This window comes from Gossypium raimondii, chromosome 7 (genome assembly GCF_025698545.1).
Source record: "Gossypium raimondii isolate GPD5lz chromosome 7, ASM2569854v1, whole genome shotgun sequence".
In the NCBI taxonomy this organism is placed as follows: domain Eukaryota; kingdom Viridiplantae; phylum Streptophyta; class Magnoliopsida; order Malvales; family Malvaceae; genus Gossypium; species Gossypium raimondii.
The window spans coordinates 22,481,172-22,553,260 of record NC_068571.1 but is presented as its reverse complement, the minus strand read 5'-3'; the positions used below and the strand labels follow the sequence as shown (position 1 = coordinate 22,553,260).

The window sequence follows — 72,089 nt, the reverse complement described above, 5'->3', positions numbered from 1 at the left end:
AAGCAGGCAGGTAACGTCTAGTATATGATATGTACAAACCAGTAAAGAGGTGATCATTTGGTTAAGTGAATGCTGAGCTGAAGCTTTATTGTGAAGCCTTTGGTATGGCAGTTTTAATGCTAACCAGACTGGAATATCACAATTTGAAAATGAGTGTAAGACCATGAGGTAAAGGCCTATGGTAGCTTGGTATGATTTGAAAACTTTCATAGTGCAACCTCCAGTAAGATGAAGACTGGATTGGTAGATCACGATACATGAATTTATGTAAGACCATGTAGTTAATACCCATGACACTATGAAATTATTGTATGCATGTTCATGGTGTAGCCATCGATAGTGTATGAATCGAAATGGCAGATCACGATACATGAAACTCTATGAAGTCCGTCGAGACAGTAAACATGAGATATTGTATGATGCCTTTATGGCATATTTCATTTGACCCTTGATGCATGGTTTGTCCTGTGTGTCTGGTAAGTTGTGTATATTCGTCTTCATGATAAAATGTGAATCAATTATGTTAGTTTCGTAAAAATTTGGGCTGAGATTAGGTATTGATATGCTCAGAGTTAGGAGCTGAGTAAGATTTGTGAAATAATAGAATAAGTTATTAGAAAGAACTGTATAGCTGTATGGTAATGAAGGTATCTGCATAATGATCTGGCAATGTTAGATATGGTTATATTTATAGTTATGAGTGACCTAAGAAATTGTCAATGTGAGATCATCTGTGTTATGAAATGATTGAAACAGAGTTACTTGGAATCAGTCATATCGGGGTTCTGTTTGGATTGTAATGATCTTTTCTGAAATCATATGAAGTTTGAGTTATGGGTATTCTGAGTATCCATGGTTTTGAAAGTAATTAATGATGTGAATATCAACAGATTGATCTATGAAATGGGTTGTATGGTATCGAATCAAGGTATGATATGCTTAATGGTTTTATGGTACTTGGATCTACACAAATATTCACCACATGTGTATGTGTCTACCTGTAAATAATGATAACGAACAACTATTCTAAGTTAAGAGTGAGTATTAGAAAATGGGTTGTATTAGTTAATAACAAAGAAATAATGTATATTTGAAGAGTATATAATTGACATATATGTATGTATTACCACTATAGTGGTATCCGCCAGATATAAGTGGTTCAAACAGATAGTTGATGCAAAGGCATTCTTTCAAGAATATCAAGTGTCCATCAAGGTAATTATGTTGTAAGGCTTACTAAGTTCCCTTGATCTTACTCTGTTCATTATTGTTTCAGGTATTCGGCATGAGTTTGCGCCAGGAGGGATGATGCCAGGAGTATGCTAAGGTAGAGGAGTAGATTGCTATTATGCATATAGTGGAAAGATGGCGTAGTCTAGGATTGCGCCTTCTGTGTTTGTTTTTAATAAACTACTATATTATAAATATTTGTATCAAGTCTGTTGTAACAAGTTATTTTATAATACTTCATTTGTTTTCAAATGATAAGCTTTTCAGTAAAGTGTTAAATAAAGTAATTTGAGAACTAAGAAGTTGTTAATTGTTTGATAAATTATTAATTAATGTGTTTAGTAACACCCGAGATCCGGATTCAATGAATCGGGTCTAGTTGAGGGTGTTACAATGGAAATATTTGGGACAAAGGTTGTTTGATTGATCTTTTTGCTTGAATATGCTTTCTTGTTCTTGTAGGACCTTTAGAAGCTGATATTTATTCATTCTAATTCAATTCTAACCGTTGTGGTTGTTGAGAAAATAAATAGAGCCATTCGGGATGAAAATACCAGATCATTAAATTCACCTACAATAAAAAGTACCAATACTTTTTCTACGAGTATCGATGCTAGTAGCATTTAATGCTTGGTTTAGTGACTGTTAAAGTTAGTTTCCAACTATACTAAGAATGATTTATCGATACTTGATAAAAGGTACCGATATATTTTTAATGGGTATCAATACTTTTTTGTCATTGTTCGAAAGATCATAAAAACAGAATGAAGAAATGGTATCGATATAAAATATGGTATTGATAAAATTCAGTAGGTATCGATATATTTCTAAAAGTATCGATACTTATTGTTTTTGTTCAATTTTATTCAAGTTAGAGAACAGTTTTCAGATCGATAAAAAAAGGTATCGATAAAAATCATATTGGTATCGATACATTTTGGAAAATATTAATACTTTTGTAGGAGCAATTTTTCAATTGATTTAAGATTGTTTCAATCAAGTTCAAGAGTTTAAAATTATTTTTGAACTTTGTCCAAAATATTCTAAGTGTTCAAAACATTTTCTAAGATGTTTGGAAGTCTTGAAATAATTTTTATGCTTTGAACTTTATTTATTCTTTGTTCTAAAAACAATTTTTATTTAAAAACATTTTGCTATGTCAAAATAATTTATCAAATAAAGCTGATTTAACATATAAGTTTACCTAGAAAATTATAATTTATCTTGGTCAAGAAAGTGAGGCTGAGAGGTAAGCGTGTATTGGTCAATTAGTAATTAGTTAGAGGCCGAAAGGTACTAACTGGTTAATTAATAGATAACTCGATAAAACTCGAGTTCTAAAGTGAATTAGGAGTATTGAAGTGAGTGAATCCCTTGCTTGTTTTATTGGATTCAATTTTGGTTGTTAATTGGACATTTTTTTTTAGATAATTTTATTTAATTTGATTTTTGGTTTAATTAATTTATTTTAATTTGATTTTTTGTAATATAATTTTAAATTACTACTATTTAGCCATGTTAGTGTAGGAAAGTTAATGTAAGTTTAATTCAACCTCCCTTGGGTACAATCCTCGGAATGTTTCTCGGAGTGTTTCGTTGTAACACTTTACTATATTACAATTTGACACGTATACTTGTGGACACTACTGTTTAATTAGATATTTATTTTTTGCAGTATTTTTGGTCCAGACATTCGTACGTCTGGTGGCGGTCAAGATTCAGTAGATCATTTCCATGATGCCGCTCCGTAGAGTCAGTAGATCATTTTCATGATGCCGCTTCGTAGACCCAGTAGATCATTTCCAACCAAACTTCCTTAAATCCTCCTAGTTAACTCCAACATGTTAACCTACAAGGTTGGGACATTATCATATTTCGCAACTCCATTTCATATTTACTTCATCCGTTCTTTCATCGTGCCAATTTTCCTATCTTCAACTAACCCGCCAAAATAATTCCCTCTTTACTCCTCATTTTATAACCAGGCATGTCACGCACATTATTACAACCAATACTAGTTATTCATACTATATCATAGAATACTTCACATACCAATTCATCGATGCACAACCCTATCATGTAATCAAAGAACATACTTGGAAACGTTCATGTAATTGCACAGTTTTATGCATGCTAATTTGTAACCTCCTAAACCCGAGCTAGATGTTATGGCTAGATTGAGAAGGCTACATTAGCCACTGAAATGGCTAAGCTAACTTACGTTACTTTTGAAGACTTTAAATAAACTCATTTTAGAGAAAATCATAGTTGTACTTTGAGTTAGCTTAAAAGCATTCATTCATTAGGTCGTGTATGCTTAGGATTCATTTTATTGTTGACAGTGTTGTTTTAGAAACACCGTTTGCTTGTCGCTCTTCTTTAAAAAAAACTCGAAGTTAAACCAATGCAGCAGAAACACCATTTTTCAAGTCATTTTGGAAAATTAGTTGCTTTATAGATTTTTTTTTAAATAGTTCCTTTGCAATGCAGCGGAAATTAGGGAACAATATCAAATTTTACTTAAGCTCGATATCATGCATTATCTGGTTATTATGCTTGAGTAATCCATGCATGCAAGAATCCCCAAAAGAAAAGTTATCAAGCCACAGACCAGAAATAATTAAAAATTACAAACTAAAACCAATAAAGACTTAATAATACTTATTAAGAAAAAATAATCCGAGGTCCAAGGTGATTCTCTGGATGCCGAGTCTGGTCCTAATTTCAAGGTTTACCTGAAAAGTTAAACACTATTGGGGGTGAGCTTATGAAAAGCTCAGTGTTAGTCAAACAATTATTTGAACAAATATAAATATCAAAAACAGTGAAACAGATTAGCTTTAACAGAAGAAAACAGAACCATTATAGGAATTTCATATCATTAGATAGCCATTATCAAATTGATGTCAAATAGTGTATGAGCATAGGTCATCATTCATTCGAGTGACAATCTTTAATTTTGATACCATTCAATAACAACAAAATACAATACGTAGCATAAATCAATAACACAATACGTACCATTGTGTTGGTATCAATCAAAATCGTTCAATTTTACATACTTTATGGATTTTCATTGTGTATAAATAGTACCCTTTTTAGAACACAATATAACAAATATCTCATGCGTTTAAATCATACATAAGCTTAATATCTCAACACATTACATCATTCAGTCAAACATTCTCATATCTCATAACTCAAATATGCAATTACAAACTCAATCAAACATTCATACTATCAAACTTGTCAACATGTCAATCTTTTAAGGCTCAAAACATACCTGGTTCGGCCAATCAAAAAATCAATAATTTGGCTATTAAGTCAATCCAATCAGCAAGCTAATTTATCAAATATAACATGATATTTAACATTTTCAAACAATTTTATGAGTTTAGGACCCACACCTTATTTTTCGCTCCTTGCAGCACACTAGCGAATCTTCTAATTTTCCTTAATAATTCTTTAAACAAACCTAAACCAAAATTCAATATAAATTCAATCAATTAATAATTAAACCAGACCCCAAACACCCACTTATTATTTCAAACCAATCGTTGAAATTATAACTATCTTATGAATTAGTTAGATTCCTTACACTGTATCAATGCGAACCGTACGTACAATCGTTCTTCGCCTTTACGGATGATTTAGGGCATTTGTGTCAGCTCCTGATTCAATAATATACCGGAAAATCAGTAGCTAATTAATGATTAAATTTTTTCATTTAATCAATTCATAACCTTTACTAGGGGTATTCATTCGGTTAACCAACCGGTTTCAAAATTTTTAACCGTTAACTGAACCGAAATTTTTTCAAAAAAAATCAATCGAACCGAAATTTTTTCAAAAAAATTAACCGAATTAACCAAAAATTATATATTTTTTATTTTTGGTTAAAAATTAACCGAATTACCCGAATTAACCGGATTAACCAGATTACCCGAATTAACCGAATTACCCGAATTAACCAAATTAACCGAATTGAATCACTACATAAGTAAATTATTTTTAGACTTTTAGACTTTAGTTTTAGTTTTAGTTTTAGAATTTTATTTTTATTTATTAAATTATTTGTAATTTTTATGATTGGGTTGGGTTGGGTAATTGGGTTGGGTTGAATACTTGGGTTTGGATTGGGTTTAGGTGAATAGTGGGTCTATTTATATATTATAATTTTATTTATTAATTTTTTCTGTTAAACCGAAAAAATTCAGTTAACCGACCGGTTTCGAACCAAATTAACCGTTAACCGAAAAATCAAAAAATAATTAACCGACCCCCGACCAAAAAAATTCGGTTAACTGACCGATTAACCGAATTAGGTCGGTTAACCGAATTTTTTTTTTGTTTTACCTGAATTTTGCGTCGAAATAACAAACTAGTTATCCTTAATTGTACTTAGGCTTCATGATTTGCGAGTTTCGAATGACCAATCGATCAAGAAAATTATTCCCTAATTGACATGGGTTTAAAAGCTAATTATGAGGATTCAAAAACTCAAATTAAGGCTGAAATTAATTGGGAAAGATTCAAGAAATAAAACAACCCCCTTTCTTGCACATAGGCACACGCACTACCACCCATGGTGGTCAAAATTGGGGTTGAATTTTAAAACGGTTTGAGATCTCATTAAAATTTGGAAAAATACCTTTGAAATCATTTAAAATCCTCCAAATTCCAAATCTGGAAATTTTTATTTTTAATTGACAAGATTAATTAAGAAATTGAAGAGAAAAGAGATCTTACCCAAGCTAGTTGAGAGAAACGGTAATGACACTTTCTTGGCAATGTTCGGGATCGATCTTGGGGTTAAAAATTTTAGATTTGGGGCTGATTTAGATGAGGATAAATTGCATCAATATAATAAAGAAGATGGTGCACAACCTTGACTTGAAAACAAAAAGAAAGAGATTGTAAAATAGGAGGTGTAGGCGACGTCATTAATGGAGGAAAGGGGAAAAATAAAAAAAAATAAAAATCAAAAAGAGGGAGAGGAAGAGATTAACGACTAGGGAAATAAGGAGGAGGATTAAAGGCTGATTATTTCTGAAAAATTAACATTTATACCTAGGGTTACAAAGCTTGGTTGGCACACATATTAAAAACAAGAGATTTTTGCCAAAAATTAAATTATTTCACAAGGGAAAGTATTCGAACTTGAGACCTCATTTAATTTCCATAATTTCTCATATTTCTTTTAATAATTAGGATTTTTCCTCATTCTTGAAATAATTTTGCAATATTTATTTTAAAAGCAAGACATGTCACATACTAGGGTTTAAGGCAAAATTTGCAAAATAATAAAAATGGTGAGAGAGAAAGGATTTGAACTTCGATTTCAAGGAACGTTTCACTAACACTTAACCAACAAACCAATACATCATTTATTTCCTAAAAATGCATAGATAATCTCAAAATTTAAGGCATGACCACTCTCTCTCGATTCCCAAACCCGATTCTACTAACCCCCTATTTTTGGGATGTTACAATATCTTTCTCAGTTAACCACAATCATATACAGTCATAGGACTCAAACTGAACTCAGAGTAGAACATACAAGTAGTACAACAACCAGAATAGCACCCAAAATAGTGGAGTACAGAAACTCACATGTTGTCCTTCCTTCCTGCCAGCTTAGCTTTTCCAACCAACAAAGCCTCCTTCATCCAGGCAGCTAAGCATGACCACCAACATACTGATTAAACCAAAAACATTGCTTTAAAACCCAGTAACACGTAAAAGCTTTTCAAAGATTTTAGAAATCCTTACTTCTTTTTTTCTCAAATCCACGAATAGAGAAAGATTGAGAAGCTTACCAGGTTACTGGATTTTCTACTTTCCAAACTCAAATCTCATGATCACTACCCCATGCAGAGCTTTCCTCAACTTTCACTTCTTGGGAGCAACTAAAGAAAATGATGCAGAAGAGATGAAAATAAAATAGGAATGAGAAAATTATGCCTGTAGAATAATCATTCTCACACATATATATAACTTTTCACGCACGATCACCAAAGCCCCAAATAAACCATCCATTGACAATCATTTTGTTTCCTACTAAGGAACCAATCGGTTCCAACTTAACTGAACCAGAGTTGAGACCCAATTATTTACCATTCAACCACTAAAATTTTTAGATTTTTCAGTAGAGTCAGCCAAACCTACTATCTCTTTCAATTAACTCCTAAATCTTTCTTAATTTCCGGACCTTAATGAAAATCGGGTGTGACATACACATCATCACTATCCTTGCCCAACTTAGGATGTACTATTGTTCCTTCAATAACTCTTTTTGACCTCTAGTTGATCACCTTAGCTTGATTCTTCCCATCTCTCCTTATATTGTTCTCGGTATTGCTTGGAATACTAGTGAGAGGTTTAGGTTGAAGCATTTGGCACAATTTTGAGATTTGATATTTTTAGGGATGCCTTAAAGAAATGACTATCTTTTTCTAATTTGCTTATTCACATCACCATAGGTGGTTCAACCTTTACAATTTGGTTTCTATAACAGTTTTACAGTTTTTTCTATAACTTTTAATAATTTTTATAATTTTGAAAAATCTCTTAAGTGATTGTAAAATAATTTAAGTAACCTATCCACGTTAGTATTTTTCTACGTTAAATGTCATGTCATCACTTAATGCCCATTAAGGTTTCAATGAAAACTATATTTTAATGGCTTAAGCAATTGCTAACTTTTAATTAAGGTCTCAATTGCTTGTAGTTTAAAATTTACACATTCTATCATTTGATACTAATTCTAAAAATCAATAAATTTAACCTTCATCAATCACGCACTATATCAATTTATTCATGATTAAAAATTCAAAACAAAAATACATAATTTTTAAATTATTTAACATTTTCAAAATTATAAAAATAAAAAGATCCATAAAAATTATAAAACCTTCCCTTTTGTAAATGCTTCGTCCGAAAAGAAAAATTGAAAAAAAAAAGAACACTTCATGAACAAAACTTAGAAAATAAAAAGCTTTTAAAATTATCAAAAAAATGGTTAAATATGTAAAAGCTTCAATTTTTATTTATCATATCTTTTCTTTAAAATTCCTTAGATGTCAATTCATCATTCCTTTGGTTTCAATTTAGAGTCTGAGAATCCTTTTCTTCTTTTGTTTCCTTTTTCCTTTGCTTTCTCTCATACTCTTTCTTTTACCTCCCACAAGGGTAAAGTAAAAGTGGCCATTTGAAAAGCATTATTACTTGATGTCCAACAGACACATACAGTTGAGTCCGCAACACACATTCAAACAAAACCCAATCTTCCAAGACACTATCATCCTTTTTTGTTCAACAAGACACTATCACCGGTCACCACTTTGGTTCAACTCCCTATACATACTTCATACATGTATATTATTCTTGTTTACCCTCCTTTCCTACTTAATTAGAGTTTAGCATTGTTTTTTAAAACTATTTTTGGGTAATTTTTTCAGTAAATGTTAAATTTTTATTTTAGTTTTGGTTTAAAAAGTGGTTTTATATTATTCTAAAAATATTTTTGAAAATTTTAAAAACATTTTATTTAACAATACTTTTATCTCAAAAATATTTTTTATCTCAAAAGCATTTCTTAAGAGTAATGCTAAATCGATCATTAATCACGTTGATGGTATTTTCTTTATTTTATTCTTTTATAAGAAATTGGTCTTAAAAGTTCGAAAGAAATATTTCCTTATATGAACTTTTGGGTATTAAATAGTTTCCTTAATATAGTTTATATTTATTTAAGTTTGCTTTTAATATTAATTTAATATTGGAGTTTAGTTTTAGTGTTTAATTATTTAGAAAAATATTCCATATATTCTGAAAAGAAAATATATGTACTTAATTGAGATAAAAAATAAAATTTATATATCAAACTAAATATTGAAATTAAATTTAACTACTTAAATAGAATAAAAAAACACAAACAACAAATTTTAAAAACTCAAATACTAAATGAATCTTAAACTAAACTCAAGTACCAAATTGAAATAATAATAAAAACTCAAAATTTAAATCAAATTTTGAAACAACACTCAAATACTAAATAATATATGTCACTAAAATGTTTGAAGTAGAGAGCATCCAAGCAAAATATGCACGTTGATTGAAAATTTAGCGTTTAAATGCTGATTTTGAAAACTTGAAGATTTCATTCTAAAACATTCCATCGCATGAAATGAAAAGGACAAATATATATTTACAACATATGTGATGCAAAGCAACTTCCATATATATTTTCATCCCCAAAATCAGTGAAATTCTACTTTACACTCCAAAAGGATGTATATCATAACTAAAGAGCTAGAAATTTTGGTATTAATATAATATTAAAATTATTATAATATTAAAACTTTAGTATATCTTTTTTGGACATATAGTAGAACCTGTCCTAAAATCGTTATATTTGATAAGTATTCAATGAAATTATCTGACAATGGTTTCGAATCATTGCATTTTAATTAAAAAAACAATTTATAGAACCAAAAAAACACCATTATATATGGTTAATTATAGTCAATGTTACATATTTAAAATATGATTAAAACTTAATTTCTCTAAAAATTATATTTATTGTATATTATTTATATTGATGGATCCACTTACACGGTATATAATTTAATTGATTCTACCTCTTTTATAATTTTTATATGATTAATGTTTTAATAATCTAATTGTTAAATTTATCAATATATTTGCATGCATATAAATTTTTGAATTGATAAGATATATTTATCATATTGATTTAAAAGATTGTTTATATTAATAAATATTTAATAGTTGACTTTTTTACATAAAATGAATAGTTAAAAAATTTATTTATGTCAAATTTGACATAAGTAATCTAAATGAATGAAGTATGAAATATGAAAAATTAAATTGTTATAATCATATAAAAATTATAAAAGAATGAAGTTTTACATTAATATAAGTATGTCCCTATTCATTTATATTTTATATTTAAAATAATGTACAAAATTCAAAAAGTAAACTTAGTAGTTTCAATGTATATATCATAATCTTCTTGTTTTGATTCTAATAGATATAGTTTGTTTTACAATTTTGTTTTAGTAATACAAAGAAGTACAACTAATTTGAAATAATATGAACAATATATAAATAACCACACAGTGATAATCTTTCCATAAACAAACACGATGACAATTAGATTGCTATACAAAATTGAATTAAAAAACCTACCATTGTAAAAAATTATTATATTCTAATACGTAAATAAAACTTATTTATTATTTTTGGAAAAATATATTTATACTAGTGTAAAATTTAAGTGATTTTATATTATTTTGTAATATTTTATAGGATTAGTAATTTAATAATCTAATGGTCACATTTCATACTTCATAAATGTGGATTATGCATATTAAGTTTAACATAAATTAAAAAATTTTAACGTGAAAAACTTTCGACCATTAAATATATATTAATGTAAACAATATTTTAGATAGATATGATGAAGATATGATAGATTAAAAAATTTACATATATAACAAGTACAAATATATTGATAAATTCAACGACTGAATTATTAAATTATTAATCATACAAAAAGTTACAAGTTTTATACTTGGTGTAAGTGTCACAGGCCACAGTTCAAAGCCCGTGACCATCGCACCAAATGCGTCCAATGGAGGTCCATTGCTCAGATAGGGATCATTTGGCCCACGGAAACTGGCCCGATTTAAAGAACTATTGGAGAAGCCTGTCAGATTGAAGCCTAGTTGGCTCGATAATGAAGACATGACAACTTAGGCTAATATGGTAACTAATCTTAGAAGATAGAGGGAATCATATCTTGTAAAGATTAGATTAGATTTGATATGGCATATCTTGTAAATCCCTAAAATAAAGGGATATGGTTAATCTCGTCCGTCGATGTAAATGTATCTTGACCATCGGTTTTGGGGGAGCTCAACTATAAATATAGAGCCTCCCCCTCAGTTTTACCCACTCCAGTTATTATTTCATTATTCTTTGTGAATAAGAGAATTGAGAGTATTTACTCAAACACTTTGCGTGCGCTCTTTCTGTTGTTCTTTGTTGTTCTTCTTTTGGCATAAATCGCTTCCGCTCTTCAATTTGGTGCCTTGGAGGAGTTCTTAAGGAATCCTCACTTAAGTTAAGACTGACTTAGGCGAGTTTGGACGAACGGATCGCCTAAGGCCGCACGGATTGCGAGACGAAAGGTCTCGCCCTGTGACATAAGTAGATCCCACTTCATTATTATTTTTATCTATATACATTATTATAAAGCACTAATCGAATTGATGTCGCTAATTAACTTAACATCAATTAAATTAATAAAATATTTAATAGTAATTTTTTAAGAAATAACAAGTAATATTATAAAAGTGTTCTTATCTTTTAATAATTTTATATAAATTATTTAAAACAAAATAATTTAATGGATTATTTAAATAAACCACCTTGTAAAAGATAAATATATAAACGAGTCTAAACTTTACGTTAATTCCTAAATCAGTACTTAATGTTCTTTCGTAGAATTAATTCTTAAGTTAGCAATTTTATCTTAACCCCAATAAATAATATTATCCAATAGGAATATGACATGCTATACAATTTGAAGAAATGGGACAAATTTAATAATTTTAAGATCACTTCTAATAGAAAACTTTAAAAATAATAGAAGTAGGAACAAATTTAGTAATAAAATTATATACTTTTACATAAATATCATCTTTTAGAGTATTAAATTACAAGTACACTAAAATCATAACAAAATTCCTCTGCCCCGTTATACGCCCCTATACAGGCCTAACCACTATTTTTTGACAAATGAAATATAATTTTTTTGGTAAATTAGTAGATTTAACTTTGCCGTTAGTCTTAACTAGATTGATATGAGCATTGTTACTATTCAAGATATGTGCAATGCCCCAAAATTTGTGTTTTTGAATGGTTAAAATCTGACAAGTGAATTAATTGGTTCAATGGTTAAGTGTTGTGAGTAGAGTATGTGAGCTTCAAGATTCGAATAATTTTCCTTCAAATTTTGTTAATTTTTTCCCAACCACTAACTTTGGATATTAGAGTCATATTATTTTTGCTCAATTGATAATAGAATGAGCTTATTGATTCAGCGGTAAGATGTTAACTTACCCTTTGGTCCTGTGTTTGAAATTGTGCATGCAAATAGGAATATTTTTGTTTTTCTTTTAGTGTGTCGCCCATGCGGCTATTGTTTGGGTCAAATTCAAACTTTGGTCAATTGATAAGTAGCAAAAAATCTGATAAGCTAGGATTTCTTTTCTTCTTTTTTTAATTTTAATTTATTCTACTTTTACTCTTTAGAAAATCCCACTTCAAAATACTCCCCCACTCAACCGTCCACCTCTCCACTTTTCCTCATTCTTCTCATTTTGTTTCACATCAACTGCTCTCAGAAAAAAAAACATTTTTCTTTTCCTCATTTTTCTCATTTTGTTTCTCATTTTGTTTCACGTCCACTTTTGCTATCTATGAATTAACAACTGTGCCAATTTTATTTGTTACTCCCAAATCTTTCTTTTGCCATCTTGTGTCATTGTTTTGTTGTGGTTCTATTGTTGGGATTGGTTGTACATATTGTAAGGTTCGGTAAGGTTTTGAATATTTTGATGTTAGTATTGCATTGTTTCATCGCAAAGAAGTAGGTTTGTTGGACTATTTGTTTTGATCCACTATTAGGAGAAGATTGTGAGGCGTTCGATGTTCCTCTAGCGAATTAGGTGCCTTAGACTATTGTTTCTGTCAAGGGTAAGTGATTAATGTCTGCATTTAGAGGCTGACTCGTTTTGTTAAGGTTTTTGGATAATGGTTGTGGTTGAATTAAAGGCTTAAATTTAACGTATCGATGCTTAATGGTTGGTTTTAATTGACAGTTTAGGTACTGGAATTCTTGTTGTGGTGTTTGCATCAAAAACTAATCAAGCGTGTAATGAAAAACCTGAAAAAAAGCAAATGACGCGATGCTGAAAGGTGGATTGTCGATGCCACACGGTCGTGTTCTAGACCGTGTGGGCCAAACAGGTTGGGTCAGTTGGGTTTTGTGGGTCACATGGGTATGTGTTAGGCCGTGTGGCCCACATGGGTTGAGCTAGTTAGGTCGTGTGAGCCACACGAGCATGTGGGCCTATTTTCTGAAAATTTTACCTAGGACTGTATTTAACTGTGATTCATATTTAGCCACTTTGTAGGGTCCGTACTGTTTAAAAATGACTCTGAAACATGAAATTTGATAAACTTTTATTGTATGTGTTTTAATTACTATCATGTTTAAAATGTGAAATTCACACGTGATCTATAATCTGATAACTTTGATTGCACGTTTTGAAGTGAAAAGCATGCATGACATATGTACATTTATTATATGTTAGTACTTGCATGAGCATTAGGGTGGGAATATTGTTATGACCGAGAAAATTTTTGCAGTTTAATTATCTGTTGTATTTGGTGGTTTGAACCACATATATTTGTTCTGGTGGCTTGACCACATATATCTGAATTTGGCGGTTTACGGCATATTATTATATAACAGCTTGACTGCACTATTTCTAAAAAGTGACATACACTCACTTATTGGTGTATGGAGTTGGGTGGGTATTTGATACTGTAACTGGTGTGTAAGGATAGTTAGAGATGGTGTGTAGTGGTTGGGGGTAGGATTTGATTTTGTATGTGATATTGCATATGACTCTGTATTTGAGATTATATTTGAATCTGTATCTGAATTGCATTTGAAAACATATCTATTAAAGTATGTGTAACTGATCTGTTGCTTGGGATATGTTACACACTAAGCTCGTAAACTCACTCTTTGTTTGTTTTCCTCTCAGGTAACCAACAAATTTAGGACGGGTTAGCGTAGCAGGAGCTCAGGTTAAATTTCTATTTTATAATTGGATTAAGTTAAAGTGTTATTTCGAATTGGACTATTTTGGACTCTTTGGGGACTATTAGTTGTTTTGGATTTTATTTGTCATTTTTAAACTACTTTATCGTATTTAAACTATTTTATTTCAAACTGCAATTCGTTGAATTTCAAATCAAACCACGATTTTCAAAAATTTGTATAACTTAAAAAATTCTACTCCAAAACTAAGTGATATTATACGTTCTTTTTTGCAATTAAAATGTATTAACTTAAAAAGGTGTTTTTCACTAAAAACTGGAAAATATCATTATCAAGTTTTTTTCTATGTTACGTTTCTAATTTTAATTTATAGATATGTAATTCCTTATGATTCGACCATAACGTCAAGATTGTGTTTTGAATATTACATTTGGTGGTATCAGAGGCAGGTTCAAAACTTGGGCTGTGATTATTGGGTTCAAAATTTCTTATGAAAAAGTGTTTTAAACAAATTGTATTTTTTATTAATTCTGATCAATGAGTTTATGAAAATTCTCGAGTCTCTGTCACCGATCCTATAAACAATTTTGCTTTAGCTCTACTTGATAATCTAATAAACATTGTAGTGCTAGAATTACTCTACTTTAGCTAAATATTGCGATAACTTTGTAAAAAACTTCTGGTAAAACTGTAGACTTAGAGTTTTTAATAATAAACTTAAGCTAATGCATAAAATTCTAAATTGTAGATAATGTAGCATAATGAGTTTGTCAGGAATCCATGGACGTGGTACCCGTGGGTGTGGTAGACACCGGAGAAGGGCTCGAGCTGAGCCATCTTGTATGGGTGGCATGCCCATTTTATATACAAGTGAGACTATTGGGCCACCTACTGTTGAGGTTGAGTCTCAGGCTCAGACTGTTGGGGACGACGCACCGTCTCAAGCTATGTTGAGGATGGTTAAAAGGGTCGTTGAGACCTAAACTAGATTTATTAGTTGAAGGTCGGTAACTAAACGAATCCAGTCGAATGGGGCTGAGTTATTCAGAGGTGTCGCTATGACTACCCTGACGGTGGTTGAGTATTGGTTGGAGGCCATCGAGAGATTTATGAATGATTTAGACTGCACCTCCGAGCATAAACTAAAAGGTGTGGTATCCTTGCTTCACGATGATATCAATGGTGCCAATCGGTTGAGCAAGGCACCGAGCTTTAGCAAGTGTTGGAGGAGGTTGAGAGCTTTTCTTCAATGCGGGGCTATGGAACACCACATTAAAGACTATCTTTATCGGGTGATTAGGTGCAAGCTTTAGCTATGAGTTTGGTTCAGCTGCAAAAATTAGTTCAATAGCCACCTAGAGGCCATGGTCAAGCTAGGGGTGGTAAAGGTATAGGTCATGGGCAGAGAGCACCGAACAGATGTGCTAATTAGATTGAGGCGAAGGAGCCCGCGTTGGTGTATGCGACATGGCGCTACGAGGACAGAGATGCGATCGACGTGATAGTTGGTACGTTTACTATCTATTTTCTATCTTATTTTACATTGATTGATATTGGCTCTACACATTCATATATACCTAGCACTATTTCTAGTAATTTGGGGATTTTTGTCGAGGATACTTCTAGTGGAATTTCTATGATTAGTCTGTCCAATTAGTCTGTACAAGTTAGTAAGGTGTATAGGAGGTGAATGTTAGAGATCTAAGCCAATTTGGATTGTGTGACTAAGAAGGTAACTCTGAAAACCAAGGAAGGTGAAGAGATTGTTATGCTTGGTGAGTGTCGAGATTACCACTCTAATGTAATCTCTGTTATTATGGCTAAAAAGGGTGTTAAGTGTTTCTGGCTTATGTGCATGATACGAGTACTGTGGGATCTTCTATTGAGAGTGTCCAGATAATTAGAGAATTTCTAGATGTCTTTCCCGAGGAATTGTCGGGGTTACCATTGGATAGGGAGGCTGAGTTCAGTATTGAGTTACTACTTGGGACAGCTTTAGTGTCCATCAGTCCTTACTATATGGCACCAAATGAGCTGAAAGAATTGAAAGAACTGAAAGTACAATTTTAGGAACTTCTCGATATGAGGTTCATCCGACCTAGTGTGTCTCCGTGGAGAGCACCGGTTCTTTTTATTAAAAAGAAATATGGTACTATAAGGATGTGTGTAGATTACCGGTAGTTGAATAAGTTGGTAAAGAATAAGTACCCACTCTTGAGGATTGATGATTTGTTTGATCAATTCTGTGGGGCAACTGTGTTTTAAAAGACTGATCTCCTTTCTGGGTATAATCAGTTAAAGGTTAAAAAAGCTGATGTGTATAAGACCACCTTTAGGACTCGTTATGGTCATTACGAGTTCCCTATCATGACATTCGATTTGACGAATGCTCTAGCTACATTCATGGATCTCATGAATTAGGTTTTTCAACCGTATTTGGTTTAGTTTGTCATGGTTTTTATTAATGACATCCTGGTATACTCTAAGACTGATATTGAGCATGATGAACATTTTAGAATGGTTCTGCAGATTCTTTGCGAAAAAAAGCTCTACGCTAAGTTGAGCAAGTGTGAATTGTTAAGAGAAGTTACTTTTCTAGGACACGTGGTTTTTGCCGAGGGTATCCGTGGACCCTAAAAAGATTAAGGTTGTCCTTGAGTGGGAACAACCTAGGAATTTGTCTGAGATATGGATTTTTATCAGTTTAGAGGGTTACTATCATAGATTTGTGGAGGGGTTTTCGCTTATTACAGCTCCCTTGACCATACTGTTGCGTAAGAATGTGCCCTTCATGTGGACCAATAAGTAGCAATTGAGCTTTGAGAAGCTCAAATCTATTTTAACTTAGGCACCTGTTCTGATACAGCCTGAATTAGGAAAGGAGTTTGTTGTGTATAGTGATGTGTATCACACATGTTTGGGTTGTGTTTTGATGCAATAGGATAAAATGGTGGCTTACGCATCCAGACAGCTTAAGCCGCATGAGGACAACTATCTGACGCACGATCTTGAGTTAGCTGCAATTATCTTCACATTGAAAATTTAGAAGCGTTACCTTTATGGTGAGAGGTGTATAATCTACACTGATAACAAAAGCCTCAAGTACCTCCTCACTCAGATGGAGTTGAATATTAAGCAACATAGATGGATTAAGTTGCTTAAAGACTACAACTGTGTTATAAAGTATCATCCTAGTAAGGCCAATGTTGTGGCCAATGCTCTTAGTTGGAGATAGATGTCTGAATTGAGGGTGATGTTTGCTCGCCTAAGTTTGTTTGAGGAAAGTGGTTTGCTAGCCGAGTTGCAAGTTAAGTCGTCATGGATTGATTAGATTTTGTATAAGCAGTTATTGGATGATTCTCTGGTTCTTTGATTTGAGTAGGTTGAAAAAAGTAAGACTTCTAATTTTGGATTGAATAGTGAGGCTGTTTTGTGCTTCAGAGGTCGGGTTTGTGTGTCGAATGATACTAAGTTAAGGTAGACTATCTTGTAGGAAACGCATAGTAGCCCTTATGTTATGCATCACAGTGAGAATAAAATGTATCGAGATTTTTGAGAGTTGTATTGATGACCCAGTTTGAAGCATGAGGTGACTAATTTTATGTTCTGTTGCCTGACGTGCTAGGAGGTTAAGGCTAAGCACTAGCTTCCTTCAGGTTTGTTTCAACCCATTAAGATTTCATTGTGGAAATGAGAACTAGTAATTTTGGATTTCGTTAGTGGGTTGCCCTTGACACCCACTACGAATGATTCTGTTTGAGCCATCGTGGATCGGTTGACCAAGTCTACTCATTTTCTTTCGATTAGGACCGATTATTCTCTATAGAAGCTAGTGAAGTTGTACATTTCTGATATTGTTAGACTTCATGGGGTTCGATATCAATTATGTTTGGTAAAGACCCTCGATTTACGTCTCGATTTTGAAAATAATTGCATGAGGATTTAGGTACTTGGTTAGACTCAATATTGCATTCCATCCACAAATTGTTGGACAGTCCGAGACGGTTATTCAGGTATTGGAGAATATGCTACGAAGTTGTGTTATCAACTTCCATGGTAGTTGGGAGGAGTTTCTGCCACTGAGTTTGTTTATAATAACAACTTTCAGTCCAATATTTATATGGCACCTTATAAGGCTCTCTATGGTCATAAGTGTCGCACCCCTTTATATTAGACCGAGTTGGGTGAGAAGACAATTATGGGTTTAGATTTAGTTTCTGAAATAGAGGATAAGGTTATACTGATTCGGGATCAACTTAAGCTAGCTTCTAATAGACAGAAGTTTTACGCGGATCTGAAGAGGAAAGACATAGGCTTTGTTATAGGGTATCGGGTTTTTCTTAAGGTATCTCAACGGAAGAAGGTTTTCCGATTTGGTCGTAAGGTCAAGTTGAGCCCTAGGTTCATTGGGCCTTATCGAATTTTGAGGCGAGTTGGGTCAGTTGCCTATCAGCTAGAGTTGCCTCCAGAGTTGGATCATATACATGATGTGTTCCACGTCTCGATGTTGAGACAGTATCAGTCTGATCCATCTCACATTTTACCTGTTGAGAAGATTGAGGTGAGGTCAGATATGACATTCGAGGAGGAGCCGGTACAAATTTTGGATCGAGAGGTAAAGGTCTTAAGGAGGAAGACTATTTCGTTAATTAAGGTTCTGTGGCAGAATCATGGTACTGAGGAAGCTATATCGGAGCCTGAGGACTCAATTCCTTAGCAATATCCACATCTATTTGAATCAGGTAAATTTCAAGGCGGAAATTTTTTTTAGGGGGTAGAGTTGTAACGCCCCAAAATTTGTGTTTTTGAATGGTTAAAATCTGACAAGTGAATTAATCTAGTTCAGTGGTTAAGTGTTGTGAGTAGCGTGTGTGAGCCTTTGGGTTCGAATCTTCTTCCTTCAAATTTTGTTATTTTTTGCCCAACCCCTGGCTTTGGATATTAGAGTCATATATTATTTTTTTCTCAACTGATGATAAGGTGTTAACTTACTCGTTGGTCTTGTGTTCAAATCCCTACACGTGCAAATGGGAATATTTTTTCTTTTCTCTTAGTGTGCCACCCATGTGGCTAGTGTTTGGGTCAAATTCAAACTTTGGTCAATTGATAAGTAGCAAAAAATCTGATAAGTTAAGATTTTTTTAACTTTTAATTTATTTTACTTTTATTTTTGAGAAAATCCCACTGCAAAATACTCCCCCACTCAACTGTCCACCTCTCCACTTCTCCACTTTGCCTCATTCTTCTCATTTTGTTTCACGTCAACTGCTATCAGAAAAAGAAAATATTCTTTGATTTTTCTTCCTTCTTTTCTTTCTTATTAATGCTATGAATTAACAACTATGTCAATTTTATTTGTTACTCTCAAAAATTCCTTTTTCCATATTGTGTCATTGTTTTGCTATGGTTCTATTGTTGGGATTGGTTGTGCATATTGTAAGGTTCGGTAAGGTTTTGAATATTTTGATGTTAGTATGTCATTTTTTATCAAAAAGAAGTAGGTTTGTTGGACTAATTTTTTTAATGCATTGTTAGGAGAAGATCGTGAGGCATTTGACGTTCCTCTAACAAATTAGGAGCCTTAGACAACTATTTCTGTCAAGGGTAAGTGATTAATGTTTGCGTTTAGAGGCTGACTCGTTTTGTTAAGGTTTTTGGATAGTGGTTGTGGTTGAATTAGAGGCTTAAATTTAATGTATCGATGCTTAATGGTCGGTTTTAATTGACAATTTAGGTACTAGAATTCTCGCCATGGTGCTTGCATAAAAAACTAATCAGGTGTGTAACGAAAAACCTGAAAATAAGCGAATGGCACACCGCTGAAAAGTGGACTATCGACGCAACACGATCATGTGTCATACCGTGTGGGCCACACAGGCTGGATCAATTGAGCCGTGTGGGTCATACCGGTGTGTGTTAGATCGTGTGGGCCACACGGGTTGAGCTAGTTGGGTCGTATGAGCCATATGGGCGCGTGGATCTATTGTATGTGTTTTAATTACTAGCACGTCTAAAATGCAAAATTCTTATGTGATCTATAATTTGATAATTTTGATATCATGTTTTGAAGTGAAAAGCATGCATGACATATATAAATTTATTATCTGTTAGTACTTGCATGAGCATTGGGGTGGGAATATTAATACGACGGAGGAAGTGTCGGTAGTTTAATTATCTGCCTTATCTTATTGTTTGAACTACATATATCTGAATCTGGTGGTTTACCGCGTATTATTATCTGACAACTTGACTGGACTATTTTTGAAAAGTGGCATATGCTCACTTATTGGTGTGTGGGGTTGGATTAGTATCTGATACCCTAACTGGTATGTAGGGATGGACGAAAATGGTGTGTAGCAGTTTGGGGTAGGATTTGATTCTATGTGTGATATTGCATATGATTTTGTATCGAAGATTATATTTGAATCTATATTTGACTTGCATATAAAAACGTATCTGTTAATGTATGTGCAACTGATATGTTGCTTGGGATGTGTTGCACACTAAGCTCGTAAGCTCACTTTTTTGTTTGTTTTCCTTTCAAGTAACCAACAAACTTAGGACGGGTTGGTGTAGCGGGAGTTCGGGTTAAATTTTTGTTTTATAATTTGGTTAAGTTAAAGAGTTATTTCTAATTGGACTGTTTTGGACTCTTTGGGGATTGTTAATTGTTTCGAATTTTATTTGTTGTTTTGAATTGCTTTATCGTATTTAAACTATTTTATTTCAAAATGCAAATTTGTAGAATTTCAAATCAAACCACGATTTTTAAAAATCTATATAACTTAAAGAATTCCGTTGCAAAACTAAGTGATCTTATAAGTGCTTTTCTGCAATTAAAATGCATTAACTTAAAATGGTTTTTTCCCCTAAAAAATGAAAAATATCATGATCAAGTTTTGTTCTTTGTTACGTTTCTTATTTTAATTTCTAGTTTTAAAATGATTCTATGCAATTCCTCAAAATTCTGCCATAACGTCTAGACCGAGTTTGAGGTGTTGCAATGTGGGTTTGAGTGTGTTGAAATGCATTATCCTTCTATTTATAAGTTGGAGAGGAGTCATGAGTAATTTTAGGTATTGTGTCAAAAAGAACAGATATCAAAACTTATCATGAGATTGTTAAAAAAAACATAAAGCTATTTATTTATTGCTTACTTTTTATAATGAATCTCTTGTTTCTAAAAACAAAAATAAACACTGATTAATTCTTATTAGAAAACCAATAGAGTGAAAAAAAAAGAAGACCTGGGATCGACATAAATCATTGTTGGAACCATAAGATCTTCTCTAATCGCAAGTTCTTCATACTTGGAAACTTGAAGCAATCTTTTGTCGATTCTAACATTTCCAAGTTTTAAATCTTTCACTGATATAAACATAGAATATTTGCTGTAATTCTTCTGTAAATGACATATATTGTGAATAAGCTTACCTTGGGTGAAAGAACACTGGGATGCAACTAACTAAAATGGAATGAAAAAGTATATATTCTTGCTAATGAATCCCCGGAGGTTGTGCATAAAAGATTGAGATTCGAAACAAGTTCAAAGGACATTGCATTCATGTCCCAAAGATTTACAGCCGAGTAATATGCAGAGCATTTTGGAAGCTCGACAAAGGCGAATGATCTCATTCCTTGTTGAATCCTTATGTCAGGTTCTTAAAGCAGTTGCAAACGAAAATAAGTATGGCCAAGACCTAATTTGGGTTCTCATCAAATTCTGCCATTGAAGAACTAGACTATCACCATTCGATGATGGAAGCTGTCGGGTATGGAATAGTGATGTCCTTGCAGGTTACTTATTCGATTTTAACATCCATATGTTCTTAAGAGTGATAAAAATCTAAACTTGCTCTTTCAATTAGATTTTCTATTGAATTTCTCTTGAAATTCTGACCAATCCTATTGGAGATCAAAAAATCATGGTACCCAACATTGTTTTCCATTCGAGTGTTCATTTAAGCCAATTAACCAAATCGAAGTCCATTGAATCTCTCATTGAAGTACGAATCCCCGTAGATATGGACAAGATAGAAACCAGGATAATATTGTGATGAAAATGGCGAAAGCAACATTTGAATCATTAGCTAAAAATCTTGTATTTTTTCATCCTATTATGGAAAAATACATTTGAACTTGAATTAATAAATTGTTCTTCCATAAATTCAAAGCCCCAGAGTTTTCAATCCAAGGACACGCATAGTGAAAGAGAAGTAAACAGGAAATAAAAGTTGTAAAATTAAGGGCAAAATTAATTTTGTTAATGTACTAACAATTTATAATCTGTGTCAAAAGAATAATGGTGGGGCGGCAGAAGAATTTTATTCCTAAAATCACAAGTTCAATACAATTATTAACTCATGCCCAAATAATTCGCTTTTTTACGTGGATAATACAAAATTAATATTTAAATACCTAAATATATATTAATACCATAACAGTGTACACGGGTGAAGGGCATGAAAGAGGAGGTACCACGATTTTTTCTGATTTAATCATAGAACCATCATTACCAAATGATATGTGTTAAATATATATATATACACAGTGGAGGGTACCTGACAGGCGACACCCAGTGTTGTACCCCTATTTAAGCAGTGTTTTCTTGAATGGTTTTGAAGATAACATGAGAAGAGGAAAAAAAGTTAGTTGTAGAAGAAGAGAAATTTGAGAAGAATTCGTAAGGTTAGTATATATGAATTTTATTTTTTTTTACATTATATTTTATTTTGAAATAAAATATTGAGAAATTAAATTATTTTCATAGATTTAGTATTGAAGATGGATAATCATTTTTTTCATATGCGTTTATTTCAATGGGGTAATTTTGACAACAATTGGATATATATTTGAATGTCGCCAACAAAAAGCAATGAGATTTAATAGAAATGTTTTGGTTGATGATATGAAAGAAAGGATTAGTGCAAAAATTTTAGATATTGTGGGAGGAAGATATCGAGACTATTCTACAAATTTCTAGTTTTGACAGATCCCATCAAATTCATCGAGCTAGAACTTGTATACGATGAAGATGTGGAGACAATAGTTGCACTTTATTGCCAGAATCAAAGTCTCCAAACTGATCCAGTTTAGTTGTTTGCTAAGTTAGCTGATGTGGAGTCAACTGAAGATTTCACTCTATTAGGTGAGGAACATAGAGTTCAAGATCCGTGTATGGTGGTTTTGAATGCGTACGTTGATAAGCGATTGACTGTACGTGGTACCGACATTGATCTTAATGCTCCACTTACGTCTAAGAACCTTAACCCAGGTCCCCGTTTACAAATACATCCGGTAGTGATTGAGACCGATGCAAATCGTGATGATGGATATGATAACAATGGTCCTTCCAATCACGAGGTTAAAAATTATAGTGATCTCGATCTAGACGAGGTCCCGTGTAACATCCCAAACCTTGCCTAAACGTAAGTATCGAATCCTGAGGAATTACATTAAGTTGTTCAAAAAAACTTTTGATTTAATCAAACTCATAAATTTTGGTACAACTCTCACAAATGTTTTTTTTTTAACTTATGTTTGGAAACAACTATTTTTAACCCAGAATTTGATTCCGGAATCTCGTATCTTGAAAGTATTAGTTTTGACAAATCGTTTTCAGTTCAAAAGGAAACATTCATTTTAAACTATTTGTTATTTACAGAAAAATACTTAAACAATTACTTAATTTTGTGACGGAAAACTTCTAGAGTTTTAGTTGAAAACCGAGTTTTAATTTGTTATGCTTGAATGATTTCGCAATTTAACGTTAAAATACTAAAAGCCAACAAACAAAACACAAATTAAAACTTAGCCAAAAATAGAATTATAGTCCCAAAATAGTTAATTACAAAAACCACCTCATTTTAATTAACCGAAAAACAATTTGAGCTCCCACCATCCGATTCTAAACTTATTGATTACCTGAAAAGTTAGAAATAAAACAAAGGAGTGAGTTATAGAGCCCAGTGCATAACGGAACTAAAACATAGAACACACATATCACAAAATACAAATCAGAGTATCATAGAGAATTTCATCACGAATAATTGAGCAGAATTGAGAATGCATGATCATGTCAATGAGATATTTTTCAGAAATCATAATGCAGATCTTTTAGAAAACTTCTACGTAACTTTGCTACACTCCAAAATAAAGTTCCTCAGAACTCGTCTAACCAAATCACACCAACAAAAAATTGTGGACATTGCCATCAGAGTTGTAGTTAAAACTGTCAGATCAGATATATGTGGTCGAGCCACTATATTACAACCAAGTTGCCAGAAAAGAAGTGTGTGTTTAAACCACCAAATAGAGCAGATCATTAAACTGCCAGAACTTCCTCCATATCATATTATCTTAGCCCCATGCAATTTGACATGACATGCAAATACAGAAACAAAATGATAAGCATGTTAAACATGCAAGCATATCTTTAACAGAAACCAATAAGCATGCGATTACATGCTTTGCAGATAAATATATCACAAACCCAATAGAACCAAATTAATTTCTCCATAACGTCACATGCACGGTCATATAGCATATTTAGAGAAATACAAAATAACATATTCAGACATCATTTGCTCATAAACAAACATAGTAGCATGGATACATGCCATCAAAATTAACAGTAGTCAGATCATGCGTACTATATTCACATACTTTAATTATATCACCTACGGTAGCATATTAACAAATTTCATGTTTTCACACCTTAATTAAGTTATATGGACCCTACGAAGAGTCTAAATACGTATTATAGGTCAAAACGAGCCTAGATGGAAATTTTTAAAAAAAATGGGCCCACACGACCCAACTAGCCAGCCTGTGTGGTCCACACAGCCACAGACATGCCCGTATGGCCCACACGACAAAATTAACCTAGAATGTGTGACACAAACAACTGTGTGACGTCAACAGAATGCTTTTTAGCTTTTCATCGTTCGCTATTTTTCTAATTTTCCATTACATACATGATCAATTTTTTATGTCGAACACTCACAATTCCAGATCCTAAAATCATCATTCAGAATAGGCTAATTAGCTCGATTTTACCAAATTCGACTCACTAATATGACATAATTATCGCTAAACAAACTTAATTATTGAAAAACCAACCCTTATCACAACGAATAATTACTTACCCTCGCACCGACAGTAGCTCCAAATTGCAATTAAACTGCTAGAGGATTGTCGCACACTTCACGTTCTTCTTCTATCAGAAACCAAAACAATAATTACTCACATACCTTTCTTGAAATATAAAATAGCAACAATGACACTATTAACAAAAGAATACGAAATCACTTACCTAAATAAGAATACCCCAACTTTATGCTCAAATTCACTCAAATACACCCAAAAGAAGCGATTATCTTGGAAAAAATATTCGAATGACAGCAATAAAATAGGAAAAATAAATAGTAAAAACTAAAGTTATCACTGGTGACAGAAAAAGAAGTGACAAAGAAACAAAAAGAAAGAGAAATGAGAACTTGAAAGGGAAAAACAGTAGAGAAGAGACGACCGGAAGCATTCTTGGTAAATCCAAGAAATTAACGTAAAAAGAAGGAAATATCAAATATGGAGAAAAAAGATGGAAACATGAAACGACTGAATGAAAGGAGTGGGTGTAACAACCTGATTTTCAGTGGTGTCAGAAATAGTGGTTTCGAGACCATAATTCTGACATAATAATTTGTAAATGTTGTTTATTAATATTTATGAGGTCATTAATCTGGTATTAATTTTTTATTAGGAAATTTGAACATTTAGGTGGTTAATTAAGTAAAAAGGGTTAAATCGTAAAGGTTGTAAAAGTTTGATTCTATTAGAGGAATGTATTAAAATGGCATAGGAAAGGAAAGGGAAGGATTCAAATGGCAATTATACCATTTGAAAAATGGTGGACGATTAGCCTAGTGAATTATAAGGATTTTTATTAAATTAAAAAGGTTTTTAATGGCAAAATTGTAAATAAATGGAAATATAAGTAAAATTAAAAGAAAAAGATGAAAACATCTTCCCTAACTTCATCTTCCACCAAAATTAGAATAGGAAAATAAAATTTAAGAACCTTAGGGTTCGGCTAAAGAAAGGTTAAGACTTTTACCTACCCATTTTTAGTAATTTTTATGTTTTTGAGCTCATATTAGCTTGATTTAGCTAACATGAGGACTAATTTGTGAAACTGTTAAATGTTAAAAATGTTTCCATTGATGAGTTGAGTTATTTCTTGAAGTTAATGTTGAAATATGAAGCTTTGTTGCTTGGGTAGACTAATTTGTAAAGTGATTTTTAGTGATTTTGACGTTTAAGGACTAATTTGTTAAAACGATAAAATTAATTGTACTTAATGTGCAATAACTGCAAATAGGTATTTTTAGAAAGCCATAGATCATTCGGATGAACTTGGATTTAGAAATAAATGGTTAATTTGCTTGTTTAAGGCTTAGGGACTAAATTGAATTAAAGTGTAAAGTTTAGGACAATTTTGTAAAATGACAAAAAGGAACCTAATTGCATGAAATGGATTAATTATGCTGTAATTTTAATTAATTTAATGAAACTATTATTTTATATCAAGAACGTATCGAAAGTTATGGAAAAAGAAAAATTACGGAGTAGTCTCTATACCTTGGCAATTTTGCAAATCAGCCCTGTAAGTTTGTATGTTATTTATACTTCTAATTATTTTATATTCTTTGTTAATATAATTTTCTTAGATTTATATTGAAAAATAGTATGATCTTGGAAAAGAAAAAAAATGGAATACTGATTTTACTGAATGTGTTGTAACAAGCAATATCCACTGATTCTATTGAATGTGCACAAATGAGCAATATCTACTAATTCTACTAAATATGCTAAAATGACCAATATCTATTAATTCTACTAAATGTTCGCTCGAATAAGCATTACCCACTAATTTTATTGAATAAGATCTACTGTACCGATATTTTGAAATGAATATTAAAATAATGCTCCAAATAGTATTCATACGATGGAAGTTGTGATTGTTGGGAATTTCCATTTATTGATTATTCGAACGAACTTACTAAGCTTTACGTAAGTTTACCTGTGTTTGGTTTTTTTTTGTAGATTGCGTTTTTGTAGGCTCGAAAGGTCAGATCAACACGAGAAATCACACTATCTAGGAATCTTGGCAGACTTTGATTTTGGTTTGGGTAATATGGTATATAATATGACCCTTTTTGGATATGTAGTATTAGTATTTGGTTTGTGTAAGTTTACACTTATAACTTGTGTTGTTAAGTTTGAATAACCTATGGAAAATGCATGTTTACTTTAGATGAATTGGTTGGTCAAGAATCAACTGCAATGATACTAGTTGAGTTATGGTATGAAATAAAGTGAATGTAGACTCTGATATGTAAATGTGCCTTGAAAATGAAATTATGGAAGTGATTTGTTATGATATGTTGAGGTGTCAATGATGACACATTGGTTGATTATATTTTCATGAATTGATTATTATTAGAGGTGTTTAATGACCTATGAGGTTGTATGTTTGAATATGTTTTAGGTACCTAAGAAAATGGGTGAAAAATAAGCATGATTTGGGTCAATTTTGGCCACACATGGTCTAAGACATAGGCTGTTACATGACCGTGTGTCACACACGAGCAACCCATACGGACGTGTGCCCTGAGCGTGTATAGATGTAGTTTTCAAACGGCCTGTGACACGGCTGTGTGATCCAACATCGAAGGATACACGAGCTAGCACAAAGCCAAGAACATGACCGTATGGTGTTATTTTGAATGTTACACGAGCTAACACACGACTAGTGACACAGTCATGTGACATTATTTCGAAAGGTACACGGCCTAGACCTCGGGTAAAGACACGGCAATGCCCTGAACCACACGGTCTGGATCGTGTCACATGGTCGTGTAACCCCTATTTTGAAAATTTTTAAATTTTCCCTGAATGTCCTGACTTGTTTCAATTTGGTCCCTGAATGCTCGTACCTTATTTTTAGGGTTTTAAGAGCTCGATTTAAGGCCATAATTGAATGTTCTATTTAATTATGTATAATAATGTATTTATGGAATTTTAATTGATAATTGAAAGCTATTTGTTATGAAATGTTCTGACTTATTCGGTAATACTTCGTAAACCCTATTCTGACGATGGAAATGGGTTATAGGTGTTACAGTGAGAGAGAGAATGAGAGAGTGGGAGAAAAATTAGAAGATAACACTCTATTTATTATTATTTAAAACTACCCACTAACTCCTATCAACCTCCACTAAATCTGATAACTAACCACTTACCAGATTCCCTTAGAGTTCAAAACAAAAACAATTTTCACTTTGCATACACAATGATTCGAATACAGGACCTTTAGGTAAGTTGAAGTCTTACCATTGAATCTGCAAGCTCATTATTGTCAACAATTAAGTGAAAATAATTTATAAATCAAATACTCAAAGATAGAGGTTTACGCAAAAATAGCAAAAAATTAATAAAAAAGATTCGAACCCAGAACCTCTCATACACAAACACAACACTTATCCATTTAACCAAATTAGTTCCCTTGACATAATTTTCACAATTTTAACTCAAAAGCTGAACGTAACCACTCGTGATTTCACCAATTTAATTTCTTCTAACCCGATATTTAGATGTGACATCCCAGATGATATCGATAACGAAAACGCGAATGACGATGGAAATGTTAACATGTCTTCAGTTGGGAACCCAATTCGAGGCATTGTGATACACAATGATCTTGGGGTATACATGTCGATCATAAATTTCGATGTGATGCATGCGTTCGAGTTCTTAGAGTACCCCGATATACTACCTGCTCATCGATTGGTCGCAGATCCCGAACGTGAGGAGTTGTTCATGGGCCAAAAATTTACAACCAGGACGATTGCGTATTTGCCATTAAGTGGTATAACATGATGTCAGTTGACTACAAAGTCACATTGTCTAAACCGACATTTTATATTGAGGAGTGTTAGAGGTCAGCAGAAGGCTTCAATTGGCGGGTACGAGCTGTATTTATTCAGAGGTCACAAATGTTGGATATCCAAAACTTTGTTGGGCCTCACACATGCACTTCAACACGTATAATGCATGACCATCGCAAACGTGATGCCAAAATTATTTGCAGCTGCATCATGCCAATGGTGAAAGACATGTCCATCATTCCTGTTTCAGTACTGATTGTCGAAATGCAAGAACGATTCTAATACCGAATGTCATACCGAAAAGCATGGATAACTAAATAGATGACAATGTAGTAGTTGTACGGAGATTGGGATGCATTATACAATGAGCTGCAAAGGTGGATAGTTGTTATACGATAGTATGTGCTAGGAACTGTCATTTGCAAGCACGACCTTATTACGACTCGAACGGCCAACTACAACTGAGAAGAAGAATTTTCCACTGAATGTTTTGGACGTTCGATCCATGTGTGGGGGCATTTCCCCACTCAAGCTGCTTGTACAAGTTGATGGGACCTGACTATATAGAAAATATATGCAAATCCTACTGATTACAGTTGTGCAAGACGGGAACTGGAACTTGTTCCCGATAGCGTTTGCCAGTATGGAGTCGGAGATCATGAAATCATAAGAATTCTTTCTGACGAACTTACGGGCATATGTTGTTAGGGATGAGAATATTTACATCATATTTGATAGATCAAAAGGACTGATTGCTGTGATTAGGCATTTTGATGTTCAGTGGAGATCCATTTTCTGCATTTGGCACATCACAACTAATTTTTTTCAAGACTACAAGAATGTAGACTGGCAAAAACAAGTTGTGAAAATGGGTAAAATTTAGTTTGAACATATATTTTAAATGTTCTTAATACTTCCACAAATTAATTCAATAGTGTAACTTATCTTTTCTTAATACATACATAGCATATGAGCCAGAGTCATACCTTTTCAAGCAAAGGATGACCAAACTTGAGGGTGACATGCAAGGTGAAACAGATACTCCTTTCCGAGAGTGGTTGGGTACCATGGAGCCGTGGCAATAGGCTAAAAGTTTTGATGATGAGGCTTGATATGGTTATATGACCCCCAACTTAGTAGATGCGATTAACTCCATGTTGAAGCAAATACGACATCTTCCAATTTGATATATTTTCTCTACTACGTTCTACAAGCTAGAAACATTAATGCCAAGAATGAGGCTGAAACAAGTAAACCAGATAGAGGCGGGACATGTGTTTGTTGAAGAGGTTAGGAAGGAAATGGATGCGAACCGTCGGTGATGGAGGTTGATGAATTTAGAAATATATTCTCGACAGTTAGAAACTTTTCAAGTTATAGAGTCCAATGACCGTCGAGTCAGTATCCCACCTAGGTCCTACGAGTTGATTTCTGAAATAGACTGTACGATTGCAGGAAGTTCCAGTCACTTCGTTACCCCTGTGTGCATACCGTTCCAGTTTGTGCTCATGCCTTGTTCAATGCTGAACAATATATCAATAAGGTGTACACTCTCAAGTGCACATTATTTATTTGGGGAAATGAGTTCCCCGCCTTTTGTGATTTGTCTACATGGGAAGTGCCCTCATTGACTTTCAAGCTTGTCTTGGACAAGGGGTTATGTAGGAAGCCGAAAGGTCACCCTCAAGTCACTAAGATTCGTAATAAAATGGACATGAGGGAGAAAACCGATGACAAACTTTGTGACATGTGCAAAATATCTGGTCATAATCGGACTAAATGCTCATATCGAACCTACCATATTAGATAATCATCGCAATTAGGTAGAATATGAATTAATGTACTCCATGTTCAAGCTTGTAATAAAAATTTTATGATTATTGTCATATTTTCATATTTATATTTTGGTATGTATATTATTTTAAAAAAATCAAAAGTTTGTTAAAAGGAAATTAACCCAAAAGTTGTGTTCTAAAATAAAATCTTTGTGGTAAATACAAACTTGAAAATTAAGTAAAAAAAAATCAAGTAAATCATTTGCTATTATTTAATTAATACAAACTTGAAAATTTAAATTACAAACTACATGTAGTAAATATAATGTTACACGTTCTAAAACTGGTGGTTCGATGGTGTCATCATAGGGATAAACCGTTGTAGCACCCAGCGTTGGAGTTGAGGGTGCTCACGGATGTCATTTTTACCCTCACCCGGAACATCGTTCATGGCATATATTGGAAAACCTTGGGGTGTGCTAAATAAACTTGAAAAATCGTTCATGGCATCCATCGACAAACCTAGGATGGGTTTGGGCTGAAGGTATCAAACATTATCAATGGTCTCGGATCCGGATGATTTGAACTTGAACCAAGAATCTTCAACTGATATGCGTAGCCTGACAAGCCCAGAAAATAATTATCAACCTCCAAGTTTGGATGATAAGAACTACCCAGACTGTGAATAAGACCGTTTGGGTTTGGGCACTAGCTCCGTTTCAGGTGCAGGAGGCGAATGTGGCAGATGGTCCGAGAGGTACCCTAGTCTTTGCATGTGTAGAGAGACTAGCATCGTTTGCCCACCAAATAAAAAAGGTTTCCTACATGCCATGTACCAATATTGGTAATCCTTTGAAGGTCGCAAATCAAATGCATAAGTCATTCGAGGTCTCTGCCCAATCCAGTTGTTCCACAATAGAAGATATTATTCATGCTCTAATGCTCAATTTTTATCGTGCTTTCTCATTTTGTTAATTCCGTGTATAACCCCTAAACTCCGTGGAACATCCAGAATATGTTGGATGCACTCGAACTGTCGCAGTACTCGATCCCCATTATACCACTCAACTATCGAGAAATTCAGTAGGGGTATGTTAATGCACCACAAATGTGAGTGGATGTGTATATGACTTCCCGATGCTCGGAGAATTACTCCATCTACAAAAAAATTAAACTTGTCAAAACAAAATTTAAACTCCATTTACGAAAAAGTAATTACAACATTCTTGTTGTAATGGTTAAAGTTTATCACCTATTCATGAGTGGGAAGACATATGTTTGGTGAGTAACTAATGCCAAGAATGGCATCTTGTAAAGCGCCTAGGGCAGCAGCAATACCAAGCACCTGCCTATGTCCACGACACGGTGCTTTGTCGTTCGACAAAGCTCGCAGTACAATGTAGCTAGTACTGCTAAGCTCCAACTGTACAAACGGACTGCATATAAATCAAATAACAAAGGCAAGTACATCAAGTGGACCTTATTATTATTTGCATCTAGCATGAGTACACCCCCTATCATATGCATTATATATGCTTGAGCGGCGCACATCACCTCCCGCTCAGTGGCAGTACTCAGTAAATACTCGATATTCGCCTTCAATCATGAAAATGTCAAAGTCATTAATTTATTAGCACAATCATCGGGCGAGTGTCCTAGTAAGTTATAACAAAAGGTTGCCTGATCAGGCAATGTACTAACACCCATGACCACAATGCCTTCGATTGGGAGCCCGAGTTGCAATGCAACATCTTCCAGAGTGGTTGTGTACTCCCGAGACGACAAATGAAATGTATGGGTCTCCGGGCGCCACCGCTCGACTAAAGCGGAGATCAAGTCGTACTTCAAATCAAACATGTGGATCAATGCCGCTGATCTGAATCCAGATGCCTCCAAATATAGCATAAGATATTCATTTGGTAGATAGACCACACCATTGACACAACCCCTCAGTACACGGTATGAACCCTGATCATATTAAATTATCACAATAGTTAACACATCCCAATTAAATTACCACATAGTTAATATATCACAATTAAATAAAAAAGTCAATATTTACAAATTTTAATACCATCACATTAATCGTATTTGTTGTGTGATCATCTTCTCTAATCAAAGAAGTCATTTGGATATCTGCAGTTTCAAACAAAAATTTAATGTTTAAAATTTTCAATCATTAGCAAAACACATAAATATAATACAAAAGCATGCAAATCAAATTAATAGAAAAATAGTATTACAATAATATCATTACAAAAATACTAAACAATTTGGTTCACAAAAATAATTACCATTACAAAAATAAAATTTTATTTTATTATACATACGAAAAATTCAACATGCGATCTTTAAATCTAATTCATTCAAATAGCATTAAATAATAATTTTCAACACAAAATATATAAAACATGTAAAAAGTACCATTTTAGTAAATAATCTTATAGGCATATCATTTGAGGTATTAATTATTATTTTTGTATTATTGGAGTAAAAAACCACATCACATTTTGGCCACATCATTTCAATATATAATAATCTTCTTTATACAAATTAAATAAATAACAAAAAAACTCTCAAAAATTTTAAGTACATAAAAACAAAAAAATAATGTTAAAAAAACATACCTGCTCCTTTTTCCTAACACTCATTCTACAAAACAAACTATCAAAAAAAAAAACTCAATGGGAACATTGTTATTTGCATCTACTTAAAACAAAAAAATTAAAAAATAGAAACATACCTGAGTTTCTTTCAAACTCCCTTTCTTTCTTTCTTTTCCGTTTGTAAAATAAATCAAAATAAAATAAAAATAAAAATCAACACAAAGAACCATTTGTAAAATTTAAAAAAAAAACATTCATAACCTATAAAACAGAAAATACCTGCTTCTCCTTTCTTGGGTTTTTTACAATAATATTATAAAAAAATAAAAATTTACCAAAATATTATAACTTTTTTTATTTACCAAAATATATCAAAAAAACTTAAAAAAAACTGCAAAAAAAATTAGATCGATGTGACATTTAACTGGTCACGCCAATGGGATTGGCGGCACCAAAGGTGCCAAAACCATTGGCGGCACCAATGGTGCCAATACCATTGGCAGCAACAGTGTATATTAGGGGGGGTCGGTGGTGGGGGGACCAGAAGGAGAGGGAAAGAAAGAAAGAAAGAAAGAAAAAGAAGGAAAGAAAAGGAAAGGAGAAGAGAAAAAAAGAAAGAAAGAAGAAGAAAAGGAAAGGAGAAGAAAAAGAAAGAAAGAAGGAAAGAAAAGGAAAGGAGAAGAGGAAAAAGAAGAAGAAGAAGAGGGAAGGAAGGAAAAAAAGAAAAGAAAAGGTATTTTTTATAAATTTAATTTTTTTCTAATATTTGTGTGTTTAAAATTTATGTTACGTACATTATAGTTATTTTATTTTGTTTAGCATATATATTTTATGAAATATATTTAGAATGAAAAAATAATGGTATGTACATTATATGTTGAATAGGGTTTTTTTTATGAAATTTACTTAGAATTTGAAATTTAAATTTTAGGAAAATAGCATTAAAAGTAAAATGACAAAGAAGTATGTTTAAGAAAACATAAAATACGAAAAGAAAAATGGGAATTGTATATTTATCGAGAATAATAAAATGCGAATAAAAATGCGAAAAATGTACATGTAATAAATTTCAAACATAATAAATTGAAATAATGTAAAATTATAAAATAAAAATTACGATATTTTTAAAAATAATAAAATACGGATAAAAATACGAACAAATGGCAAGTAAGAGTGTATTAGTAAATTTTTTTAAAATTCAGAAATAAGTTATACAAATAATTGAAACAAAATGTCTTGAAATAATATAAAATAATAAAATACGAAAATAATATATTTTTTTGAAAGTAATAAAAATCGGAAAATAATAATACGACCAAAGGCGGGGAAAGGGTTTATTTCGGTTTTTACCAAAATATTACAAAAATAAAAAAAATACGAAAATATTATAAATTTTTTATTTACCGAATAATGGGTTTTACAAATATATTAAAAAATTAAAATAACCAAAATGTTATAAGTTTTTTTATTTACCAAAATATATATATATTTATTTACCAAAATATATAAAAAACACGCAAAAGAAAGGGTGATGGTTATTTTTTTACGAAAATTAATCTGAGCAAAGGCGAGGGGTAAGGGTTATTTTTACGAAAATTAATTTAAATAACACACTAGATTAATAAATTTCAAACATTATGCACTGGAATAATGTAAAGTTATAAATTTTGAAATTATGATATTTTTTAAAGGAATAAAATGCGGAGAAAAAAAATATGAATAAATGGCCGAAGTAAGATTTTTTTTACTAACTTATTTTTCAACTTGCAGGCATCGCAATGGCTGGATTGATTCGAAGCAATATTAGACACATATCTGATGCGGCTAATAACGCGGTATGATTTATTATTTGTTAATCAGGAGTTCTATTTATTTAAAAAGGATATACGCAGTATATACAAAGAAATTATGTTATCGTAATATTTTTCTGTAATTTAACACTATCAGGACTCGTTCTGAGTATTAAGGGGCCGCGTGAGTGTTTTAAAGATGGCTCCAGATGATCGATTGCTGCCGTATCTGGAGGTAGCCGGATTTGGGTCAGTAGCATTGATTCGGTCGTCCGACTTGCGCTTTGATTTATTATCTGTGCTAGTGGAACAGTGGCGTCCGGAGACTCATACTTTCCATTTTCCGTGCGGGGAGTGCACGGTGACCTTGGAGGATGTTGCAGTGCAGCTGGGGCTCCCAATTGACGGGAGTCCCGTAACGGGAGTATCGTCATTCACCGATCCGGCTGCAGTTTGCTATCAACTCCTAGGAGAGTCGCCAGAGGACGGCGACAAATATTTTTCCGGCATCAAATTTACATGGCTAAAAGCCAAAATTAGACAATTATCAGCGACCGCCACTGAAGGTGAGTTGATGTGGTTGCTCAAGTGTACATCATGCATATGATAGGGGCAGTACTCATGCCTGATGCAAACGGCGACTGTGTGCATTTGTCGTACCTGCCCCTGCTAGCTGATTTCTCCACTGCTAGGTCGTATAGCTGGGGTTCCGCCGTTCTAGCAACGCTCTACCGGGAGCTTTGTCGGGCGACAGAGCCGCAGGTTAAAGTCATCGGCGGATGCCTTATACTGCTGCAGTCGTGGGCGCTTTATTGGATGTCGTTTTTGGCACGAGTTAGTCACCAACCCTATCTGTATCCACTGCCACTCAGGTAATAAGACGCTAAATTGTCATTATTTGTAGTCATAATATATTGAGTAATTTACCAACCCTAAACCCTATACTATTTTTTGTAGGTGGACGACCCGTCCTGACATCGGGAAGTCGTCTGATGTCCCGATATACCACTTGAGGATTGAACAGCATGCCCGGGAAGGGGTAAGCTGCTATTCTAATATTCATGACATCTATTATATTTCTATATCTTAATTACATGTTATCGGTCTAACTTGTTACAATGTTATTACTCATGCAGTTTACATGGATGCCCTACCGGAGGTTGGAAATTACAAATGTCTTACCCTCGTCCGCAGTCGTTGATTCCCACATATGGTGTACTAACACATCGATTATAAATTTCAACGTTGTCGAGTGGTATCACGACGATCGGGTGCTTCGGTAGTTTGGCTACATCCAACCTATCTCGAATCCGCCGGCCCAGTTGGGGGATGATCACTGCTTGACAAAGAGAGGAAGAGTTCAATTGGACTGGGGAATTAAGCACCGGAAATACGTCGCACTATGGAACGATCGATTGCGCCGAATTCCTCAGATGGTTATGGTTACCTACCTGCAACCATCATTGGAGTATACACAATGGTACCATAGCTACGGGAAGCCGTATTTACTTGGAGGGCAATTGACTGTAATCCCCCCTATGTGCAGCAAGTTGGGGATCGACGCAGCAGCGTAGCTTTGGATCGATCCGTGCATATTATTCTCCGCAGCAGCAGAGCGAAAGCGGGACCCTGACCGAGATCCGGACAAGCACAGTCAAATGTGGATTCACATGGCTATCGTCCGGATTTGGTGGTCTGTGAATATTATCCGAGTTTCGCAGAGGGCGAATACACCTACGAGTTTGAACTGTTTGGATCCCCCTGGCTGTAGTACGGCATGCCCGGCCCGTCTGACACGTATCCGCAGCATTATGGGACTCATGATGGTTCAAGTTCGTCGACGGCAAACGAGTAACACGACCTTTCCTCTATGTTTTCCACGCCCCCATCTGCGGACGATGAGGATGTTAGTCGTCGCCCAGGCTGTGAGCGTCGACCTCCGCGTAGTTATACCCCCCGGACAACAGCATCGAACCATCAATTTTAGGGGTTTAGGGTACTTTTTGTATAAATTTAATATTTGTATTTTAATTATTGGTTACTTCTGAATTTTTTGTATAAATATCCATTATCCTATTTTTTCATTATATTAAAGCTCAATCGAATTATGAATGCCTATATTTTCGCTATAATCTTAATAATTCCAAATGCGCACATGGTATTTTATAACTTAATCTGCAAACAATTTGGATATAATTTAAGCGTAAGCATTAGCCGAGCAAAAAAAATTATTATTAATAAAATTACCTTTTATAACAATATACATAAAAATTTGGATACAATTAGCTCAATTTTGACCCGATTCCGACGACTGCCCAACATGAAAGTTTCAGTTAGGGCATTTGTTCTGGCTATGACCACTTAACCTGCATATTCCACAATGCTTTTCGTCAGATTTCTCCCTAATGTCCATCTCATTACGGATTCTGCTTGACTGCGGACGACCCCTTGGATTCCTCCGTAGCCCTCTATCTGGGACAAGCTCGAAAGTGATCAGCGGCACCTCCCACGTAGATAGGTCCGGCAGGATGGGGAACTCATTCTCCCAGACACGCAATGTGCGCTCTAGCGTGTACACATCATCAACATATTGTTCAGCATCAATGTTGACTTTAGTACACACTGCCACGACATGCGCACAGGGATAATGAAGTGTTTCGAACTTTTTGCACTCACACCGTCTGTTCCGAAGATCAACTCCGTAGGACCTAGGTCGACGACCGATGTTCTCAGTAACTCGAAACATTTCCAGCCGTCGTGAATATATTTCCACGCTCATTGACCTCGCCAACCGACGGTTTACGACCATTGCATCCCGGATATGTTCGACAAACACATGTCCCGCCTGAATCTGGTCGACTTGCTGCTGACCCATTCTTGGCATCAAAGTAGCGAGCCCATAGAAAGTAGCAGAAAATACCGATGCAATCGGAAGATGACGTGTTTTCAACAAGACAGCATTGATCCCTTCCACTAAGTTTGTAGTCATGTGGCCATAACGAAAGCCCTTGTCAAAACTTTGAGCCCACTGCCACGGCTCCATTGTGCGCAACCATTCTCGGAAAGATGTGTTTGTCTGCCCCTCCATGTCACTCTCAAGTCGGATCATTCTTTGCCGGAAAATATGTGGTTCTAACACGTACGCTGCATACGAAAAATAAGTTCTAGTAAGTCGATAACATCAAACATTACAACTTATATTGAAAAGATAAGGTTATCATTTACCCATTGCCACGACTTGTCTCTTCCAGTCTGCATTCTTATAATCTTTATGGAAGTTAGACGCAATGTGACGAATGTAGTAAACGGATCTCCACGGCACACCGGAACGCCTAATAGCTGCAATTAAACCCTTCCCTCTATCGGAGATGATGCAAATGTTATCGTTCCTAATAACATACCTTCGCAGATTTGTGAGGAAGAATTCCCAAGACTCCATGTTCTCTTTATCTACGATAGCAAATGCTATCGGAACGCGTTCATATCGTCTTGAGCAAGCGCAAGAAGCGATGTCGTGTATATTTTCCATACAGCCAGGTCCCATCCACCTGCACAAGTGGCTTGTAGTGGGGAAATGCCCGCACACATGGATCGAACGTCTAGAACATCCGATGGAAAATCCTTTTTGCCGGATGTAACTGGTCATCCAGGCCGTAATATGGACTTGTTTGCAACTCAATCACAGTCCCCGGTACGTACTCCTGCATAGCAGCTATCCAACCTTGAAGCTCATTATACGACGAATCGTAATCTCCATACAGTTGCTCCATCGCCATTTGTTTAACTATCCATGCCTTCCGATATGAGACTCGATACTGGAATCGTGCTTACATTTCCGCAATGAGTACCGAAACTTTAATGGTCGGCATGTCCTTCACCATTGGCATGATACACGTACAAATAGTTTTCGAATCAAGTTTTCCATGATCTTCTGTCATACGTGTTGATGTGCATGTATGAGGACCAACAAATTTTCATATTTCCCACATCTGAGAACTTCTAATGAATGCAGCTCGTACCCGCCAATTTTAGCCTTCCGCTGCCTTCCAACACTCCCCAACATATATTGTCGGAGTAGACACGGAGACTTTATAATCCACCGATATCTTCATCTTTGTCTCGTTTAATGGCATATCGCACTCTTCTTTCTGGTGAATCTACGGCCTATGAATAACTCATCATCATTAGATGTTATGGCCACCCGTGAGAATGAACTATTTGTGGTACTCGAAACTTCGGATACATCTGTTGCGTCGGGGTCTATGAGCGACATGTGTGGCCCAGATTATTGTGTATCTGTCGCGCATCGCTCCCCGATCGAAGAAGCGTTAATTCCTTCATCGTTGTTGACATCTTCAGCGTCAATATCATCAGGTACATTATCCACATCGGGATCAGCGTCACTATCGACCTCTTCATCCCAATGATCGCCACCACCTTCTTCTTCGCTTGTACCTTCTTCTTTACCACCAACCATGTCAACATCGGGTGTAATATTCAGGTCGATACCGATCCCACCCATAGTTGATTCACTATCAACATATGATATTGGAGCCACCATCCGTGGTTCTTCAGCCCCGTCTTCTTCATCAGATGCATTTTGCTCCATACCGACTAACTCAGCAAATAAGTGAATCGGTGCATTCTTCTCACTCCCATTCCCACAGTAGAGATCGATCATTGTCTCCATGTCTTCGTCGTCTACAAGTTCCATTTTAACGAATTTTACCGGATTTGTCGAAACTAGAAACTTGTAGAAAATTTTTGATATCCTTATCCCACAACGTCTATGGATTTTTGCATTAATCCTTGCCTTCATTTCATTGAACGATACATTTCTATTAAATCTCATTGCTATTTGTTGCCGACATTCAAATACACATCCAACACTTGTTGTCAATATGACTCCATCGAAATAAACGCATACAAAAAACTTAGCATCCATCTTCAATTTTTAATCTGTAAAAAAAAATCTCATAAAAATTCTCGAACGGTAACTAAATTACTTAAAAAAAATTTTATACTCAAAATAATACACAAAATAATACACACTAAAATTATTAATTTTACTACAAATAATAACTAACTAACTAACTATAATAATAATACTAGTTTTTACTAACTAGTTTATTTTAAGTAAATAAAAATAATAAGTAACCATAATAATAATACTAGTTTTTTGCTAACAATAATATTACTAAGTTATATCTTAATACATTAATAACATCTTAATACTAACAACAACAACAACAACAACAACAACAACAACAACAACAACAATAATAATAATAATACTAACTTATACTATTATTTTGAGTTTTATTAATCTTAATAACTAAACTAAAACAAAAATATTACAAAATATACAAAATAATAACAACAATGTAATCAATTATTTTTAAAAAAATACCTTCTTTTTCTCCTCTTTTTCTCTCTTTTTCTCTTCTTTTCCGTAACAACTCTTCTTCTTCTTTTTCTTTTGATTTTTCTCTCTTCAACTGGACAGATGTCATATTTATAATACGAGTAGTGCCGCCAATTAGTTTGGCACCATTGGTGCCGCCAATGGTATTGGCACCATTGGTGCCGCCAATCCCATTGGCGTGACCAGTAAAATGTCACATCGATCAGACTTTTTTTTGCAAGTTTTTTTAAAGTTTTTTTTGATATATTTTGGTAAATAAAAAAATATATTTTGATAAATAAAAAAAAGTTATAGTATTTTGGTAAATTTTGATTTTTTTATTATAATATTATTGTAAAAAACCCTCCTTTCTTTCTTCCCGCTCTACAAAAGGAATTTTTTTATCCCAAGCACAAACCCCACATAGATATACATGCTTAAATGAAACAAAAATTGGAGCTGAAAGCCAATTCTCGAGGGTCAAAAACACTAACCCATGATCGATTGGTCTTGTCCGCCGCAGGCAGTTAGTGAACAATAGTGGTGCCGCCACCCGACAATCCTTCACCCCTACTTGCCACATTATAAGTCCCCATAAAATACCCCTTAAATTTATTATTTTTTACGTGACGTATATGACCTCTTTTTTTACCGGTTCTTTCATAACCCGGATATTAGTGTCGTCTTTCTTCCTCCCTCCACCTTTTAAATATATATATTTAATACTTAGAAAAAATTGTAGTGTCTGCCTCCTTCATGCCCTCCACTTATGTACACTATTGAAAATATATCATTTTGATAAATAATGGTATTGACATACCATTTACGTATTTAAATATTAAATTTACATTATCAAATAAAAAACCCAAACAATTACATAATAAAAATAGAATAATGAAATGGACGAAAATCTGAAATATAACCAAAATATTACACTTTCCTTTTAAATCTGCCATTCATATAAAAACAATATATAAAAATAACATTTTCTATAAATATATTTTTACACCATTTTATTTCCTTTTACATTTAGTGGATTAATATTTTCTTTTTTCGATATAATCTTATATTTTCATCTATTTTATATGATTGATATATTTCTATTTTATTTATTTTCTTTTTATATTATTTTGCATTTCATTTATTTCATTTGCATTTAGAATTTTGATTAAACAAGTAACGAATTATAAATTTAAAAAACACGAATCGGGTTGCGCCATACACTTAAAAGAATACAGAATAGTGATGTATTTGGCGAATCAAATATCATGGTCTAATAAGGAACCTTTTGGATTTATTGATAATTTTTTAAAAGATTTCTTCAAAAATGTTTCATAAACTCCTCAATTATATCGAGTAGATCTGATTGTTGTGAGAATTCTTAGTTCATGAGTTGTAGGTGTACCTGTTGTATTTGCTTCTCCTAATGGTTGGTTGAGTAATAAAAAAAATGTATTTTTTGGTACATCTTTATGGATTGGATTAGTTTTTCTAGTGTGTATCGTTGATTCTCTTATTTTTTGAATCTATCCATTTTGGATATGAAAATGACCCATCTCACGAATTTTTCAGATTTTGAGACACATTCAATGATATAAAAGTATAAGTTGTCAAAATAAAAATAAAATAACCATAATAACAAATTAGAGATGGGGATCAGTCAAACTTCTATAATTTGTAATGTAACTTGAATGAAATAAATAGAATTTGAAAGATGAATGAAAAGAAAACAATAAAATCGAAATCATAATAAAAATGAAATTCTAAATTATTAAATTAATAATTTATTTTAATTATACTTAAATAAAATTATTAAAATTTCTATTTAAATTAAATTAAATAATAAATTCTAAATATACTAAATCTAAATAATAACTAAATAAAAATAAAAATTTAAATAATATTTAAATCAAATAGTAATAACATATATAATAATATTATAAGAATAGTATAATAATAGATAGAATAATAAAATAAATAATATAGAAATATAGATTTCTATATCGAAATATATTAATATAAATATTATTAATTCTTGACATTAATAACAAATAACAATAATTGATAATAACTTGTAATTTGATTAATTAATAGCATTTGGATTGTTAGATAATTTCGATTCTTAATTGGTTTAGAAGTGGAATTTGATAAAATCACCCTAACTGAAGAAAGTATTTATCCTAGCTCTCATCTGAATATAAGATTAAAAATAATATTAAAATAAAACCTCACTAACAATAATAATTTCATCTTTCAAGAAAAAAACCTTCAAAATTCGTATACAAATGTCCACTACCCCGTCCTAATTAAATTGGTTGCATATAATTTCATACAACACACTGATCAACGATGGAATCTTTCTTTCCTTGATCTTCTTTTCTCTGATATGTTAGTCTGTCCCCAACTCCCTCATTATTTTAACAAGGCGGCTATCTTTTACCAGATTTTTAGCCAACATAAAATCCTCAGGAACAAACATCTGACCGACGATGTTGAAGATGGGTCTTCTTTCTCTCTTTTTTCACTTTCTTTTCCTCTCCATTTCCAGTAAGAGCTCTCTCTAAACGCCCAAAATGGAACACTCATATTTACATTTTTTTGGGTGACTAATGTATCTTCCTTCATCTGGTTTTTTGGTTGTTTTGATATTTGGTTTTCAGGCGGTGAGATCTCAAGCCAAGTGGGAATAAACTACGGCCAGCTTGGGGACAATCTACCGTCTCCGGAAAAGTCAGTTAAGCTAATCCAATCCATTGGAGCTAATCGCGTCAAAATCTACGATGCAAATCCCGACATCCTTAATGCTCTCAGAGGCACAGATCTGCAAGTCTCGATCATGGTCCCAAACCAACACTTAACCAACATCTCCACAAACCAAAAACTAGCTGATTCTTGGATTCAATCCAACGTTCTCCCTTTTTACCCCAAAGTCAAAATCCGATACCTCCTCGTCGGCAACGAAGTCATCAGCAGTTCCCCTAAAGAAATCTGGTACAGCATCGTACCAGCCATGCGTAAAATAAAAAATGCCTTAAACACCCACAGGCTCAACAAAATCAAAGTCGGCACCTCAATGGCAATGGATGTCCTGGAATCATCGTTTCCACCATCCAACGGCACGTTCCGGTCTGACATCGCCGATCCGATAGTTAAACCAATGTTGCAGTTTTTAAGCCGGACCAAGTCTTTCTATTTCCTCGATGTTTACCCTTATTTTCCTTGGTCCACCGACTCCAATAACATTAACCTCGATTACGCGCTTTTCGTATCCCGAACGATAAAATACACCGACCCGGTTTCCAATCTAACCTACAGTAATTTGTTTGACCAGATGGTTGACTCCGTTATTTTCGCAATGGAAAAACTCGGGTATCCGGATGTTCGGATCTGGATAGCGGAAACAGGTTGGCCCAATGCCGGCGATATCGATCAAATAGGAGCCAACATTTACAATGCCGCTACTTACAACAGAAATGTTATCAAGAAACTAACTGCCAAGCCTCCAGTTGGAACTCCGGCCCGACCGGGACGGGTTCTACCGTCTTTCATATTCGCTCTTTATAATGAGAACCAGAAGCCAGGTCCGGGAACGGAGCGGCACTTCGGGTTATTATATCCAAATGGGTCCAACGTGTATGGGATCGATTTGAGTGGGAAGACTCCGGATTCGGCGTACGAGCCGTTGCCAAAGCCAACAAACGACGAGCCGTATAAGGGGAAGGTTTGGTGCGTGGCGGCTAGAAGAGTCAATGCGAGCGAGTTGGGTTCAGCATTATCGTACGCATGTTCGCAAGGGAATAAGACTTGTGACCCGATTCAATCCGGAAAAGAATGCTTCAAACCCGATTCGTTGGTTTGGCATGCTAGCTACGCCTTTAGCTCTTATTGGTCGCAGTTCAAGAAGACCGGTGCGACCTGTTATTTTAACGGCTTGGCTACTCCAACGGCCAAAGATCCAAGTAAGTTTTAAATTCTTCATTTAACAAATAAAATATATTTTACACACTAAATTATCGTCTAAAATGTGGTTAAGAGTACCCTTTAATCTTCGCACTATATAATAGGCCTATTAAATTAGCCCTTTTCAAACAAACCTTTCTTTTTTCGGTTTTAATGGTGTATTTATATATTTTTCAGGTTTTGGGCGCTGTAAGTTTCCAAGTGTGACCCTTTGAAGTTCTCTAGTAAGTCGTCAGGGGAGTGATTTGGGTCCCCCTTTCATTCATTTTTATGTAGAGGGTAACTTTTTGGCTGGCTGTCGGCACACAAACAAACCTCTCTTCTCTAGTTCAATCTTCATCAAGTAAAATGGGCACCCAAATCACTTTGTATTGCGCTGTAGTTTTATTTATTATATCAATCACTCATTTGTTTGGTCGGTGACAATAGAGTACTTTATTGAAATTTAATTGTTTGCTCTGCCCTCTATTAATCTGATTGATAAATTTTCATTTCAACAACGGCTAATTGTCCTTTTTGTTGCCTTGATTCCCTTTCTAATTGTGGCTCAACAAAACCCATCCCCGGAGATTTTTCTTTTTCATGATAGAAAATTTGAAACAGGATAAGAAATGAGAAAAAAAGGCTAAATTCACGAGTTTTCAAATTTTGGTACCAATTTTCATAACTCGTTGCTTCGGCTAAAGATTAAAAAACCCACAAAGCATATATGATATAAAAGTGGCCTAAAAGCAGCTTTTACTATTTGAAAATGACAAGTCCATTTAGGAGGAATCTTGCCTGGGTTGGGTGTTGTTGTTTCACCTAAAAACTTAGAAAAGTGACATGACGTGCACATGGATGCAATGTGGTCTGTTGTCAGCGTATGCAACGAGTTGTACCAAAATACAAAGTATTCTTCCTTTTTTAGGACTTTTTTTTTATCGGCACCTTCTTCGTTTTGGTCCCGAGAGTGAGATCTGATGTTTAAATTAAATGGCACGAAGCAAAGTTTCATGGCCCGACAGACTTCCGGTTGTGTCAAAAGATTCATCGATCCCATTATAGTAGTTCTTTTGGGAAAAAATCTGTATAAATTTGGATGACTTATGTCGGGTTAAATAATAATTTTACAAAAAATCAGATCAAATTCAAATATTTTTTATTCATATTTTGAATCCAGTAAAATACAAAATAAAAATAAGGGTTAACTCGTTTTTTAACCATTCTCAAATTTTTTTTCTCAAACAATTTTCTAGAACTTATATTTTATTTAATTTCTGTTAAATATAGAGCTGATAAGTGATAAGGCAAATGAAAAGCAAATGCAATGGTAGACAAAGTCTTACTGTCACAAAGCTAAAACTTTAGTCTCGCAATCTGTGCGACATTAAGCGATTTTCTTCGCTTCAAATGCGTCTAAGTTAGCTTAACTCTCACAAAATGAGAATTCTCGATAGAAATTTTCTTAATGCACCAAAAATAAAGCGGAAACAACTCAAAGACAAAAGAAAGATCGAAAGAACAGAATAGTCATAGAAAAGCAACACCCAAAAGGTGTTTGAGTAAATGCTCTCAATTAAGTATTCACTATTAAAGAATGTAATACAATGGTTGATTACAAATGAGGGGAAACCCTTTATTTATAGTTTAATTCCCTCAAATCCAACGGTACAACTAGTTTTACATCGACGGACGATATCAAAGCATATCTACAATTAAGGGATTTACATAATCCCCAAGATTACTAAATCAAATCTTATAAGATTACAAATATAACAAGATTACTTTCCCTATTTACCAAGGTAGCCCTAATTTACCAAAAGTGCTTCGTTAGGCCCCTGAGGCTTCAAGTAGATGGGCTTTGTCACTTTTTCCTCGTATCGAGGATGTTCAAGTGGGTCAAATGAGCCCCATTTAATAGATTGATCTCAATGGGATGTCCTTTGTGCAATGGTCACGGGCTTTGAACCGTAGCCCATGACATTCTCCCCCACCTATTTTCGTAACGCCCTCATTGCATCCTCGACATGACATTGATTTGACTCGCCTTTGAACTTTCTCAACGCCTTGGCCCCTTCCCGACTAGTCTCTTTATTGGGTAGTCCCACACATCGGAACCTTTGCCTCGACTGTCGTTGTCGCCTACATTGAATCGTTTCGTGTTGGATCTGGTGTCCTAAGTGTAGTATTTTCGTCAATATACACTTGTAATTTTTTCGAATAGATTGATTAATAAAATTATTCATAAATTGCATTAATACTTTGTATAATGTCCTCATATGATTTTTGAACGCAAAGCAAAATGGAAGAAAATATTTCTCATTGGTTGTTTAATGTTTAACTGATACTAAACAGTATTACGTGGTTGGATCGTAATATGAAAAGATAACTTATATTAGTAGACAAACCTAAGCATGTCCTTATTTTAATAAAAAATGAGCAAACTGGAACGGCGAAAATGTGCAAGTGTACACAATCGTAGCAAGTAGTAAAGTGATAAGTATTGTCGAGTTATCGTATCAATAGGGACTGTGCAAGCGAATATTTATGAAATGTAAAATTTAACAATTTGGTGGAGGAAAAATATGTTGATTTGAAGACGTGTTATAAAAACTAAAAATTAACTAAGTGATTAACTAAGAAAATAAAAAGTAAAAATTTCAATGCATGATTTCAAAAACTGAGTTTAATCAAGATGACATAAATATGTTAGAACAATTTTATTATTTAACTTAGAATAATTAAAGTTGTGTTCATGTTGTTATGAATAATTTCACGACACTCAATAAATTGCTAACTCGCACATACTTACCTATTAGAACCTATTAATCTATTGATCATATCTCTATGTCAATTCAACTGATTAATCAAATTTTAATAAACAAATAAAAGATTACGTGAGGTAACAATATATCTCTATTTGAAACAATTTAATCACAATAATCTTGCAAGTTATGCAAGGCTAATGTATTGTTTAATATCGTCACTAATTTAAACCACCACTACCATAGAAGATTAAACATGCACCAATTAAATATTGTGTTAATTAATTACAATTTCAATCATTTTAAATAATTAATTCAATTTTACCTTACAATTAAAATGAAAGCATAACATAAGTATGATTTTATTTAATTGAACAATTTACTAAGACTTAATAACAACATAAACACATTTTTAATAATCTAAGCGGACAAAATGCAATTAATCTAACACGAAAGGAATTTAAGTCATTTTAATTAATTGAAGAACAACACAAATATTCATGTTCATGATCAAAACAAAATTAAAAACAAAGATTAAGAGAAGGCAACTAGAACAACAAATCTCGGTGGTTTTTCGAAGCCAGACTAGTGAGCTCCTTTCTTCTCCACTCGTTCTGCTGATCCAAGGCCTTCACGAACACTTGATTGTTGCTACTCCAAGAGGCATGCAAGCTCTTTTTCAAGAGGGGAAATAGGCAAGGGAAGAAAAGAAGTGAAAGACAACACAAAGGGAAAAAGAGAGAAAATGTGTGTGAGAGAGATGTGTGAGTGAGGGATAGGGTTTTCAGTCGGTTAACCTACCCGAAATACCATTAACCGACCCTTTAAAACTCTTTACCATTAACCGAACTGAAATTTTTTCAAAAAACTTAACCAAACCGATATTTTTCAGTTAATTCGGTTGGTTAACCGAATTAACCGAAAATTATATGTTTTTTATTTTTGGTTAAAAGAAGTATGAAAATTAACCGAATTAAAGTATTGAATCGCTACATGATTAAAAGCACTACATAAGTCTTGAAATTAACACATAATTAAAATGTAAGCCTTTATTATTCTCCATTTGTATCCATTTCTTCTCTTCAAAAGAACTCCACTTGCATTATACCTACAAAAATATGTGCGAAAATGAGCATATAATAGAAATATGTGCATTTAAAAAATCAAATAATATAAACAAATGAATAGATTTTAAGTTAACAAGAATAGGATAGTAAACATACCCTTCAACTCACGAAAGCTTATGAATTAGTGCAGGCTCTGACGCATTCTAAGAAAAGTTTAAACATTGAATCAATTAAATAAGTAGGAGTGATATGGTTAAAAAATTGAAACTATTAAAATAAAATAATAAATATACCATTTTCAATCTTGTCAAGCTCTTGGATTTGTTATTCAATCTTTTTGATGTCTTCTTGTGATGATGATTTTTGAATCCAATCTTGAGTACACACAAGAGCTTGTAAAATTTTAGGAGTTAAAGAACTCTTATATTGATCAAGTACACGTCCTCCGGTGCTAAATGCAGACTCTGAAGCAACCGTAGAAACCGGTATAGCTAACACATCTTTGGCCATTTTTGAAAGAGTGAGAAATCTAGGGCTATTCACTTTCCACCACAATAAAATATCAAAATCTTCAACAAAATCCTCATTAGCCTCAGCTAGATATTTATCCAATTCAGATGTTTTATCCTCACCACCATTTTCCAACTCACCCTTTTTATACAAAGCTTGCATTCTCCTTTTCATTTTTTGTTGTGGTTCACCAAAAGAAACATATGTTGGCACACTCGATTGGCTACAAGTACTATGAAGTTGAGTCTTATACTCATCAAACAATTCATAAAAAAGATTCCTTCAATTTTTGCATCATTTCACAAGCTTTTTCAGAACTAGACATTTCACTAAATGCAAATTCTAGATACTTTAGTTTTTGCCTATGATATAAAACATAAGCAACAAACATAAGCAAATTCATCTTATCAATATCACCCCAATACTTATCATGCTTTTCTTTCATCTTGATGGCCATAACATTGAAATAAACATTACTATTTAATTGAGCATCTCGTAAAAGAATATCAATTTCAGAAAGCTCGTCAAAAAAATTATTGGACGTGACATATGAAGTGCCAGATATATGTAAAGTGACTTCATAAAAGTGTTCCAAGAAATCCCTCAAGTAATAGTAGCCCAATCATCCACATTAGGCCAACCCTCTCCCCTTTCAAGTTCAACCCTAAAGTTTGTATCTTGCTCCTCAAATCTCTTAAAAGCTCTCTCAAAGTTTTGAATAGTGTCTAACATTAAGTAGGTCGAGTTCCACCTAGTACAAACATCAAGACACAATATCTTTTTGCACTCTATCTTTTCCATCACAACACACTCCTTAAACTTTTATAATCTAGCTGGAGATTGTCTCACATATCTAACAGCCCCCTAACACGTTCAATAGATTTATTCATTTCCTTTAAGCCTTCAACAACAATCAAATTCACAATGTCTACCATGCCTCTCATATGAAGATATTTACCATTTTGAACTAAACCCCCTCGAGAGTTAAATTTTTGTCTCAAATAACCAATAGCAACATCATTTGAACTTACATTACCAACAGTAACAGTAAACAACTTATCAATCCCCCAATTCAACAAGCATTTCTCAATCACCATCCCAATAGACTCACCCTTATGACTAGAAATTAGACAAAAGTTTAAAATATTTTTATTCAATTTCCAATCATTATCAATAAAGTGAGCAGTGATACACAAATAATTAACTCTTTGCAAAGAAGTTCATGTGTCAGTAGTTAAGCAAACTCTAGAACAAGAACTTCTCAAAAGTTGTTTTATCTTAACCCTTTCATCTAAATACAGTTGATAAACATCCCTAGTCATAGTAGTTCGTGAAGGAATATGAAACCTAAGACATGCCACGAACATAAATTTCTTAAAGCCTTCACTTTCAACAAACTTGAAAGGTAATTTCTCAATCACAATCATTTGTGTTAATCCTTTCCTGCATGCTTCTTGATCAAATCTCCAAGTTGAAAGATGCCCTTCCCTCCCTTCAACTCCCTTTCTAGGTAAAACTAATTGTCCTTTGCTAGTGTCAACAACATTACTAGGATTTTTCTTACATGAACCAATATGATATTTCAATGACCCCGTACCATTTTTTTCATATCACGACAAAATTCCTTTTGACAATAATTATATTTAGCCTTACTTGCACCCTCACTATTAATAATCTTAGTGAAGTGAGACCAAACTTTTGACCTTTGAGGAGTGGCTTTCCTTTTCCCAGTAGTCCTCTTTGTTTTGCTTAAAGCTCCAACTTTCAAATTTTTAGAATCTACCGAAGTAGGAGGTATAACACTACCCTCAATAGATGTTGGTTTGGTGGACATTCTGCAAGAAAAAAATTATATAATAAATTAAAATACATTTATAATATTAAACATATTTTGATGTTGAGTTTTAGAGAAATAAAATATTGTTTGTCTTTTGATGTTGAGTTCAACATATACTATTACATATATATTTTTTTCAAAATAAACATAGAGGATCCCTTAATTCTACCAAAGAATAATAGGTATGGGGTCTTTGGTCCCTATACTGCTTTTATCCATGTCTAATAACTTCTTGTTGACTAGTTCATCGTTCTCAGAAGTGGATCAACTAGACAAACTTTAAAAGTTGGATTTAAAAAAAAATCATGGTGTGGAATAATAAACTAAATTAATATACTTGATAATAAGAAAATTTTGGAAAAATAATAATACCTAATGATAAGCAATTTTTTTATTAAAAAATGACTAATGCTTTTGAGTAGAAGTAAATAATCCATAACTCTTCTATAAATATTTAATTTTCATCCATTGCATTAACCATCCATTTCCTTTTTATTTTAAGGAACCTTTCGTAGAAGTAACCATTCATTGTCTTTATTTATATTTCATGTTCATGCATAGCTTGTAAATTTTACATTTATCGTTTTTAACATTTTATTGATATTTTATTTCTATCCATGACCTTTATTACTACATTTCATCAATTTAATTTGGTTTGAACAAATTTGTTTGAATTATTTTTTATGTGTAATATGAAAAACTTGATATTAATAATATGAAAAGGTTGAAAATTGAATGCAAAAAAGAAGAAGAATTAAACTTTATTTTTAAAATAATAAAATAATTTTCTAAAACAATATTCTTTCAAAAATAACAAAAAAATAACATTTAGTGTAGATGTTCTCTATATAACATATCTTTGGAACAAAGAATCCAACCTTAAATGCTCAAGGAATAACTGGCCCAAGAAACCCAAATTTCAAAAACTCTGAAGTAGTACCTATCATAGCATTACACTTAATTCAACAAGCACCCGATGCAAAACAAAACAGAAGGGCAGGCAATGGAGTAGAATCCTTGAGCATGACCTTGTTGAACTAAGAACAATAGCCTTGACTAGTAAAAGAAAAGTGAATCAAGCACTCTCATAAACTAGCAGGTCCCAAAACCAGCAGCCTTCCATAAACCATCCCATTTATTATTTTTTCTTCTCCCCAAACCCTATCTCATCTTCTACTGTCAATCCGGTTCCTTACTTCTCCGTCCCCATAATCCATCATCAACAACCACCGCCCACCGACACACTTCCACTCAGTTAACTCTCCATTTCATTTTTTAGGCAATTACAGAGTAACTCAGGAAATATGTTCTTCTTAAGTAGACCTACAAACTTGACAACTACAATCATGAGAGGAAAAGCCTACCTCAACTCGCCGGTGATGGTGACCTGGTAGATGCTAGACGGTGTGACTGGTGGACGCTTGACAATTCACGAAGGTGACTGGAAGTAACAATAGAGAGATTTTGGGAGATTTCAAATTAGGGATTTTAAATTTTGAGGGTTAGGGTCTTATTTAGAAATTTCTTATTTTTGTCGTGTGTTTTAGTTTTTGACATTTAGTTTTAGGATTTTTATTTTTATTTATTAAATTATTTGTAATTTTTATGATTGGGTTGGGTTGGGTTGGGTACTTGGGTTTATATATATTAGATTGAGTTTATATTGGGTTTATATTGGATTGGGTCTGGGTGGATAGTGGGCTATTTATATATTATAAATTTATTTATTAATTTTTTTGGTTAAACCAAAAAAATTCAATTAACTGACTAATTTTGAACTGAATTAACTGTTAACCGAAAACCCAAAAAATTATTAACAACCAAGCTTCCAATATAACCAACTAGCACCAAAAACATTCAAAAATCATCAATGACATAATCTCTATACTGTATTAATTTCACAAATTAGCCTACTAACTAGCTAGATTTCATCATAATTAGCTTAAAACTTAAAAATTATGAAGAATGAACTAAGAAATACTTACATGCACATTGAAATAGAAAACCAAGCTCTAAAGCTTAGAAATGGAGTTTTGGTTATTGATAGAAGAAAATAAAGAAGATGAACACTTTCATTATTTTGTTTTTATTATAATATTAACTTTGTTAATTAATTTAACATATATAACATAAAAATACAAATAAAATGAATGTTTACCGTCCACTAAATCCAAATACGGACAAATTACCACTTTAAGTCATGCAATAATATTTTTATAACCCTTTGACCCAAATTAACAATAGAAGTTGACTTTTGCACTTTTTATAATTTAGTCATTTTTCTTTAATTAACTATCAAATCACTAAAATTTCCTAACCAAAGTTCAATATACATATATATTGTTCGAATTATTCTCAATTCTTACCAATTAACTTTTATTTCCTTATTTAAAACTAATTGCAATCCCTAAGTTTAATTATGCCTTCATAAACTGAGTTTAACAATTTCTCTCCACTAATGTAGTCAACATAGAAATCTGAATCAATAGGTGTTTTAAATAGGTTGTAACGTGGCTAGGCTAGGGGTAGGTAAGATATAGATAATTTTAAGCTAAAAACCTTAGACTCAGCTTGCATCAGACCTTCGAAATAAATACATTCAAATTCACCAACTCATTTTGCATTTGAGTACCCATGCTCTTTGTACATCTATTTTTTCGAGTACATAAGCTCTCTCTCTCTCTCTCTCTCTCTCTCTCTCTCTCTCTCTCTCTCTCTCTCACTCTCACTCTCACTCTCTTTTAAACATATTCGAGCATATTATTACATGTACTACAATTTTTTTTTGAAAATTTGATACTTTTTCTCAACTCCTCCAAACTTATTTTCAGAGAATATTCTGGATAAACCGAGTCTAGTGTTTGAGGCAATTTAGAGATAATTATGAGAGAAAGAATGACTTATTATTGCAAGGTACAAATAAAATTAGACCATATAGTCTCAAAGTTAGGTTTCAAGGGATAGATATTCATTAAGATTGGCTTGAAAGGCTAAAATGGTCCAAACAAAAGTTTGCCTAAATCATTTTCAAAATTCCATGCTTCCTAGGATTTCACCTCAAGAAATTACTAAGCCAATTCTAGAGACTTAAACTTTCATGCATTCTTAGCTTTCTGAAGGAATTAAAAATTTTATGGTTCGATTTACATACTTTATTAAGAGTAAGATTAATGTCATAATGCATCTAACATAGCAATTATTGAGATAATAGAACTTTATTTCCTCTAAATTTTAGCATAATTAAAAAAAAATCACATTTTTTAGCAAAATATAACTTAATCATATTATAAGAAAAAATTATTCTAATTTTTTTTTCAATTTTTGGTCCCATACTTAAAATGAATAGTGTCCCCATTGTTAAAAACAATAAAATGAACGAAAATATAGAAGTGAATATATACTGTACACCAGGTAGAATCCTAGGAAAAGGAGGTGAGTCAAATTTGATTGCTTAAATACCAAGCTTTCCTAAACAGATCCAATCCTAGACATGTACATATCTATTTCCACACTTCTTATTTTGCAAATTGTTCAATTTTACTAATAATTTCAACCTCTTATTTTATAATGCGAGAAATAGAAATATCCTAAAAGAACCTAAGCCTAAAGACTTAAAATGTCCTAAAAAATAAAATAAAGTAAAGACAAGATCCCCCATTTTTTTTATTTCTTTGCAGACCTCTTAGAATCTGACCTACTTTTGCTTCATCGCCCTTGTTTTTGCTTGAATCTCCTCGTTCCTTCTTTGACATTGGAGTCATGGATCGAATATAAAGTCTTGGTTGTCAGTGGAATTTTTTGGCCCTCAAGATTTAAAATTTTACTTGGATCAAACACTCTAGATTGGGTCCATCTTCACAGACCTTTATTAGTTGAAATTATGCTGGTAGTAGTAAATGATCCTACCAATTGGGACTTGAGTTTCCCTGGATCAAATACTCGTGTTTGGTTCCATCTTTTTTGACCTTCATTGGGTCCATCTTCTCCAGCTTCAAGCAATCTTTTGTGTGGATACCAAGAACTACTATTTTGAATATCTCCAATATGCCATATGATGTCCTTCTCATGCCTTTTCAGGTTCACAGGTAACTCTACTTCCTGAATTTCAATCAAAACTAGAAATGTTAATCTCCCTGGTTCAACCTAGGGTTTTGGGAAAAATTCCTTCATATTTGTTTCCAACAAAGTTAGATTGTCATCCTTATTATTGTTACTTGGTACATCAGATGCCAAGATACGCTCTAATGGATCATCTGCTGAGTTGAGTCCCTCACTTGTAAGGATCAATGATTCTATCTCGAATGTTGAATAACATACCTCACCTACATCAGGATATTTCATAGATTTGAATAAATTAAAGGTTACATAATCATCTTGTACACGTATGGTGAGTTCCCATTTCTGGACATCTATCAATGTTCTCCTAGTTGCCAAAAATGACCTGCCTAGAATAATAAGGATGTTCTTATTTGTTCAAAATCGAAAACAAGAAAATCAGCAGGAAAAATAAATTTGTAAACACGTACCAGAACATCTTCAATATTTCCCTCCGGATGTGCTATCAATCAATCTGCTAGTTGAAGTGTAATAGTTGTCAGCCTAACCTCACCAATCCCTAATCACTTGAATACATACTTAGGCATTATATTTGTAACAACCCCTTTAAAGTGAAATCAGAATAGTAGTTTTGGGAGCACAAATATGAAGTTAAAAAATTTATTTTATTATTATTTCATTTCCTACAACATGATAGTAATACCATATAAAATTTTTGTTAAGAAATTTTACCGTTTACATGCTCAATTTGATAAAAGGACTAAATCGCGTAAAGTGAAAAAGTTGAGTTCTAGGAGCTAATGGTATTAAATAGTTATAGAACCTTAAAGTATGAGCCCTTATATGGTAATTAGACCATTTATGTGTTAGTGGTTGAGCATGGTTTGGCATAGGTGTAATTATTAATGTTTTAAAAGGTTATATATGTAATTTAGTAATTAAAAGTGAAATTAAATAAAGTAAAATAAGCTTTCATCTTTTATTGTCTTCTTCAACCGATTTTCACAAGAAAAATTAGCCATTTTTGAAGCTAGGGTTCGACCATGCTTGTTTGGCTCGATTAGGTATGTATTTTGTCCCCTTTTCATTAATTTCTATGTTTTCGGGATCATTGTAGCTTAATTTAGCTAGGCCGGGGACTAATTTGTGAAACTGCTAAATATTAGGGTTTTCCCGTATATGAACATACATGAGTTTTGATGTTTGATGATAGAAGATGGATGGTTGTTGATAGAGAAACAACTTTTGTTAAGTGATTTTTGGTAAAAATATCAAATAGGAATTAAATTGAAAAATACTAAATATTACATGGTATAATTTGAGAATTAGTGAAATGTGTGGGCTGCTATAAGTGTAAGGATATTCGGCTAGGCTTGGGTAAGGATAAAATTGTATGAATTTTATTTTCCGAGCCTAAAGACTAATTTGCAAAGAAGTTAAAAGTATAAGGGAAAAATGATAATTTTGCCAAAAATATAATTTTGGGCTAAATTGAATGAATTATATATTAAATCGAGTTAAATTTATTTGTTTAGATCAAGACAGACCTCGTACGACTGTAGATCGAGACAAAGAGAAAGTCTTAGATTAATCGCCTCCGTATCTACGTATACTCGTCGAGGTAAGTTCGTGTGATTAAATTGTGTTTATATGTTTTATATTGAATTATTTATGAATGGTGAATTGTTATAAATATACATGGTTTCATATCCAACGAAGTTCGACAAATACCGAGTCCCGTTTGAACCTTAAGAATCCGTATGATACAAATGACATGTCATTAGGGTCTACATGATTTGAGTGCTAGTCTTGAACGTCCTACCGATGCCTGAGGTCTGGCATGTGTTGCGGATACTCCACAGTTCGTGTGAGCAGCATCGTGTAGCTATGTTCTGACCCACAGCTCGTGAGAGCATACCGATTACTGCTTGTGAGGGCATACCAATTAGAGCTCGAGTGAGCATACCGATTCACAGCTTGTATAAGCATACATGTACATAAATTGATGGATTACTGTTATATGAGCTAGCAACTATGTGTGAGCTATCCCAGTTATTCAACGGTATTCTAACTGGTTCAACGGGAAATGTTTCGATATGAAATGATAAGAGTTCGATACGAACTATTACAGGTATATACATGAATTATATGGAAATGTTGTTACATGGTATATGGAAACTTGAATTGGTAGATACATGTATTTGGAACTTGATCAATTGATGTATTCATCCATGTTAATTGACTTATATATGTAATTACATGGCTAACATGGTTAGTGTATATGTGCTTAGGCATTTGGATAAATTATTTTGGGATATGCTTGTTTACTTACCTATTATATGACTAAATGGTAAGTTAAATTCTATGTTATACGAACTTACTAAGCTTAAATGCTTACTCTATTTTATTTTTCGTGTTTTATAATGAATCGGAAGATCGGTCAAGTTAGAAGCTTATCGGAGCTATATTACACTATCCATTGGCTCTTTTGGTACATTTGGTTGTTAAATTTTGGTTATAATGGCATGTATAGGTATTTTTGGCTAATGTGGCCATGTGTTTTGGTTGTGGTTTTGGCCATTTAACTTGGCTCGTGATTTGACATTTATTGGTGAAATGGTATATTTTTGGTATGTAAATATTAGCCTTAATATGGTGGTTGATTTACTTAATGTGTTTGAATGATGGAAATTGAAATGATAGTGGAATATGCATATTATATATGTTTTATAAATTTTTGTGAATTGGTACTTTTCTATGGAAGACATATATTTACATTGAGGCTAATAATTGAATGATATGGTTGGTACCATTTAGTTTGTTTTGGTAAGGTAACTACATGGTATGTATTGATGCAAATGTGCCTATAAGTTAGTTGAGTATTTTGTTCAATTAGAGTATATGATTATACATATTTACATGTTGTCATTTGAGGTGCCTAAGGGCATATTGGTTGTATGATGTTGTACCATATGTATATGACTTGTTTATGCTTGATTTGAATGCCTTGTTATGGCTTGTAAGTATGTATAATGTTGAGTGTAGGTACATGCCAATTTGGGTGAGAAAAATGGCTTGTAAAATGGCCTATTTTCATCCACACGGGAAGAGACATGGGCATGTGTCTCAGCCGTGACACGACCGTGTGTCCCCTATAGCTTTTAAAGGGTTGCAAGTCAAGTTATTACATGGCCTAGCACACGGTCTGGCACACGGGTGTGTGAGGTTATTTCGAAGGGTACACGGTCTAGCACATGAGCGTGTGGCTTGGCCATGTGACCCAAGTCAGTGAGTTACATGGGCATGGACATGGATGGGACATGGCCATGTGTTCCCACTTTGAATGCTCACACGGCCAGAGACACGAGCGTGTCTCTTGGCCGTGTGACCTCTGCAGTTTTGAAATTTTCAATGTTTGTTGAAAATTCTTTGAGTTTTTAATTTAGTCTCGACTTGTTTCTAATGCATATTTAGGGCCTCGGGGGCTTGTATAACGGACAATATGTATGATTTGACTTTGTTTTAATATGTTCATTAATATGATATGAAATGTTTGTAATTTCTATCCGTTTGAATTGTAAACTCTGGTAATGCTCCGCAACCCTATTCCGGCGAAGGATACGGGTTAGGGGTGTTACAAAATTGATACTTGCTCCTAAATCACATAGAGCCAATCCACAATAAGAGTCTCCAATGTAATAAAGTAAGGTAAAACTCCTGAGATCCTTCATTTTCAGCGGTAGTTTATCTTGTAAAAATTTGCTACATTCTTTTGTCAAGGCAACTTGGCATAATTCGACATTTGCTCCAAAGCTTCCAGAAGAGGGATGTTGATATATAATTTTTTAAGCATATTTAAAAATTTCTTAAATTGCACCTCTCGTTGATACTTCTGGAGTTTCTACGGATAAGGAGGTGATAGAGTTTTAACCTTGACCGGATAGCTTTTCAGAGGTGCAAACGTCCTTGTGTTTATCATGGGCATTGAGCCTTTAGGATAATTCTGTTGTGCTTGGTTTTCGATAGGAGTCATATAAGTAGGCTTCTCCACTATGGGAACTTCAAAATTTGGTTGAACTTCCTCCCGATTGATAGCTACCACAAGCTCATCTTCGATTTCAACATTCCTTGGTTTCAACATTTTTCACTCCTCAAAGTAATAGCTTCACATGGTTCTTTGCATGTAATCCTTGTATTCACTGTGTTACTTGAAAAAGCTTCTTGAGGTCTGCTTGTGAGCTCGTTGGCTAACTGTCGTATTTGGTTCTCTAGATTCCTTAGAGTTGTATCATTTTTGGCCATATATGCTTTCAATAGGTTCTTTAAACTACTTGAAGACTCGGCTAGCTGAGGTTTTTGCATCTGTTGAGAAAAACCTGGAAAATGATTTGAATGTGAGGCATATAGGAATTACCTGGGCAATCCCTTGATCCCTCTAGTAGAAATTGAGATGATTTTGCAATGAAGAGTTGTAGTAAGTTGATGTCGATCCTAGCCCACTTCTATTATGGTTCTAGTTGTTTATGTAAAATAGATGGATTCAGGGTTCAATGGGTACTCTTCGCACATATGAACATCTCCACAATAAATGCAAGAGATAATTTCAAACCGGCTTGGTTGTTGACCTGACATGTTAGCATTAAAATCATTAGTAGAAAATTTCTTAATGATGGAAGTCATAAAAGATACTTGGGCTACCAAATACGTAAGTAGATCATCTTCGTAAACTCTGGCCATTCTTTTTCTTGTGGCTACATGAGTAGTTTGCCACTAATAATTATTGCTACAGATCCTTTCAAGGATTTTGTATGCTTCATTGTATAATTTTTCAAGAAGAGATCCATTGGTTGAAGCGTCTACTACCATTTGTTTTATGTGCATTGAGATCAATGTAAAAAGTCTGCAACCTAATACAGTGAGGAATGCCATGATGAGTACATTTTTGAAACAACTCCTTGAATCATACTCATGCATCATAGAGGGATTCATAGTCAAGTTGTTAAAATGTGGTGCTTTCATTTCTGAGCTTGGCATTTCTACTCGGTGGAAAATACTTCATCAAGACTTATTCAACCAATTCTTGCCATGTTGATATCAAATGAGGTGGTAAGAAATTCAACCATGACCACACTTTTTCTTTTAGTGAGAATGGGAATAACTTTAACCTCAAAGCGTCTTCAATTACTCTGGCTAGCTTGAATGAATCGCTTGCTTCCATGAATAAGCAAAGGTGCAGATGTGGATCTTTGATAGGCTTTCCACTAAATTAACCTATCATTTGCAACATTTGGAACATAACCAGCTTTAATTCAAACTGAGGAGCCTTAATTTTGGGCCTCACAATTGTTGGATTCAGTCTATTGAATAAAGGCACAACATATTTACAGATGGGGTGGTCTTTATAATCAGCAACAATGACCGGGTTATAAGCATTGTAAAAGGCTCATTGGTTTTGATTTTGTCGTAGAGGATACATAATCAGCTGAAAATAGAAAAAGAAATAAAATAAAACAAATTTAAACCAAATTGTAAAATAATTATCTTCACAAATAATGACAAAATATTGTCCCATTAACGACGCCAAAAATTTGGAACGATGGAAATATGCAAGTGTACACAATCACAACAAGTAATAAAGTGACAGGTATTGTCGAGTTATCGTATCCACAGGGACTATGCAAGAGAATATTTATGAAATGTAAAATTTAACAGTTTGGTGGAGGAAAAATATGTTGATTTGAAGAGGTGTTATAAAAACTAAAAATTAACTAAGTGATTAACTAAGAAAATAAAAAGAAAAAATTCCAATGCACGATTTCAAAAAATGAGTTTAATCAATATGATATAAATGTGCTAGATCGGTTTTATTCTTTAACTTAGAATAATTAAAGTTGTGTTCATGTTGTTACGAATGAACTAAGAAAATAAAAAGTAAATATTCTAATGCACGATTTCAAAAAAATGAGTTTAATCAATATGATATAAATGTGTTAGATCAATTTTATTTTTAACTTAGAATAATTAGAGTTATGTTCATGTTGTTATGAATAATTTCACGACAACTTGGTAAATTTCTAACTAATGCACATACTTACCTATTAGTACCTATTAATCTCTTGACCATATGTCTATGTCAATTCATCGATTAATTAAATTTTAATAAGCAAATAAAAGATTACGTGAGGTAACAATATATCTCTATATTGAAACAATTTAATCAAAATAATCTTGCAAGTTATGCAAGGCTAATGTATTGTTGAATATCGTTGCTAATTTAACCCTTAACTATCTTAGAAGATTAAGCATGCACCAATTAAATATTGTGTCCATTAATTACAATTTCAATCCGTTTAAATAATTAATTCAATTGTTGCCTTACAATTAAAATGCAAGCATAACATAAGTATGGTTTTATTTAATTGAGCAGTTTATTGAGACCTAATAACAACATAAACACATTTTTAATAATCTAAGCGGACATATTGGAATTAGTCTAACACAAAAAGAATTTAAGTAATTTTAATTAATTGAAGAGAAACAACAAAAATATTCATGTTTATGATCAAAACAAAACTAAAAACAAAGATTAAGAGAAGGGAACTAGAAAAACAAATCTAGGTGGTTTTTCAAAGTCAGACTAGTGCACTCCTCTCTTCTCTACTCATTCTGCTATTCTAAGGCCTTCACGAACACATGATTTCTTCTACTCTAAGAGGCGTTCAAGCACTTTTTCAAGTGGGGAAATCTGCAAGGGAAGAAAGGAATTTAAAGGCATCACAAAGGGAAAAAGAGAAAATGTATGTGAGAGAGAGATGTGTGAGGTGGGGGATGATAAATGAGGAAGTGAGAGTGGCTATTTATACTTGAGATTGACAACTTAAGTTGGCTAAAAATAGCAACCAATCCCTTATCCTATGGCTTTCCATGCAAGTGGAAGGAGTGGTTGAGTTTGAATTTGTTGTTTTTAGCTTGTGGCTAAAAATAGAATGCATGAAAATGGGAGAGGTTTGAATGGAATTTAGGAAAAGTTCAAGGGCTGATTTGCAAATGTGAAAATAAAAAAAATAAGCTGATTGGGTAAGCAATATGAGACGGTTTGGGCTGCTAGTTTGGGCTTGTCCATCCTCTCTATTTTATTACTCAATTCATCATCTTCTACTCACGAGGTGCCTCATAAATTAATTATTTCAAGGTGATTGTTGAGCTTATTTTTCGCCCTGTGTAAAACTTCCAAAAATATCCCAATTTATACAAAATTGTTATAAAAATAATTAAAATTCAAAATTTTTCATAAATTAAGCTTAAATTAATTATTTTACAATAAAATTATAAAATTTGACAAAAATTACTTAGAAACTACATGAATTAGTGCTCAAAAGGTGCTAAAAAAGTCTATAGATTTTAGTGTTTCCACAAACTGATTGAAGGAATAATATGTTGTCTATCAATTCCAATTGGGGAGATGCTTTTGTTGGGAATTAGAACGGATGACTTCCAGAAGATAGAGACACAGATGTGACTGACGAGACTGGCAGTACATTGGACTTGACCCAAGAAGAATATATCCTGAATCCTTTTATGGGTTTATTCACTTGTGACTTCCATAGTGTGGCCTACCTAAATCCTAAGTGGATGACAGACTATGTATGTGTGATTCGTATCAAGTTTGAATAGATAAGGAACCAAAAGCTAGTGTGTTGGGTGTATGAATTCTGCAATATGTAGAGTCATTCAAAATAGTGGAATTCATAGCCCGAGAGATAGACAAATGATATCCTCTCATATGCATTACATGGTTGAAGAAAAGTAAATGTGGACACGAGTCGTTGTTAACTCCCAAAAAGAGTTCTATTTCATGCCTTTAGACCTAGCTAATTACTTGTACATGGGTACATTAGTGGCATTTTAGAACATTTTATTAGTATTTTTATCATTTGCACTAGGAGCTTGGACTATGTTTACATGCTAGATACTTTTAATTGTGTGTGGAAGGGTTGTGTTTGGTGGTTTGGCAGGTGCAAGATATGGAGAAAGAAATAGAGGAGTGAAGGTTTGCTAGGGAAAAAAATTGGACAGTTTGCCATTTTGTATGTTGTGGCAATTCAGGAAGATGATCAAGTCAACATTCAACGCATATCAATTTCAGCCCAACTCTACTTGTACCAAAAAAATCTACCTAAAAAAGAGGAGTAGATATCGTGGGTTGTTGGAGCTATTCTAGGAAGAAAAAGACTATAAAAAGCTGAAGGAGGAAGCCCTACGTGTGGAGATTCGAAGGAAAAATTTGAGGGTAGCGGCTGAGAAGAGATGAAAAGGGGAGACCAAAGGCAGTCCCTCTCAGCCATCACAGGACATTGTGCTACTGGATTGCGGATTAATTTGGCGATAGTTATCTTCCTAAATTCTTCGATTATTTCTTATTCCGTTCTCCATGAATTAACTTGAGACCTTGCTCTCGAAAGAAGTAGATCACTTTAGGTCTCTTCTGAGTAGTAGATCAAGTGCGATTTTGCTGAGGCATTACTGAAAGTAAGGGTAGATTCTTAGTAATCCATCATTTCAAATCAACATCCTAGACCTTCGAACCGTTGCCACAACATCTTTGGCATATCAGTCTTATTTATTTATTCACTCGCATTTTATTCACATAAATATTCTCGCAATTGCCATTGCATTTTTACTTTTTCTTTGCCTTAGTATTTTCCACTATTAGTCATTAAATATTTCATACTCATCTTTATTACTTTAATTTATCACTGCGTACTTAACTCGGCTTTTTTGCCATAACATTAATCATTATCATAACTTGACCATTTCTATACCTAATTTGATCTCTGTGGAGATGATCTCACTTATCAATTTATTACTTGATTCGACGTGTATACTTACACAATTCGCATAACATATTCACACGTGACAAGTTTTTGGCGCTATTGCCGGGGATCGACAACTTGGTGTAATTTGGTTTGGTTATTTTACTTAATTCCATTAGTTTTATTTAACTTAGTTTACTTTAACTTCCACAAGTTTTCCATTAGTTCATGATAAGAGACATTCTTGCTAACAAAGAATATCCTTTTGACCTAGAGATAGAAAGAACTTTACGAAAAAGGCAGAAAAAACTATGAAAAATGGCTAGGAATGGGAATGATCCTGATCTCAATAATAATCTGAATGGTCAAGATGCTAATCCTCCTGTCCGTAGGGTGATACCTAGTATGAATAATAATTTGAATGGTCAGGGTGCTAATCCTCGTCTTCATGGGGTGATGATGACCGAGATAAACCAATACGAGAGCATGTTGTGCCAATTTTGGATGACCTGAATCCAGGGATAGTTAGACCACAAATACAAGCTCAACAATTGGAACTGGAACCAATAATGTTTCAGATGTTACAAATAGTAGGATAGTTTGGTGGACTGCCCATTAAAGATCCAAGACTGCATTTATGATTTTGTCTAGAGGTTTGTGACTCATTTAGGCAACATGGTGTTCTTGAAGACGCTCTACGACTTAAAATATTTCCAAATTTTTTAAGAGATTGTGCGAGAGCATGGTTGAATGATTTACCATTGGGAATAGTGGCATCATGGAATGATCTTTACTAGAGGTTTTTTCTATGGTATAATCCTTCATATATGAATGCCAAGCTTAGAAATGATGTCACATCTTTTCGAAAATTGGAGAATGAAACACTATATGAAGCTTAAGAACAATTTAAAGACTTAATTCGGAAATGTCCAATACATGGATTCCAACACTGGACTCAAATGGAGATATTCTATAATAGGCTGAATGCACTTACAAGGATGATAGTTGATGCTTCAGCCAATGGTAATTTATTGGATAAATCTTATAATGAAGTATATGAGATTTTGGAAAAGAGTGCCAACAATGATTATCAATATCCTAACTCAAAGGTTGGGATGGGCAAGAGAGTTGTTGGTACTATAGAGCTAGATGCAATAACTTCATTGACAGACAAGCTATCTTCTTTGGCTAATATGATTAAAATAATGAAAATGCCTACTGCAATCTAAGAGATAAAATCAACCAGGCTATCATGTATTTATTGTGGTGAAGACTATGTGTTTGATGAATACCTATCAAATTCAACATCTGTGTGTTACATGGGTAATTTCAACCATGTTTTGGAGTTCGAATGACGGGTTTTGGGGAACTCGTGGTGTGTAGTGGATGATACGGGTAGAAATCTTTTTGCATTGCATCATGCTCACCACATATTCGAATGTTATTGATTTATGATATGTGTTGTATTGTGTTGTATTGAATGGTATCAAAATTAATTATTGTTACTCGAATGAATGATGTCCCATGCTCATACACCATTTGACATCTAGTTGATAATGGCTATGTAATGATATGAAATTCCTATGATGGTTATGTTTTGTTCTATTAAAGCTAATATGTTTCACTGTATTCGATATTTAATTTTTTAAAGTAATTGTTCGACTCACACAGAGCTTTTCAAAAGCTCACCCCCAATAGTTTTAGCATTTCATGTAAACCTCGAAATTAGGACCAGACTTGGTATTCAGAGAATCACGTTGGACCTTAGAGTATTTTTAATAAGTATTAATCTGTCATTATTGGCTTTGATAGCGAGTGTAGGCAGTGTGAAGAATAACAAGCTAGAATGTCAACAAGGTGGACGTTGACACTTTGGTGAATGCAAGATGAAATACGGGGCATCTTTTAAATGTGGTTCGTATGAACATTTTATCAGTGGTTATCGAAGAAGACCGAAAAAGAAAAATCTCAGACTGTTCGATCGAGCAACACTACTGCGAGAGGTAGACCGCCAAGGAACATTGAAAATATTGAAAATAGCCACAGTGGGACAAAAGACTCTATTGTGAGATCTGAGGCACGAACGCCAGCTAGAGCTGACGCGATCCATGCTAGAGAGGTAGCATCAGGGCTAGATGTTATCATTGATACATTTTTCATCTTTGATATTGATGTTACTGCTTTGATTGACCTAAGGTCATGACATTCATAGTATGCACGACTTTAGTGTGAAGTAAGAAATTTCCTTTCGAGTCTACTATGTTTGTGGGTAAGATAACGAACCTCCTAGGTTAGTATGTGTTAATTGATAAAGTTTGTAAAAATTGTCCTTTGATGATTCGGGGTTGCAACTTTTTGGCTGATTTGATGTTATTACCCTTTGATGAGTTTGATGCTATTTTGGGTATGGACTGGTTAACTCTGCATGATGCCGTTGTGAATTGTAGATGAAAGCTTATTGTGTTAAAATTCAGAACGATGAGAAGCTTCAGATTGAATCAAATAGATCGAATAGTATATCTAATGTGATATCAGTTATGTCAGCACTGAAATATGTTAGAAAAGGCTGTGAAGCGTATATTGCTTACATATGTGTTTTCGAAGGAGTTACTTGGGTTACCATCGACCAGAGAGGTTGAATTTGCTATTGACTTAGTGCCGGGAACATCTCTGATGTTGATAGCTCATTACAGAATGACACCTACAGAGTTGAAAGAGTTGAAAGCACAGTTGCAAGAGTTGACAGATAGGGGTTTTGCTCGACCCAGTTTTCTCCTTGGGGTGCACCTGTTCTATTTGTTAAGAAAAAATATGGGTCCATGCGTTTATGTATTGACTATTGACAACTCAACAAAGTTACGATTAAGAAAAAGTATCCATTGCTGCGTATTGACAATCTGTTTGATCAGTTGAAAGGTGCGGCAATATTTTCAAAAATCAATCTTTTTTCTGGTTATTATCAGTTGCGAGTTAAAGTCTCAAATGTGCCGAAAACTGAGTTCAGGACCAGGTACAGACATTATGAATTTCTTATGATGCTGTTTTGTTTGACTAATGCACCTGCAGTATTTATGGATTTGATGAACAAAATTTTTAGACTGTATTTAGACAGATTCATGATGGTATTCATTGATGATATTTTAATCTATTCACTGAGAATTATTTTTCAAATTTTGTGCGAAAAGCAATTGTTCGCTAAGTTTAGCAAATGTGAGTTCTGGCTTTGGGAAGTCGAATTTCTGTAGACATGTTGTATCAGCTGATGGCATTAGAGTTGATTTGAGCAAAATTTTAGCTATGGTAGTTTGGAAGACTCTGAGCAACGTGTCTGAGGTTAGAAGTTTTATGGGTTTAGCCAAATATTATAGAAGATTCATCAAGGGATTCTCGATGATTGCTACACCGTTGACGAGACTATTGCAAAAATATTTTAAGTTTGAGTGGTCTGAGAAATGTCAGCAAAGTTTCAATTAGTTAAAAACATTGTCAACTGAGGCACCAGTGTTATTTCTGCCAGAGTTAGGTAAAGAATTCTTGATTTGTAGTGATGCATCATTAAATGGTTTGGTCTATGTTCTGATGCAAGAGGGCAAACTGATAGTGTATGCTTCTAAAAAGTTGAAACTGCATAAAAAGAATTATCCGGTGCACGATTTAGAACTTGCAATGATTGTGTTAGCTTTGAAGATTTGGCGACACCATTTGTATGGAAAAAAAATTAATATCTTCATGGATCATAAATGTCTGAAGTACTTAATATCGTAGAAAGATTTGAATTTGAGACAGCGTAGATGGCTTGAATTATTAAAAGACTATAATTTGATCGCTAATTATGATCTAGGAAAGGCTTGCTTCGCGATGAAGCATACCAATGATGGCTGACCGTTAAAGAGGGCACTCAGCCCGAACGACTGACTTGGGATTTCTATAAGTCTGCTTTTCAAGGTAAATATGTGGGGCCAAGCTACATTGACACTTGAAAATGTGAGTTTCTGAATCTCTCGCAAGGGGGTTCAAGTCGATCCTCAAAAAAATTGAGGCTATATTGGACTGGAAGTAGCCTAAGAATGTTTTTGAGATCCGTAGCTTTTTGGGCTGACAGGTTATTGCCGACGGTTTGTGGAAGGATTTTCACTTATTGCAGAAACCTTGACTAAGCTATTACATAAAGGTGTATCGTTTGACTGGACTAATGCGCAGCAAGAGAGTTTTGAGAAGCTTAAAACTGTACTGACTGAGGCTCCTATTTTGGTACAGCCAGAACCTGGAAAGGAGTTCACAGTTTATAGTGATGCATCACATGTTGGTTTGGGATGTGTGTTGATGCAGGATGGTAAGGTGGTTGCATATGTGTCTCGTCAGCTTAAGACACATGAGGTGAACTATCTGACGCACGATTTGGAGTTGGCCGCCGTAGTCTTTGCATTGAAAATCTGGAGGCATTATCTGTACGGTGAGAAGTGTATTATCTAAACTAATCATAAAAGCCTCAAGTATCTCCTCACTCAGAAGGAGTTAAATCTTAGGCAGTGTAGATGGGTTGAGCTGCTTAAGGATTATGATTGTACCATTAAGTACCATCCTGGCAAGGCCAATGTGGTGGCCGATGCGTTGAGCCGTAGGGCTATGACCAATCTGAGAGCGATGTTCGCTCGACTTAGGCTATTCGACGGTGGAAGTCTATTGGCAGAACTTCAGGTCAAATTGACATGGATTGAATAGATTTGAGGTAAACAGTTGAGGGATAAGTCTCTTAGGTTGCATTTTTGTCAGGTTCAGAATGGTGGCACTACTGATTTTGGGATAAACAGTGATGGGGTACTTTGTTTCCGCGGTCGGATTTTTGTACCGAATGATGAGGATTTAGGGCAGTCGATTCTGAGAGAGGCGCATGGTAGTCCCTATACTATGCATCCCGGTGGGAACAAGATGTATCGAGATCTTCGGGAATTGTACTAGTGGCCAGGGATGAAGCGTGAGGTTATCGACTTCGTTGCTCACTATTTGACTTGTCAGCAGGTTAAGGCTGAGCATCAGTTACCTTCGGGTTTGCTGCAGCCGATTAAGATACCATTATGAAAATGGGAGAGAGTAACGATAGACTTCGTTAGTGGGTTGCCTCTAACACCCACTAAGAAGGATTCTGTCTGGGTCATCGTGGATCGATTGACCAAGTCTGCTCACTTCATCCCGGTCAGGACAGACATTTCTCTTTAGAAATTAGATAAGTTCTACATATCGAAAATAGTGAGACTACATGGGGTACCTGTCTCGATCATTTCCGATCGGGATCCTCGTTTCACGTCTCGGTTCTGGAAGAAGCTTCATGAGGCTCTGGGTTTAAGATTCGACTTCAGTACTACTTTCTATCCTCAGACAGATGGTCAGTCGGAGAGGGTGATTCAAATACTACAATAATAGCTTTTAGTCTAGCATTCAGATGGCACCTTACGAGGCACTCTACGGTCGTAAGTGTCGCACTCCTTTATGTTGGACTGAGTTGGGCGAGCGACGTGTTCTGGGTCCTGAGTTGGTCTCTAAGACAGAGGATAAGGTTAGATTGATTCGGGATCGTTTGAAAGTGACTTCTAATAGGCAAAAATTGAGGCGTGAGATCGAGTACTCTGTGGGGCACTTAGTTTTTCTCAGGGTCTCGCAATGGAAAAAGGTTTTGAGGTTCGGTCGCAAGGGAAAGCTGAGCCCTCGATTTATTGGACCGTACAGCATTTTGAAACTTGTGGGATCTGTCGCTTATCAGTTGGAGTTACCTCCGAAGTTGGACCGCATTCATGATGTTTTTCACGTCTGGATGTTGAGGCGCTATCGCTCTGATCCCACGCATGTTGTTTCTATTGAAGAGATTGAGGTTAGGCTAGACTTGACCTTCGAGGAGGAGCTAGTTCAAAGTTTGGAGCGTAATGTAAAAGTTCTTCAGAAAAAGTCTATTCCTTAGTGAAGGATTTGTGGCGTAATTCTAACACTGAGGAGGCCACGTGGGACCCTGAGAATGTGATGCATCAGCAATATCCTCATCTGTTTTGATCAAGTAAAATTTCGAGGACGAAATTTTCTTTTAGGGAGGTAGAGTTGTAATGCCCCAAAATTTCTAATTTCGTTATTGTGAAAATATGACACAAATATCTGTCAGCTTTAATAGTTATGTGTTCTGGGAGTGTTTAGGAGATCCCAAGTTCAAGCCTTCGGTTGGACAAATTTTGGTATTTTGAATGAATTAGGCCTTACTCTTGTTTAATAAGCTTTTATTTGATTGTTGGGTAAATTACATTAGAATGGGTCTACTAGTCTGGTGGTTAAATAGTGTGTTATTATGGTGGAGGTCTTGTGTTCGAATTCCTATGCAGGCAGTGGTATTATTTTTTTCTCAGATTTTGAGATACAGTTGTGTAATAGGGGGATTCTGAGTAGTGGATGTGTAGTGGGACTTAGGGGAGAAGATTAAGGGATTTTGGGGGTTATAGCAATTTTATTTTATTTTATTTCCCATAACTGAATTTTGACACTCTTTTTCAAAAAAATTCTGTCGTCTATTCTTCTCCCTCTCCTCTTGTCGAAATTCTCTGAGTTTTTCCATCTCTCTTCTTTTTCTTTTTCTTGATTTTTCCCTAATCCGTTTATTTTCCTTTGTTTTCGCACGCGGTTAGTGCTCACTTAGTTTCAGTAAGTGTTTCTCTTCATTTCTATCATGAATCTCTTAACGACTGAAGTGGTAATATTTTTTCTCTGCAATTTGGGCGTAGGGGGAGGCTTGGACTGGAGAATTCAGTGTTCTCATCTTAACAATAGTTGAACGGAGGGTTATCATTGGTCGTAAGTTGGGTTTCTGTTCATTCTTGGTTGTCAATTCGCTTGTAAATCCATTAAATTGATGTTGAGTATCTTGATTATAGGCTTTGGAATGCTCGGGGACGGTTTTAGCAACAAACAAAACAAGGTGTGTACCTGGAACGCAAAAAAAGTTGAAATTGCTTACTGTTTGCACAACAACAGTAGGCTTTGAAAACTTGCCATAAATTGTGGAAATCGAATTAGAGAATGAAAAAAATATAGAATTAAAACTTATTTAGTCTAGTTTCTCATAGAAGAAATGGTGTAAGTAATGGAATTGTAAATCGTGAGGTATAATAAACTTTGTGAGACAAGGTCAGATTGAATTCGGGTTCCCCTTTTCTGACTTTGGAAAATCATCAAAAAATGGAGAAATATAATTAGGGGTTAAAATTTACATGTTTAAATTATTGATGAGTCTATTTTAAATAGAAAAAATTGAAACATCATCCAAATTTTGTACTAAGAGATAATTAACTTTTAGCAAAGAAGGGACAAAGCTGTCAGACAACAGAACATGGGTAAGTTTGAAGATTTTACTACTTATTGGCTGAACCAAAAATTGTGAAAATTTTATGGTAGAATTGCATTTGATTCTAGTTTCAAAGACATCAAGGGAACTTTAATTCAGAATTCTGTAGCTCAAGATAGAAATAATTTAGTAACAATGACTCAAGTAGACAACTTTAAAGGATCATATAAGCAAATAGTGAAAACATATATGAATAATTAACTAGCACGGGTTACATTAAAAAAGGATCACGTGGCCAATACCAATTTGGGCCGAGTGGGCCACATGGGCGTATGATCCCATTTTTCTTAAAAGTTCTGCAAGGTTGGACAGGTCGCCCAAGTCGACTGTGGACCTACTATAGGGTCGGTAAGCTTTACTTAGACCATTATATGTGTGATCTGTCTGTCTGATTTCTATACCGAGCATGACTTATGATATCTAAATGTATGTACTATTAATTGCATAATGGCATGACATATTTTCTATGTTGCATTGCATCGGGGTGCGTTGATGATATTTGGAGGAAGTGTTCGAAAGGCTATTAAGCCTGTTATCTGGCAGCTCAGCTACAGCCTTCTGATTATGTGCCGCATTTCGGTGCAACATGGTGTGTAGGGATAGGTGGGTTGATTTAATCTCCACATGGTGTGTAGGGTTGGATAGAGATAATGTGTAGAGGATGGTGGGTAGGATTTTGATTTACTGTATCTGCATTCTGTATCTGATATGGGCCAATCCCCTAATGTATTTCTGAGACTGTATTTGAATGGGCTAAGGCCCAAACTGATTCTGTGATGGGCACGGGCCCCAGACTGTATCTAACTAAATTTTTTGATTATCTGTATGCATGTTTTCTGTGGGGATTACACACTGAGTTTGTGAAAACTTACCCTTTCTTTGTTTAATCTGTATAGGTAATCCCCAGATTTGACGGGTCGGTGCAGCAGAGGACTCGATGGTGGCCAGATGTAAATTTTAGACTGTTTTCTGTTAATGCCAAGAATTTATTACTTATTTGGGGTTTTTAATGTATGGTCTGGACTATCGACTAGTTGGCTTTAAATTTTGGACTTTATACTATTTTTTATGGATTTTTTTAAAACTGC

General features: G+C 34.0%; 2 protein-coding genes, 1 long non-coding RNA gene and 2 other non-coding genes across 5 annotated transcripts; 3 read left to right on the top strand and 2 right to left on the bottom strand.

The window, feature by feature from the left end:
• Nucleotides 1-4,630: 4,630 nt before the first annotated feature.
• On the bottom strand, nucleotides 4,631-6,904 carry LOC105784660 (uncharacterized). Its single transcript, XR_008197844.1, has 3 exons — nucleotides 6,844-6,904; nucleotides 4,829-4,901; nucleotides 4,631-4,705 (listed from the first exon to the last, which is right to left on the bottom strand). It is a non-coding gene; the product is annotated as an uncharacterized LOC105784660 (long non-coding RNA).
• Nucleotides 6,905-35,428: 28,524 nt separating this feature from the next.
• LOC105784646 (protein MAINTENANCE OF MERISTEMS-like) lies at nucleotides 35,429-36,930 on the top strand. Its single transcript, XM_052633877.1, has 5 exons — nucleotides 35,429-35,795; nucleotides 35,840-36,101; nucleotides 36,187-36,268; nucleotides 36,366-36,444; nucleotides 36,776-36,930. Exons 1-5 carry the CDS (start codon nucleotides 35,429-35,431, stop codon nucleotides 36,928-36,930), a joined length of 945 nt encoding a protein of 314 aa, XP_052489837.1.
• Nucleotides 36,931-42,895: 5,965 nt separating this feature from the next.
• On the top strand, nucleotides 42,896-45,093 carry LOC105784684 (probable glucan endo-1,3-beta-glucosidase A6). Its single transcript, XM_012610598.2, has 3 exons — nucleotides 42,896-43,180; nucleotides 43,294-44,592; nucleotides 44,771-45,093. The coding sequence occupies exons 1-3, from the start codon at nucleotides 43,123-43,125 to the stop codon at nucleotides 44,806-44,808; spliced, it is 1,395 nt and encodes a 464-aa protein (XP_012466052.1). The 5' UTR covers nucleotides 42,896-43,122; the 3' UTR covers nucleotides 44,809-45,093.
• A 14,639-nt stretch (nucleotides 45,094-59,732) lies between these two features.
• Nucleotides 59,733-59,839, top strand: LOC128042702 (small nucleolar RNA R71). The gene has a single exon (XR_008198215.1). It is a non-coding gene; the product is annotated as a small nucleolar RNA R71 (small nucleolar RNA).
• A 4,620-nt stretch (nucleotides 59,840-64,459) lies between these two features.
• On the bottom strand, nucleotides 64,460-64,566 carry LOC128042725 (small nucleolar RNA R71). The gene has a single exon (XR_008198238.1). It is a non-coding gene; the product is annotated as a small nucleolar RNA R71 (small nucleolar RNA).
• Between the last annotated feature and the right edge of the window lie 7,523 nt (nucleotides 64,567-72,089).

Coding starts and splice junctions, on each gene's coding strand:
- LOC105784646 (XM_052633877.1), top strand. CDS start 35,429: ATGGCTCCAGATGATCGATTGCTGCCGTATCTGGAGGTAGCCGGATTT. Junction 36,102..36,186: donor CTGTATCCACTGCCACTCAG/GTAATAAGACGC, acceptor TATTTTTTGTAG/GTGGACGACCCGTCCTGACA. Junction 36,445..36,775: donor CGTTGATTCCCACATATGGT/GTACTAACACAT, acceptor CCCTATGTGCAG/CAAGTTGGGGATCGACGCAG.
- LOC105784684 (XM_012610598.2), top strand. CDS start 43,123: ATGTTGAAGATGGGTCTTCTTTCTCTCTTTTTTCACTTTCTTTTCCTC. Junction 43,181..43,293: donor TCTTTTCCTCTCCATTTCCA/GTAAGAGCTCTC, acceptor TTTGGTTTTCAG/GCGGTGAGATCTCAAGCCAA. Junction 44,593..44,770: donor TCCAACGGCCAAAGATCCAA/GTAAGTTTTAAA, acceptor TATATTTTTCAG/GTTTTGGGCGCTGTAAGTTT.